The sequence below is a fragment of the Bufo gargarizans genome, chromosome 4 (assembly GCF_014858855.1).
Source record: "Bufo gargarizans isolate SCDJY-AF-19 chromosome 4, ASM1485885v1, whole genome shotgun sequence".
NCBI lineage: Eukaryota > Metazoa > Chordata > Amphibia > Anura > Bufonidae > Bufo > Bufo gargarizans.
In genome coordinates this window covers 506,299,857-506,371,945 of record NC_058083.1, presented here as the reverse complement: position 1 = coordinate 506,371,945, position 72,089 = coordinate 506,299,857, and positions in this window count along the sequence as shown.

Sequence of the window (72,089 nt, the reverse complement as noted above, 5' to 3'; positions counted from 1 at the left end):
AAATGTGCCACTGTGTTCCTCTCAAGAAGTTACCCTCTGCACAAGAGTTGGCCACGATTTTCGCCAGGGAGGTCTTCCGGTTGCACGGTTTGCCCAAGGAGATTGTGTCGGATCGGGGGAGTCAGTTTGTGTCCAGGTTCTGGCGCGCCTTTTGCTCCCAGTTGGGGATTCATCTCTCTTTCTCCTCGGCCTACCACCCTCAGTCCAATGGGGCCGCAGAACGATCCAATCAGGCCTTGGAGCAATTCCTTCGTTGCTATGTCTCCGATCACCAAGACAATTGGGTTGACCTCCTGCCTTGGGCTGAGTTTGCCAGGAACACGGCGGTGAACTCTTCCTCTGGGACGTCTCCCTTCATGGCCAATTATGGGTTCCAACCTGCCGTGTTACCGGAGGTATTCTCTCCCCAGGATACTCCGGCTGTGGAGGATCACCTTTCCGTCCTACGTGCTTCTTGGGTACAGATCCAGAGGTCCCTTGAGGTCTCTGCGCAGCGCCAGAGACTCCAGGCTGATCGCAGACGAGCGCCCGCTCCTTCCTACCAGGTCGGAGACCGTGTATGGTTGTCCACCCGCAACCTCAACCTTCGAGTGCCCACTCCCAAGCTGGCGCCTCGCTTTGTTGGTCCCTTCCGAGTGCTTCGCAGGGTAAACCCGGTAGCCTATGCCCTTGCGCTTCCTCCTGGCATGCGGATCTCCAACGTGTTTCATGTCTCCCTGTTGAAGCCATTGGTGTGTAATCGTTTCACTTCCTCGGTTCCTCGGCCCCGTCCGGTCCAAGTGGGCAATCGTGAGGAATATGAGGTGAGCAATATCCTGGACTCACGCCTGGTCCGCGGTCGGTTGCAGTTTTTGGTCCATTGGCGTGGTTATGGTCCAGAGGAGCGTTCCTGGGTTCCCTCCGCAGATGTCCATGCTCCTGCTTTGCTCCGAGCCTTCCACGCACGCTTCCCTCAGAAACCGTTCCTTACTCCGCGGAGGAGGGGCCCTTGAGGGGGAGGTACTGTCATGGTCTTACCTTCTTACTGTTCTCCTTCGTTTGACATGTGCTGGCGGCCATCTTGGTTTCTGGGTTTCTTGTAGCCTCCCACCCTGCGGCTTCTCCTTCCCACTGGGAGGAGCTGGATGCCTAGCTCATATATATAGAAGGTCTGTGGCTTCAGTTCCTTGCTTGGTCCTCCTGTGTTCACATGCTTCTAAGACTGCTGCTGCTTCTGGTTCCTGATCCTGGCCTCGTCTGACTACCCCGTTGGTTCCTGATCCTGGCTTCGTCTGACTACCCTGCTGGTTCCTGATCCAGGCTTCGTCTGACTACCCTCCTGGTTCCTGACCTCTGTCTACGCAAGACCCTGCTTCGGTTTAGCCATCCGTTTGGACTTTTGCTACAGCTTGATTTTCAATAAAGCCTTCTATTTCCACTTATCTCTTGTTGTACGTCTGGTTCATGGTTCCATGACATTGCCATGTCCATAACGATCTACTCTATAAAAATGTCACATGACCTAACCCCTCAGGTAAAAATAAATAAATACTGTTCCAAAGCAACCAATTTTTTGGTCACCTTGCCCCACAAAGTGTAATAATGAATGATCAAAAAATGAAATGGTACCAATAAAAACATCAACTCTTTCTGCAAAAAACTAGCCCCTGCACAGGACGATCAGCAGAAAAATAAAAAAATAAGGCGTTCAGAAAATGGAGACACAAAAACATAATTTGTTTGCTACAATGCTTTATTATGTAAAACTGAAACAAAGAAAGTAGACATATTTGATATAATTGCATCCGTAACAACCTGCTCTATAAAAATAGCACATGATCTACCCAGTCAGATGAATCTTGTAAAAAAAAATGTAGCCAAAAGAGCAATTGTTTGGGTTACCTTGCCTCACAAAACACGTAATATAGAGCAATTAAAAATTATATGTACCCCAAAATAGTACCAATGAGCTGTGCGCTGCGATTGGCCAGTGCTGCAGCAAGGGACACGCCTCCTACAAAAAATCAGTGCAGTACAACAGACGGAGCTGAGACACCGGAGCCTATACCGGGCGAACGGAGCGGCGCCCAGGCATACTAGTAAGTGCAGGGGGACCCCTGGGCGCCGCTCTGCCCACAGATAGAGTTAGGTTTTACTTTGTATACTAGTGAAAGGTCCTCTTTAAGTAATAAATATTTCACGAGGTATTACTTTCTCTTTTAAAAGCAGAGCATTTTTTTTTTGAAAATTGCAAATTTTTAAAAATTATGGGTAAATTTAGGATTTTTTCATTAATAAAAGGTGAAATATAGTCACTCAAATTTATGACTATCATGAAGTACAATGTGTCATGAGAAAACAGTCTCAGAATGGTTTGGATAAGTAAAAGCATTCCAAAGTTATTACCACATAAAGTGACACATGTCAGATTTGCAAAATGGTCATGAAAGGGTTAAATATAAGTACCATAAAGTGAATATATGTTTCTTCCATACAGGGCATCTTACAACGCTGGGGTCCTGGGTTCAAGGGTAACATCTGCATTTAGTTTGTATATAAGCATGGCCGCTGCTGGATTGCAGGGTGGTTTTAGCCATGGTAACGAGCAGTGTATAATGTGATGGAAAAAGGAGGCAAAATGGACAGTCACAATACAGTAGATTAGTAAGTGCCGTGTATTTATTTCTTCTACATGATAAATGCTATTTGCTGAAGGGAGACAACCCCTGTAACCAAGTGGTTGACCAGTATGGCAATCTAGCTTCAAACTACAGGTACCCAGTTTTGGATCTTAAAGGGTTTGTGCAAACCCCACCCCCCCTTTTACCAGACCTGTAAAGGGAACATTACTTCCTGGCGCTGGCTCCCCGCACCTTCTCCTCCCATCCTGTGATGCCCCACTGGGCTCCCTGAAAGTAAACATCCGCTTTGGCATTGTGGCAGCCAATGCCTGGCATTGTTGACTGGCTCACCTTATGTCATGACAAATGGTCACATGACACAAGGGGTCGTAGAGTCTCCATTGTGGCCATTGATTCACTGTGGTGATGTCAAAACAGATGGTTACATTGAGGGAGCCCAGCAGAGCATTACAAGCCTGGAGGAGCGGGAATCAAGTAGGTAAAGTTCCCTTTACAGGTCCAGTAACGTGGGTAGGTTTTCCTATACCTCCCATTCTTGCACAACCCCAATAGAACTTCTATACTCCAATGAAAATTTTATTAAAAGGCCCCCAGTTATGATATTGTCACGGTGGGGAGTGGGGGGAAACTCCCCACCGTACAATGTCACCATGTACTAAGCCATAGGCAGGGAAAAGAGAGCTGGTCACCTCCTAAAGCTTCCCTAAAATAGCCCTAGTCTCCTGGCTGCATGAGCCGCCTTCAATGGTAAGGGGGCTCATACCCACGAACATAGAAGTCTAGGAATCCATGCATCGCCCTCAACATCGTGACAGGGCAGAGACCTCCTGTTCATCCATCACCACGGATGAAAGGCGTCTCCAGCGGCCCAGTAGCTGACAGAGAGAAAGACAATGCAGCAACTGCACGGCAGGTAAGAACACAATGTAACAACGGAACATCAAACACTTACCTGCCACAGAAAAAGTGGAATAACCAAACCAAAACAACCTGGACCCCCATGCGGACACCGAAGCAAGGTAGCTCCAGGCAAGGCTGCTAATGTCTTTAGGTTCACCCCTCCGGGAAACCAATGGGACCCCCTTTCAGAGGTAAAACACACAAGGGAGACGTCTTGCACACATGCAGAGACAAACACCAACAACATCCCAGACATGCAACCACAAACAAGACGTACACCAAATCTCCAACTTAAACCCACACCGCAAATGACACACCAGGAGGGGAAGGAAGACAAGGAGGAAACACTCAGGATGAGATCGCTAATAAACTTGATGTCAAACTTGGATGGCCCTCAGATCTTATCCAAGTACAGATCAAGAATCTCACATGCAAGGCAGACAAACCAAACTGATCTCAGTCTCCAAGCCAGAGTATATAAGGAGACCTGAGACCACACCCAGCTCACCACTTTGCTTAAGCCAGAGTATTTACCCCACACACACCACACAGCAGGGAGACACTACTTAAAGGGGTATTGCACACACAGGTTTCCACAGACAACAGCATGCGTGGCCAGCAATTCACGGCACACACAGCAAAACCTGTGACACTGCCACAACATGCCAAAACAGCAACATGTTGCCACCGGCAACAGCAAGCGTGGCATCAGTGTCACGGCGTACACCATAGACCGTGACAGATATTCCATTTATCGTATTGATGTCCTCTACTAGACCACAGGGAACCTTACTGCTTGGAGAGCCCTCATGCCGTACCACCCATCACCTGAGATCATTAGCACATTTTGATGAGTACATTTTTTTTGACTCCACATCTACAAATAGTAGAATTAATGTTTTCACCTGCAAGAACTTAAAAATAAACTATTTAATCTGACGCTTTTCTCTGTATAACACATTGTAAATGTTTAGTTCACAACATCCTTCTGTTGTATCGAGGCATCCAGTTCTATAGCTGGCGGGGTATCTGTTGGCATAGCTAAAGAAGACAGAATATACCCACATGGAAGTCAAACAAGAAGAGAGATATTAGTATTTTCCTCAATAATATTCTTGCCAAATTGTAACAAAATCTACATTGTATGACTACTCGGCTAAATACGGAAGACTCATATCTGTTCCCCGCACACAGACTTCAAGAGGTTGAACGAAATGTGTCATCTGTTACATAGCAATAGCAGCAGTTACTGTCAAAACTAAGAAAAAAAACATTCACAGAAGAGATAAAAAAACTGTGCTAATGTAATGACGCTTCAATCATCATTACAACGGAAGCCAAACCTTCTACATGTTGACGCAGATCGTATGATAATTAATGTTCCACAGAAGTCGTCTTCATAAGGCAACTTAAAGAGGATCCGTCAGCTTTGCCAACATGATTGTTTCCGTAAATAAGTTTTGTTTCCATGAAAAGACAAGGGTGGAAAATATTTTCTCTGCGATGTCTTGTTTCTCTGTTATTCCTTCTGGAAATGTATAATAAATTGATTGAAGTTTTTGGACGAAATCCCATCCGTGGTGATGTACGATTGCACCATGCCGGCTAGTCTGATGACGTCATCTCAGGCAGCGCTAGATCTTCAAGCGAGATGGCGGCGGCTGGCCCGTCACGAGCAAATGGAGGTTAGTATAATTTAATTTGTTTTTATGTTAATTTTACACTGTGTTATTACTTTCAGATGCCATGATTAGCAATGAACGCGGCATCTGAGGGGTACAATGATGGGGAGCTGCACAATCGCAGCTCCCTGTCATTGCACCCACTACTTACTAAGAAATGCGTTTCATGACTAAACAATTTTTTTTGTAAGATTCGGCAAAGCAGCCGAATCAAATTTTCCAAAACTTCGCTCATCTCTACTGGACACAACCATTCTTCTTGTCAGAACAGCATGTCCCTTAATTCAAGGGTTCAGGAACCACCGGCAATCCTGTTAAAGTGAAACTATAACTCCACAGCATCAGTAGACCTGCGATTGGGCTGAAAACAACACCATAGACAGGCTCGGACTGGCCCACAGGGGTATAGGAGGGCCCATTGTCTGCCACAAGTGGCACATAACACAGTATATTCAATGTACAGCACCTCCACCAGCCTATGTTCATATAAAAACTTGATATATTATTAAATAAACTCCCCAGTTTATTATTATAGACACGATCAGCGCTGAGATGACTTCTAGGTATAGAGGACAGCTACCAGTGTCCTCTTCTCCCCAGGACCTACCTCCTCAAAGTTGCTGCAGGGTTCCCCATATTCAATCATCTGGTAGCATCTTGCTGCTGTGTGAGAAGGTAATATTTGAATGTATCCGTACGGTGGGCCCCCAAAATAAATTTTACTGGTGGGCCCTAGGCACCCCAGTCTGACACTGACCATAGATCTCTATGATGTAGTGAGTTCAGGTCAGCTGAGCCACGGTGGGTCCAGGAAATGCAGTCGGCACATAGCCTATTTTTCCAAGACCACACACGACCATGTAAAAGCTATAGGAATCTTCTGAAATTATTCAGGACATCATGTTGGACAGATATTATGAGTATAGCAATTGCTCTAGAAGAAAACCTGATAACTTCTAAACATAAAGAATTACCCCACCTAGATGCATTCTTAGGATTTAAATGGGCTTTCCTGAAATAGGTGGGAATGTATTGCCCATGTGGCCATTGGTGTAGGACTTATATGAAACCCACACAGAATAGGAAGGGTTGGTGCTGTTGTAGAGGTGAATGCGGATATGCATAATAAGCCCTTAATCTTCTAAATGTTACAATGTTGATGCATAATTCTTTTTGGTTTTCTGGTTCATTGCATTTGTCCACTAAAATTTACCTTGAAGTGAATCTCAGCTGAGAATCTCTCACCTCAAAGACAAATGTTTGGTCTACAGGGAGCGCTCTCTCAGCCATTATAATGAAATTTTCCATCCAAGTGTATCCTCTACATTCCATCATGGGGATGCGTCCTTGTGCAGATCTCCTGAATAAATCTGCACAGCTGTTCTTTCCAAGTTTCAGGCAGACAGCAAATACAGTATTAGTATTCCCCCGTGTGCTATGATTTATGCTTGAATTCAGATACAGCATCTTGATTTACGTGTCATCTTTTTGTCTGCTGTTTATACATTTTGTAGGGATGAGAACTTTGTGTCGGGACTTAGAGGTGTGCTGTGTCAGATGCTACAATATTTAATGGGGTTTCCATTCTTTTTGGCAATGATCACCAATAAGAGTAGAATCCCTGGCAACCATCTGCACTGCCTACTCCTTGTCCATGCCCTCAAGTCACCCAGTAAAAACCAAAAGATGATACAATATTTTACTGGCTCAAAATGTAGGTGTTTCCCACCCTTGGTTTGAAAAGCGTAGACCATGTTTGTCCAGGAAGCGTTTGGGACCTACCATCTGCCATTGTTTGCCTGACCCACCCAATTACAGAGAAATACCCATGTCCAGTTTTGAACTTCCCTCACTCATGCTGCCCTGTATATCATAACTGTCCTGGCATTTTTCCAGTTTTCTCTCTTTACCAACAGTGGACCTTCAGACAATTTTGTGGTAATCCAGCACCTGGATTATTTTCTATGGGGCTGAAACACCAAGAATTGTGAACCAATAGTTTCTAGATGAATGCATTTTATTTGGTATACTGTAGCCCTGTTCTCACTGCCTGCGATCCAATCTGTCTACATTTTGTCATTTTTGATGGCAAAACTGGTGTCACACTATTCTTGCTATCAAAAACATCAGAACATGATGAAAACCTGATGGACACAATTATAAAATCAGCATGATCCATTACAATTAGTTAGTAATCTGGTTATGGCTCTGTTAAACGGGTTGTCTTACTTCACTTTCTCAGCTTCTCAGGCCCCAAGATTCTAGCTTCCTCTTAAAGGGAACTAAAGGCAGAATAAAAAAAAATAGCAACCAACAAAATGTAACATAATATTCTTATGTGTCTTTGTTACTCTCTGTTGTTTCATTAGATATTACAATTGCAGACCATGAAAAATACAACAGAAAAGCAGTGCATTGTTCTCTCTGGTTGCAGCCATGTAATCTCCCCCTCTCTCTCCAACCTCTCATGCTAGTGCATTTGAGCCAGAAAGTAAAGGAGAAGGGGGCTCGGTTTAGTTTGAATAACTTTTGTATTCAGTGCGCGAGTGTCCATCTTGCTGGAAGGAATCTTTTAGTTAGTAATAGTACAAAAAAGATTTGGTTACAACCATGTGGAACTGAAATAGATTATAGGATACAAAATCTACCAAGATAAATCCCAATCCCCATTCCTATATAGTGCCATAGCAAGGCAGTTTTACCCTTTAAGTTCCTGAGAAAGCTGGGTTACCACCATGTGGAACTGTATAGGGCTGAAACGATTACTCGATTAAATCGAGTAGTTCGACACCAAACAATCCTCGATATAATTTTTTTGCATCGAGAATTCGTTTGTGTCATGTGACCATGGAGCGGGAGAGAAGAGCTTGCTATTACTTACTGCTCCGTGGTCACCCGCCGGCCCGTACCACGCTGCACTGAATCCTGACACCTCATCAGGTCATAGTGAATGTAAGCGCACACTATGACCCGACGCTGTGTGACGTCAGGATCCATTGTATCACACGGAGAAGAAGAGAAAGGAGCTGTGGAGCGGCGCCACTACAGGAAAGGTATTTTATTTAACTGGCGCTGTGGACATGGCACTGAAGGGGGACAGCTGGCAATGGAGGGGAAGATGGGAGTGGGGGACATGGAGGGGCTGACTGATGGCACTGGGGGAGTAGGGGACATGGAGGGGCTGATCTGATGGCACTAGGGAAGTGGGGACATGGTGGGGCTGATCTGATGGCACTGGGGGAGTGGGGGACATGGAGGGGCTGATCTGTTGGCACTGGGGGAGTGGGGGACATGGAGGGGCTGATCTGGTGGCACGGCGAGTGGGGGACATGGAGGGGCTGATCTGGTGGCACTGAGGGAGTGGGGGACATGGAGGGGCTGATCTAGGGGACATGGAGGGACTGATCTGGTGGCACTAGGGAAGTGGGGGACATGGAGGGGCTGATCTGATGGCACTGGGGGACATGGAGGGGCTGATCTGATGCATTGGGGGACATGGCAATGGATGGCATGGAGGAGCTGATGGCACTGGGGGAGTGGAGCTGAAGGAACTGGAGTGGAGGGAGATAAAGGCACTTGGGGAACGGAACTGATGACACTGGGGGGAGCTGGCACTGCGGGATAGTGGAGCTGATGGCACTAGGGGAACTGATGCACTTGGGCTGATCGCACAGGGGGGAACGAAGGGTGTTGGGGGCTGATGCCAGGGGGTCTGATGAGTTTTTATAAATGAAAACAGTCTATTAATTCATTATTTTTATTAGATTACTCAATCGTAAAAAATAATTGATAGAATAATCAATTACTGAAATAATCGTTTACTGCAGCCCTACTACAGAATACTAAATATACCAAGATACATTCTTCACCCCATTCCTAAATAGTGCCATAGCAAGGCAGATTTGCCTTTTTCTTTCCTGGGAAATCTGGGTTACCACCATGTGGAACTGTAATAGATTTAAGAATACTAAATCTGCAAAGAAAAATCCTCCTCCTCACTCCTAAATAGTGCCATAGCAAGGCAGATTTGCCTTTCATTTTCTTGGATAAGCTGGGTTGCCATTATGTGGAAATGTGATAGACTTCAGAATACAAAACCTACCTAGATAAATCCCCCTTCCCCACTCCTAAATAATGCCATGGCTAGAAAGATTTGCCTTTCTGGTTACTGGAAAAGCTGAGTTACTACCAAAAGGATCTGTAATGGAGTCTGGAGAATATTAAATCTACCCAAAAAAGAAAAGTCCCCCTCACTTGTAAATAGTGCCATAGCTAGGCTGATTTGCTTTTTGGATTCCTGGGAAAGCTGGGTTGTGAAATGTAGAATACTAAATATAACATAATAAATCTGCCTCCCGACTCAAATATATACAAATATAACCCAGACAACGGTTTGTAGCAAGTCAGTCAGAGAAAATGCCTGTTCTGATGGAAATCTTCCCCATCTGTCCAATCTATTAAATCTGCCTCTCTAGTGATTATTACAGAAGTATGTAACACTGTTCTTATGGGGTATCAGTCACCATTACATAGAGAGGGGTGTAAGTGGAGAGGACTACAACTCCCAGCATGTCTACACTGTTATTATGCTTAGTAATGATCACAAAATAGGATCACAGTAGGAGCAAACTGTGGTTGCAGGAGATACAGTAGGTCCCAAACCATATAAATACAAAATAAGGACTTCTGTAATCCACCAGGTCGTAGGCAATATTTCACTCTTTATTTTGTGGGCTCCCAGTACATAATTTAATTGAACATTTTTGGCGAAAGGCCTTAATCAGAGTACCGGATTGCTCACAAAGGAACTGGAGTAATGAAGAATAAGAAGACGGCAGCACAGCTAAGGCTTTTCACATCTGCGTTTTTGCTGGATCCATCATGGGTTTAAACGCATCTGGTATATAATACAATCGTCTGCATCCATTATAACGGATGCAGTTGTATTATATCCTAAATGAACAAGACGGATCTGTCACTAAATCCATTGCAAGTCAATGGGCGCCGGATCCATTCTTTTTCGGGTCCGATAAAACTGATCCGTCACCATTGACTTACATTGTGCTTTATGTATGTCTTGATCAGTATCCCACGACGCACTCAAAAACACTGTTTGCAGCGCTTTTGTGTGCGACATAGGAAGCAATGAAACGGAACGGAATGCATTGTGGAGCACTCTGCTCCTTTCAGTTTTGTCCCCATTGACAATGAATGAGGAGAAAACTCAAGCGTTTACGTCCACTTTTGAGATCCTGTGAAAAGGAAAGCACAGGTGTGAAAGTAGCCTTAGAGGCTCTGTTCTCTCTACAACTGTCACACCCTCTGCACTTTGATTGACAGGGTCAGGCACTGAAAACATCACCATGCCTGGCCCTGTCAATCAAAGTAGAGAGGTCGCAGCAGTTGCAGAGATAGCAGAGTCTCTAGGTGTAACGGCAACGCCCTCATTGCTCCTAGAGGCTCATTTGCATATATCATTTTTCTCAGCAATGTGTGCACAGATGAACATAGGACCAACACAGATGCCTTCAGCTGCCAAGTGCACATGTAACAGGTCAGCCAGTGTCATAGGTACAAATCTGCTGACAGATGCCCTGTTCACATGCAGCAGATTTGTTATGCACAAATTTCTGCCCGTGTCTCTGTCATCTGAATAAGGTTTTGTAGAATTACTTATGCTTGCTGCTAAAACAAACCCAGTCAGAAAGTTCTGCAAGAAATCTGCAGCATGTGAATATACCCTAAATATGTTATAATTGAGCTCGTAAGTACAGTATATATTTATGTATATAGAAGCAGAACGCATAATTCTTTTTAGGTCAGTACTGCCCACGTCTTCACAGTGTGAACACTGCAGTTGAGGATGATCGTAGCTAGTGTTAGCTATAAGTCCACGAATTTCAGGATAAATTCTATTCAGCCCGAGAAGCCGAATTTCCTCGTGCTTCTTGGTAACAAAATGATTTAAATTAAAATAGTGCGCACATTAAATAACCTACCTTCCCATACCCTCTCCGGCGCTGCGCCACCAGCTGTGACAGCGCGAGGCCCGGCGCTGAGGTCACAGATCACGCGGGATGACGGAATGACGCAGCGCCACAGAGGGTATGACGGGATTGTACTGACAGACGGCCGGAGCGAAGCAGAGTAGGTACGTTTTTTTTTATGTATTGTGGGGGATTAGCTCTTCCCCGGGGGTCATTCACACAAGTATCTTTGCCAGACACCAAGTTTAAGGTCCAAACATCGCTTTTATTTGGCACCTCAGCAAAACAAACATAATGCAAAACAAACACCTGCCCGGCTGGGCTCTAACTAAACATATGGTAGAATCCCTGACTCACCTATAGAGTGCTGTTCAGACACAGTGTCAGGTCCAGCTTTCTCAGCCAAGCGTATACTAGCCCCCCAGGCTGGAACACGGTCAGTCCAGGCTATGTCCCAGCCTCGTGGTTTCTCAGCCTAGCCTGGCTGGAACCACAAACCCAGAGCCTCATCCCGCCTCTGTTTGCAACCACAGCCCCGACTGACAGTCTGGGTTGAGCTTTTACTCCCCAGTAATGATCCCAGGTGATTACACCTGAGGATCGCTCATGCTAGGGAAAACCTGTCCTGGAAAGGGAGGGGTGGATTGGAAGCTCCCTCTACCAACCTAGCACCCAATCCAAGTAAAATCCAGCCCTCAAATACTAAACAAAATAGCTCCAGCAACTTTGCCTTGCTGAAGCCAGCACCACTCTGGAACTTTACTTATCTCATCCAGTTGAGGAACCTGGGGGAGATATACCCCTCTTCCGGGATCCTTCTTCACTTTAGCGTTCACAACATCACAGTATTCACACACACTGGATTCATATGTGTGGAGGGGGGGCACCTGGCAGTGGCGGCTGTGTGGCACAGTGGCACGCCGCACTTGAATTCAGAAAGGGGGGCCCACGCCGGCCATATGAGGGCAGGCCCACTGGCAGCAAATCCTTCACTATCATGAAATATATACAGAGAGGGGCAAAAAATAAAATATATACAGAGAGGGGCAAAATCATAAAATATATACAGAGAAGGCCACAAAAATTGAAATATATACAGAGGGGGCAAAATCGTGAAATATATACAGAGGGGCAAAAAATGAAATATATACAGAGAGGGGCAAAATCATGAAATATATACAGAGAGGGGCAAAATCATGAAATATATACAGAGATGGACAAAAAACACCTACCTCTTCTTTTTAATATTGTACTACAATGCATTCAAACCTATAGTGGGGGGGGGGGGGGACGAATTCAAAGTTTGCCCTGGGGCCCATATAACTCTAGTTATGACACTGTACCTGATCCATTTGTTTGCGACGGGCCAGCCGCCATCTTGCTTGAAGATCTTGGCCTAAATCCCATGCACGGTGACATATGATGTCACCAAACCGGGCGTTGAGATTTTTTTATTTTTTTACTTACTTATATAATGCTGCTATATTCCGCTTTACAGACATTAGCATCACACTGTCCCCAATGGGGCTCACAATCTAAGTTCCCTTTGGAGTGTGGGAGAAAACCGGAGTACCCGGAGGAATCCCACGCAAATACGGGGAGAATATGTTGTCCGTCGTCGGATTCGAACTTTGGACCCCAGCGCTGCAAGGCACCAGATCTTCAAGCAAGATGGCGGTGTCCTGCCCGTCGTCATCAAATGGATTAGATAAGTATGATTTTTTTTAAATTTTACATTCTTTTATTTAAATCAGATGCCGCGCTCATGTATGACAGCAGTATCTGAGGGGTACAATGATGGGGAGTTGTGCAATCGCCACTCCCTGTCATTGCGCCCCCTACTTACAAAGAAACGTAATTTGTCACGAAGCACATTTTTGGGTAACATTCAGCGAAGCAGCAGAATCAAACTTTACATAAATTTGCTTGCCTCTAATTGTAGCACTATTCCAGAATTCATAGATTGAATTTTGTGCATTGCAAGAGCCAATATTTTCTACAACACTATATCTGAGATTTAGAACCAAACTACAAGTAAATGGAAATGAAAGCTACATGAGTGCTACAGAAATAAAAGTCTAATAGATTATGGAAGGAGTTAACTCCCCATGTGTATACATTGTCATTTTTAGAAATTTTAGTTTCTTTAAATTTTAATTTACCTTTTAGTCTAATTTACAAAAAAAAATCCTGCAATAAACAGGGACGAGCGGCTTGTTTATGTTAACCATTCATGATTGCGGCCATTTTATAGCTGACCTGAACTGATTGTTCTCTATAGGCAAGTCACTATAGGCTGCTGCCAGACCTGCTGGATGTCCGCTTTCACGAGTCCCTCTATGGCCTTTGGCCCACCTCGTCAGCCTATTTTATAGGTACCTTGAAATCATTTTTGTGGGTAAACTTTTCTCCAGATTGTGGGACAGAGACCTTTAATACAAAATCCCTGCAATGCATTTAACTCCGACACAGGTTATATGACGTGTACATAAAACTGAGATGAAGCCCGGTTATTACGATATTTAGGACTCCTTTTAATCTTTATTTAATTTGTCATTACAAATTATTCCGCCATACACATTTACAGACAGAACAATATACGACACTGTCTAATGGACTGTACCGTTAAAAAATAAGAAACAGCAAAATTGCCGTGCATTTGCTAGATTGATCATAATTAGACAACATTTTGGGACTGTCTCTAAAAATAAAAAGAACAAATAATAAATTTAAGATAAAAAAAATTTAAAATATATTTTCCGTAAAACAAAATTTTATAGGAACAATGTTCTTTCTTCTCCAATAAAAACAAAATTGAATTTTTGATAGTTACAATTTTGAGTTGAGTAGGAAAAAAAACTATTTAGATAGAACGTTTCTATTTAATGTGCGAGAATAATATATATTTTTTAAAAGAACATTTAAATTTAACACGCTCGAATATTTTTTTGTTCACATTTATTCTGAACCGTGTAACCCAATGGCGAGATGAAATGGTGCATTTTGGGAGGAAAAAGGTTAAAGTTTGCAACAGATATTCATCAGGAGATGGATATTTAATCTTTAATCTCTTGTGCTAGGCCACTACTTCGGATCTACTCATTATCCCGAATAAACAATGTGTCATTCCCATTATTTATGTTTCACTGCAGCCAAAGTATCTGGACCTCGTTTTAGTAAGCACCATTCATTTCAGCCCATTCAGTATTAATCTCCCTGCTAACAACATCTTTCCTGTTCGATGTGCTGTCCCCTGTTTGCTTTTATGTTTTCCGCAGAGTGTTTATAAAGGGATAATCTTTTACAAAGCAGACAAAATTTTTTGTGTATAAACTGCTCAGTTTGAATGCCTCATTGATATACCATCTAAACTGAAGTGTTCAGCAAGATTACTGCCTGCTCTGCCCTAGTCCACTGGGGAGAATGTGAGAGCAGCTTCCTTCTTTATGGAGGAACAAGGGAGACTAATGATCACTTTTGTCTAATCACATTTCTCTGTGAATGCCCTAACACGAACATCTAAATACAGAAATAATTATCAAATTATATATATATATTATTATTATTTTTTTTTTTTTTTTTTGTCGACAGAAGGATACTAGTGAGGCTTGAGATTTCTGCAGTTGTGTTGGCATCTGACACTTTTCGAGGCTCCATAGGTGATACCTAAAAATATCTGTTTTCTCCGATGGTTGATACATGGTGGAGTTTTATCATTTGTTTTTTATTATATACAGTCATGTGAAAAAATTAGGACACCCTTTGAAAGCATGTGGTTTTTTGTAACATTTTTAATAAAAGGTTATTTCATCTCCGTTTCAACAATACAGAGAGATTAAAGTAATCCAACTAAACAAAGAAAACTGAAGAAAAATCTTTTCAAGATCTTCTGTAAATGTCATTCTACAAAAATGCCTATTCTAACTGAGGAAAAAGATAGGACACCCTCACATGTATTCCCTCTTAAATTGGCTCAGATCTCACACAGGTATATCACACCAGGTGCACATAATTAGTAGATCGTTACTCTGCATGTTGAATGAGGCTTGCCCTATTTAAACCTCAGACATTTAGTTTGGTGTGCTCCTGACTGTTGAAGTGAGAGTGAGCACCATGGTGAGAGCAAAAGAGCTGTCAGAGGACTTCAGAAAAAAGATTGTAGCAGCCTATGAGTCTGGGAAGGGATTTAAAAAGATCTCAAAAGATTTTGAAATCAGCCATTCCACTGTCCGGAAGATAGTCTACAAGTGGAGGGCTTTCAAAACAACTGCCAACATGCCCAGGACTGGTCGCCCCAGCAAGTTCACCCCAAGAGCAGACCGCAAGATGCTAAAAGAGGTCTCCAAAAACCCTAAAGTGTCATCTCGAGAACTACAGCAGGCTCTGGCTACTGTTGATGTAGAAGTACATGCCTCTACAATCAGAAAGAGACTGTACAAGTTTAACTTGCATGGGAGGTGTGCAAGGAGGAAACCTTTGCTTTCCAAGAGAAACATCGAGGCCAGACTGACATTTGCCAAAGATAAAGTTGACAAAGACCAGGACTTCTGGAATAATGTTCTTTGGACAGATGAGTCCAAAATTGAATTATTTGGACACAACAGCAGAGGACATGTTTGGCGTAAACCAAACACAGCATTCCAAGAAAAGAACCTCATACCAACTGTGAAGCATGGAGGTGGAAGTGTCATGGTTTGGGGCTGCTTTGCTGCAGCAGGACCTGGTCAGCTCACCATCATAGAATCCACGATGAATTCTACTGTGTATCAGAAGGTGCTTGAAGAACATGTGAGACCATCAGTTAGAAAATTAAAGCTGAAGCGGAACTGGACCATGCAACATGACAATGACCCAAAACATACTAGTAAATCAACCAAAGATTGGCTGAAAAAGAAGAAATGGAGAGTCCTGGAATGGCCAAGTCAAAGTCCAGATTTGAATCCCATTGAGATGCTGTGGGGTGACTTGAAAAGGGCTGTACGTGCAAGAAACCCCTCAAACATCTCACAGCTGAAAAAGTTCTGCATTGAGGAGTGGGGTAAAATTTCCTCAGACCGATGTCGAAGACTGGTAGATGGCTACAAGAACCGTCTCACTGCAGTTATTTCAGCCAAAGGAGGTAACACTCGCTATTAGGGGCAAGGGTGTCCTATCTTTTTCCTCAGTTAGAATAGGCATTTTTGTAGAATGACATTTACAGAAGATCTTGAAAAGACTTTTCTTCAGTTTTCTTTGTTTAGTCGGATTACTTTAATCTCTCTGTATTGTTGAAACGGAGATGAAATAACCTTTTATTAAAAATGTTACAAAAAACCACATGCTTTCAAAGGGTGTCCTAATTTTTTCACATGACTGTAGCTTTGAAAATTTTTTCAAGATTTTTGGAAGCCATATTTCACCTGCAGGCTTCAATTTGTGCAGGATTTTTCATAGGTAAGGCTAGTTTCACACTAGCGGCAGGGGACTCTGGCAGGCTGTTCCGGCGGGTGAACAGCCTGTCGGTTCCATCCTGCCGCTAGTTCAATAATGGGGCGGGTGGAACTCCGCCCCCATTATAGTCAATGGGAATGGAGAGGCAGTCCAGGGGCACACGTGAACTAGCGGCAGGACAGAACCGACAGGCTGTTCACCCGCCGGAACTGCCTGCCAGAGTCCCCTGCCCAGGGCCGGCCTTTGGGGTGTGCAAGCTGTGCGGCCGCACAGGGCGCCATGGCAACAGGGGCGCCTGGCAGCCGACACAGCTCGCAGTCGGTCTCTTACAGCAGGCCAGCCCGAGATTGTGTGAGGCGAGCCTGGCGAGCTGAGCCGCTGCAGCTGCCAGGTCAGGTTCTGGAGCGTGGAGGAGGAGCTTAGGGGCACAGGCGCAGCGTCCAAGTGCTGCGCCTTCACAGAGAGCCGCGGAAGGATCCGCTCAATGTGTGAGGGCGGCGGCCGGTGTTCTGCAGACAGGGAGGGAGCAGAAGACTTCAAATAGTGAGTACCTGTTCTTATTGTTTTTTTTTTTTTTTTACCAAATATCTTTCATTAAATGGGGGCAGGGTCTAATTAAGGGAGGCAGGGGACTGGATAAGGGTGACAAGACACTGGGTATGATTAAGGGGGGCAGGGGACTGGATAAGGGTGACACTGGGTATGATTAAGGGGGGCAGGGGACTGGGTAAAGGTGACAGGGTATGATTAAGGGGGGCAGGGGACTGGCTATGGGTCACACTGGGTATGATTAAGAAGGGCAGGGGACTGGGTAAAGGTGACAGGGTATAAGTAAGGGGGGCAGGGGACTGGCTCTGGGTCACACTGGGTATGATTGTACTAGTTTGCACTTGCACTTGCAACTATCTGTAATAAAAAAAATGGTTTGTTACAAAGATTGTTTTCCTCTTTGTGTATGTTTAGGTGAACTAAGGGGGGGGGGGGGGGAGCGCCACAAGATTAGCTCGCACAGGGCGCCTGAACACCTAAGGCCAGCCCTGCCCCTGCCGCTTGTGGGAAAGTACCCTTATAGGTGCGTGCATGGACGAACCTAAATTAAAGGCATTATCCCATGTCCACAGTTTTAGATCATCCCCATTCCCCAAAATAAAAAGAAACAAAAAAATGAATTATGGGCATCGCTGCATGCCAAAGCGCCCATACTATTAATATATAAAACAAAGTTAGCCCATATGGTGAATGGCGTAACAGAATCATATTTTTTTTAAAAGGCCCTTTTGAGGTTTTTTTCATAACTTTATCTCCCAAGAAAATTGAATAAAAAGTGATCAAGTCATACACAACCCAAATGGTATTGTCAAAAACGATAGATCGTCCTGCAAAAAATGAGCCCCCACACAACTATAAAAAAGTTCTGACCGTCAGAATATCGCGATGAAAAGCAAAACATTTTTTTTACGAAGTCCTGATGAGGCTTAGCTTGCTGCAGTGAGCAGGCCTCTAGAGGTCCGGAGTGGGGGGTCTGCTAGAGCTGCCACCTTTCCCAACAAAAAATTCTGGTTACACAAGTTAAAAAGGTTGGTGTGGGTTAATACGGGTGATATTTGATCATTTTTCACGTATTGCACAATTTTTTTTCTCAACTTTTCACTGTTGGGGACACCTTGTGTATTTAAGTTTCATTTAGCCTCTATTTTTTAAATGTTTCTGTGGGGATTCAAACTCACAACCTTCTACATTAAGGGCAAAAAAACTTGAACACTGGGCTGTAGAGCTCAACGCTATGTCTTTGCAGAAAAACCTCATAGAAGTGTCTCTTGTCTTATACAAGAAAAACTTATTTGAGGTTTTTCAGCAGCACCTTAGCATTGAGCTCTATAGCCTAGTGGTTAAGGGTTTTACCTGTAATGTAGAAGGTTGTGAGTTCAAATTCCCACAGAAACATCTTAAAAATACTGGTTACACAAGTTAAAATGGTTGGTGTAGGTTAATACAGATGTTATTTGATCATATTTTAAGTTTTGCTCCATTTTTTTCTCAATGAAATCAAATTTTTCACTGCTAGGAACACCCTGTGTATTTAAAGGGAACCTGTCACCGGGACTTTGTGTATACAGCTGAGGACATGGGTTGCTAGATGGCCGCTAGCACATCCGCAATACCCAGTCCCTATAGCTCTGTGTGCTTTTATTGTGTCAAACAAATGATTTGATACATATGCAAATTAACCTGAGATAAGTCCTGTCCCTGACTCATCTCAGGGACAGGACTCATCTCAGGTTAATTTGCATATGTATCAAATCGTTTTTTTACACAATAAAAGCACACAAAGTTATGGGAACTGGGTATTGCAGATGTGCTAGCGGCCATCTAGCAACCCATGTCTTCAGCTCCATACACATAATCCCAGTGGCAGGTTCCCTTTAAGTTTTATTTAGCTTGTATTTTTAAATAGTTTCTGTAAGGATTAGAACTCACAACCTTCTACATTAAGGGCCAGAACCTTAACCACTGGGCTATAGAGCTCAATGCTAAGGCAGTGGTAAAAGACCATAGACGTGTCTCTTGTGTTAAAAACAGCATAGAAGTGTCTCTTGTATTATACAAGAGAAACTTCTATAAAGTTTTTCAGTAGTAACTAAGTATTGAGCTCTATAGCCCAGTCGTTAAGATTTTTACCTGTAATGTAGAAGGTTGTGAGTTTGAATCCTCACAAAAACATTTTATAAATACTGGTTACACAAGTTCAAAAGGTTGGTGTAGTCTAATATGGGTGTTATTTGATCATATTTTACGTGTTGCTCCATTTTTTTCTCAATAAAAACTTTTTAATAGAAACTTCTATGAGGTTTTAAAGCACTGCCTTAGCATTGAGCTCTATAGCGGGACTGAAGCAGGGGGCCCCTTAGAAGATCAGGGCCCTGGGCGATTGCCCCCCCTTATGCCGGCCCTGCCTAGCACTTTAAATCATGTCTGTCTTCACTTTTAGTGCCAGAGTTGCACCTTAAAGAGCACCTGTCCAGTGGCGTGCCGCATGGGGGGGGGATGCGGTCCGCCCTGGGTGTCGACTCTCACGGGGGTGCCAGCAGGCCCAGAAGCAATGAGCGCTTTCATCAATACAGATGGAAGCGCTCATTGCTGAAGCGCTGACACCCACATACTGCGGCGGGGCAGGGAGCGGAGCGCATAGTTCCCTGCCCCGCCGCCGATCACCGCCATAGGCTTCAGGACTCTTCAGTAGGCCTGAAGCTTATGCGGTAGTGAAATCCTGGTAGTGCCGGGACTCTGCAAGAAAGTGCAGGTAAGTATTTAGCTTTTTTTTTTTTTTTTTTTTTTTTTTCTTTTATGTGCCAACTTTGTGGGACATGAGGGGGCCGGGGTGCACACAGGAAGACATGTGGGGGGAAAATATGGTGGGATACTGTATGGGGGCAATTTATTTTATTTTATGTGCCAACTTTGGGGAACATGAGGGGGGTGCACACAGGAGGACGTGGGGGGGGGATATAGTGGGATACTGTGTGGGCGCAAATTTTTATGGGAGGGATTACTATGTGGAGGGAAATTACTATATGGGCAATGTGGGGGACACTACTGTGTGTGGGACACTACTGTGTGGGGGCAGTGTGGGGGACACTACTGTGTGGGGGCAGTGTGGGGGACACTACTGTGTGGGGGGCAGTGTGGGGGACACTACTGTGTGGGGGGCAGTGTGGGGGACACTAAAGTGTGGGGGGCAGTGTGAGGGACACTACTGTGTGGGGGGCAGTGTGGGGGACAATAAAGTGTGGGGGGCAGTGTGAGGGACACTACTGTGTGGGGGGCAGTGTGAGGGACACTACTGTGTGGGGGGCAGTGTGGGGGACACTACTGTGTGAGGGGCAGTGTGGGGGACACTACTGTGTGGGGGACACTACTGTGTGAGGGGCAGTGTCGCGGACACTACTGTGTGGGGGGCAGTGTGGGGGACACTATTGTATGGGGGGCAGTGTGGGGGACACTGCTGTGTGGGGGGCACTACTGTGTGAGGGACACTACTGTGTGGGGGCAGTGTGGGGGACCCTACTGTGTGGAGGCGGTGTGGGGGAAATTACTGTGTGTGGGCAGCATGGGGGGCGTTGTTATTGGGGAGGCACTGTAGGGGAAATTCTATTATTTCTGGAGACACTATACAGGGATTATTACCTGGAGCACAATATAGGGTGTTATTATTACTGGGGGCACTCTAGGGGACATTATAGCTGCTGTAGACACTATAGGGACATTTGGGGTAATTTATCAAACTGGTGTAAAGTAGAACTGGCTTAGTTGCCCATAGCAGCCAATCAGATTCCACCTTTCATATTTGACAGCTCTTTTGGAAATCCAGTTCTACTTTACACCAGTTTGATGAATGACCCCAATTATGTCTATTAGGGTCACTATTTTTTCAGCAGTATAGTACCTGGGGCATTGGGGGGCATAACGGGCACAGTATTGGGGGTGGTAGCAGGATGACACTGTGGGGACACCAGGATGGGGAGGTTGATGGAAAAATTTAGAAATCTAACGTGTCTGTGTTACAAACTCTGTAGAGACAAGATGCGGCTGAAAGAATTTGTCATGGCGGTCTGGGTCAAATATAGGAGAAGAGGAATGAAGGTCTACATGACAGGAGATGTCCCTGGATGTAAGAGGTATGTGGTCAAGTATTGGGGGGGGGGGGTGCCAGAGAAATGACCCACCCCGGGTGCCAAACACCCTGGGCACACCACTGCACCTGTCCTCTCTCCTGATATGTCTGTTTTAGGATTGCATTCCCCATGTAATAACAATTCTGGAGCATCTATTATCTTTGACTCTATATTGTGCCATAACGTCATTATTCGTACTAGAATGAATTGTCCATCTGGGTGTTACCAGTTGGGGTGTGTCCTTGTACAGCCTGAGACTATCCAATCAGTGCAACCAGTGCCAGACTGTGCAGAGACACACCACTTACTGGTTATTGCAGATTGTTGGCAATTCATTGATAGTGGTCTATTAGGAATAATAGAGGGATATCACAGCATAGAGTCATAAGAATAGATGCTCCAGAATTGTTATTACATATGAAATGCAAGTAGTTGCTAAAACAGACATGTAAGGGAGGTTCTTTAAAGGGGTATTCCTATCTTAGACATATATGGCAAACAGGGCACGCACTAAATGTCTGATAGATGTGGATTCCACTTCTGAGATCCTCACCTATCACTAGAATGAGGGCCTTCCAACGCCATCCCACCTGGTCAGCTGGCCACAGGCTACAAACCCTGCCTGTGAATGAATGGAGAGTGAATGGGTGTGGGTCTGCTTGGCTATTTCTGTGACCTCCATAGAAGTGAATGGAGAGAGAAACACACATGCACACCTACATCTCCATTTATTCTCAGCCCAGAAACAGCAACCAGTGTCCATCGCATCAGGCTTGACTGGGGTTGGGAGCGCCCCATTCTAAGCATAGGTGGGGGTTCCAGAGATGAACCCAGTATATTATGTCCAGGAGTAGAACTGAGATTATTTTTGTGCCATAAACCTACTGTTTCCCCAGTGGCGTAACTACAGTGTTATGGGCCCCAGTGCAAACTTTGGATGGGGCCCCCCCCCCATTTTTACAAAGAGGCGGCAGATTTTCTTTACACTAAGGGCTTTTTCACACTTTCACACGAGCGGATGCCATGCGGATAATCCGCTGCATGGAAGAGAGCCAAGCCCTGCTCCGGACAGCAGAGACACAGAGCATTAACATTATTGATCATGCTTTGTACCTCTCTGTGACCTTTTTTTATTACAAAATCACAGTGAGATACTGTGATTTTGTAATAAAAAGATCACAGAGAGGCACGGAGCATCATCAATCATGTTAATGCTCCGTGTCTCTGCTGTTCGGAACGGGGCTTGGCTCTCTTTCACGCAGCAGATTACCCACACAGGATCTGCTCATGTTAAAGAGCCCTAAGCCCAATGCATGGCTACACTCACCCAGTCCTAATAAAGTCTGGTCCAACCTTATCCAGGGTGTCGCTGGCGTCGACGTGATGTCCGCTGGATCCAGAACAAGGTCCCTGTGGTGAAAAAAAAGAATAATCACATACGGAAGGGATGGTGACTGCCCCTGTGAATTCACCAGCAGGGGGCGCTGTGCTGGCCTGTAAGACTGAGCCATGCCAATGTATTCTAGGACATTTCCCCTAAATGCTACTACACAGTACTAATGCCCACATTGTGGCCCCTCACAGTAATTAAGCTCACCTTGTGGTCCCTTCAAAATAGTTATGTCCTCCTTGTGGCCCCTCACAGCAGTTATGCCCACCTTTGTTCCTGTCACAGTAGTTATGCCTACTTTTGTGTCCCCTCACTGTTGTTATGCCCAGATATGTGCCCCCTCACAGTCGTTATACCCAGATATGTGTCTCTCACAGTAGCTATGCCCAGATATGTCCCGCCTCACAGTAGTAATTCCCACATATGTGCCCCCTTACAGTCGTTATGCCCAGATATGTGCCTCCCTCACAGTAGTTGTAGCCAGATATGTGCCCCTCACATTAGTTATGCCAGATTATGTGCCCCTCACAGTAGTTATGCCAGATATGTGTCCCTCACAGTAGTTATGCCAGATATGTGCCCCCTCACAGTGATTATGCCAGATATGTGCACCCTCACAGTGGTTATGCCAGATATGTGCCCCTTCACAGTGGTTATACCAGATATGTGCCCCTCACAGTGGTTATGCCAGATATGTGCCCCCTCACAGCAGTTATGCCCAGATATGTGCCCCTCACAGTGGTTATGCCCAGATATGTGCCCCCTCACAGTCGTTATGCCCAGATATGTGCCCCCTCACAGTAGTTATGCCAGATTATGTGCCCCTTACAGTAGTTATGCCAAATATGTGCCCCTCACAGTAGTTATGCCACATATGTGCCCCTCACAGTGGTTATGCCAGATATGTGCCCCCTAACAGTGGCTATGCCAGATACGTACCCCCTCACAGTGCCTATGCTAGTTATGTGCCCCTCACAGTAGTTATGCCAGATATTTGCCCCTCACAGTGGTTATACCAGATATGTGCCCCCTCACACTGGTTATGCCAGATATGTGCCCCCTCACAGTAGTTATACCCAAATATGTGCCCCTCACAGTGGTTATGCTCTTTTGTGCCCCCTCATTCTAGCTGTTGTCCCCTTTTTGCAGCTTTATGAAAAATAAAAATAAAACACATACTTTCCTTCTTCCCTGATTGCGCGCTTGCACATTCACATTGCGCTGCTGGCTGTGCTGGAGGCCGATTCCCGGGCCTTCAGCTCTCCTCCCACAGCCATCAGCGCAATGTGCAGCCTGCAGGGGGAGCGCCTGAGCTCTGAAGAACAGTGAAGCAGGGAGCTGAGAGGTCTCCCTGCTTCACTCTAAAAACAAACAAGAACTGCCGGGCCAGGTGAGTGCACCCCCCCCCCCTTGCCTCTGCGCCCCCTCATGTTTGAAGAGCGCTCTGACGGGGCCCGGCATTCTTAATGACTTCATGCCGGGACCCGTCAGAGTGCTCCCTTTACACGTGAGTGCAGCGGACCCCCTCCCCCTGCCGGGCCCGGTCGCCGTTGCACCCTCTGTGACCGCGGTCGCTACGCCCCTGCATTTCCCCATAAAATATACCCTCAGTCTTCTAATCTAGACTGGCCTGGTGGCATCCTTTAGGTATCCATCCCATGTGCCGCCCTCCTACTGTATTGTGTGTAGTGCAGGGTGACAGGCCCGTATGCTCCAAGCTCTATAGAAATGGGCACTAGGTCAAACAATATTAAGAAAGTGGCCTTCTATTTTCACAAGTTGGTCCATTATAAAGCTGTGTTTAAGGGGAACACCACTACTACATACTTCGTTTGGGTTTTTGGTATTCTTTAACCTTACATACTGTAATAGCTTGTCCCTATGAAAGTTGCCCAAGGCAAGGACATTGCCATAGTTGTCCCCGGTTTTCATCATTATAACGTTTTATGGATGCTTCACAACAATTATACCTGTATTCCAACAATATAGCCCCCTCAAAGAGTACATGTTTCTACAACCCAAGTCATTTTCGACCCATGACCATATTAACCATTTTAAAATCCTGAATATTTCTGGTTGAGCACATACAATTCCATGCATTCATGGAGTAAATTTCATATACAACAAAAATAATAGTCATGCAATACTCTTTCCTCTGGTTAGGGCTCACATCCATACCACCAACTTCTGGAAATATAGTCCATCCTAACATTTAGATAGTGGATTTTTTAGAAGATTTTAATGGCGGGGAAGTGTGAAATTTTAATTCAAAGTCTACCCTATAAATAATCCTAGCTAACGTATTGCCTTTTTTTCTTTGGACATTGGAATTGTCTAACTCACAGTCCGTCCTGAGTCAGCTGTAAATGCGTAATAGATATAGAGAAGCCAGGAATGTTGTTTGTAACCTGCAAATTTTGGATAGTTTTCACCTCAGTGCATCATTTTTGCAAATGTATGTTTTCTATTACTGTGATGAGTAGGTGTGCCGTTCCTAATATGGGGTTGGAACAGATACCACCCAATGAGATGTTTCCATCTGTTGCTCCTACTTTCCTGTCACAGCACAGGCTGGGACAGGAAGTGCAACTGCATCTTAAAGGGGCTATTCCGGCAGTTTTGACCATGCTAAATTGCTGATAGCACTAGGTAGGGGTTGAAGAGAGCAGTAAATACATAAGTTTTGTAAATCTTTTTTAATCAGGAGTAGTGTGGATATTAAGTTTTATTCTGCCATATACTGGTTCTGCAAGTGCACTGGAGGCATTCTTCATTGTGAAGTTCCCTGTGCACTGAGCTACTTAACAGTCCCTTCCCTCTACTGTGAGTGACAAGCTGTATTGGTCGCCTGTTGAATGCTACATCTTTCAGAGGGAAGGGGCTATGAAGCAGCACAATGCAGAGTGCACGTCACAGTAAGCTTCACCTCAGGTGCACTTGCAGGAGCAGAATCTGCCAGAATAATAGCTCCACAAATGATTCATTTGTACTGCTCTTTCCAGGCTCTAGTACTGTCAGCAGTTGAACATGGTCAAAACTGCTGATAGACTCCTTTTTAAGCTTTTAGTGACAAAAGAGGTTTTGGGGCATTAAAGGGGTTATCTAGGAATTTGATATTGATGGCCTATCCTCAGAATAGGTACTTGTAAATTGTGAAGTAGCCTCTTCAAACAGCTGATCGGCAGGGGTGCCGGAAATCGGACCAACGCCAATCTTATATTGATGGCTTATCTTGAGGATAGGCCATCAATCTCAAATTCCTTGATAACTTCTTTAACTGAGAGTTTACATGTCAATAAAAGTGGAAGTACAGACTGCTGAAAGGTGAAGAAGATCAGATAATCATGTAGGCCATTTACAAAACTGGTACAAAAGAAAAATGGAGCATTGCCCATATCAATCAGTCATTGGTTTTATAAACAACTACTCCATTTTTTCTTTTCCTCAGTTATGATATCTGCATATGGACAATATTAGTGGTACTGATAACCAATAATAAAATGAAATACTCCAAATATAAAAAAGGGGAACAAATCTCTAAACTCTTAATAAAGATTTTCATTTTGACCTCATTGGTTTGCTACATGTCCTACCTTACTCATACTTCTCCGATTTTCAGTCCTGTGTCATCCAGTGATCCATACTAGAGGTTGGGAAATCAGCAGATTAGGTGCATTTGGCCCCAAATACCAACATTCATGACCTGTCAGTGCACCGAGTTAATGTTTTAGAAAAAAGAGGAACGTAGAAAATTTTCTGTGAAAACACAGATGTACAAAATAAACTACCTAGGGGCAAGAAGAGCATTTGAAGTACCCTTTCAGCTTCTGCTTCATTCACTCAAGCTCACAGCATGAACTTCATTGACCGTGGGAGTAATTGCCTGAGAACTCTTCGAAATATTTTTACTCTTTCACTGCCAGCCAAGGCTTTTGTGCTGTGCTGCCAGCAGACAGGTTACCCTGGCACTCGATTGGCAAATATATATTTAGAAGTTCAAAGTTATTTTTGCCATCCTAATGAAGACTAGGATTCAGCTCAGACCTTTGTGACAACTATAGGTTTCAGAATTTCTCAAGACATTTTTTCTTTTTTTGTTGTAAGATGGTAGACACAACTCTTAAAGGGATTTTTTGAGAGTAGAATATACACTCCTCAGCATTAAAATTGCAAAACCAAGAAGGACAAGGCATAGGATTATGCAAATTGAGGAAGTAGCAGGTGTCTCTAAGATCTGAAAATAATCAACTTTTTAAGCACCTACCTCCAATCTGTGGCATGTGAGAGGGGTAAACAAGGCTAGATTAAAAGCAAAGTTTTTAGCCACAGGAACCCTTAGAATTTGGATTATTTGATTATTGGTATGTCTGCTGTTTGTCAACGTGCCAGCTATCACCACCTGTCCCAAACTGAGAGGGACAGAATCCTTGAACTGAGAGACCTTGGTTTATCACTCCAGCAGATCACTACACGCCTAGGCCGTGATGTCAACACTGTTCAACATTGTATGTTCCGGTGGTTTAGGAGAATAACAACAAACTGGAATGACAGCAAGAGGTGCACAGAGGCTGCACGGACAGATTGCATAGTGATCTATTCTGTACTGCAAATGAAACTGGATCCTACTATCCCAAGTCTAGGGCAGCAAAATTGTCTACATAAACCATCAGAGGGAACCTGCACGACACTGGGCTACAGGCCAGACGTCCGGCTACAGGTGTTCCATTGACTCTACTCCACCGCTCTCAAAGGCTATCATGGTTTACAGTAAGATAGCAATGGAGGCTAGAATGTAGGTCTGACATATTCAGCAAAGAGTCCTGCTTTTGTCTAGGACATGATAGCTGAGATTGGTCTGGAGACCACTCAGCCGTCTGGCTGTGTCCAGGTGCTTTGAGGCTTCTCCCGGTCACTGGTGCTGTGGAGTCCATAAGCTAGTGCTGCTTCTATCTCCACTATACTATCTCTATATCCACAGTTTACTCTGGTCTGTGCTAGGTAGCTGTAAGGATGTTCTCCCTACTCCCTCAGCTTGGCCAGGGCCAAGGGACTAAAATAGCAGCTACATATTGGACTTTGCTTCTCCTGCTCCTCACACATCACTACCTCTCTCCTTACTCCTCAGCTAACTTACTTCCTTCTACACAGAACTGACACACCCTAAGATATGTATATATATATATATATATAGATTTGGCTGAATATTCATCATATATTCGCGAATTCGAGATTATTTTCTTGATTGTGAAAAATCAGCAATGTAATATTCGCATAATGTGCGCAAAATACAGGCGTGGGTCACTTTTGCTACATTTTCCAAGATGTTAGAAGTTTCCTGAGTCTGGAGAAAATAGTTGGCACAGCAGAACATTAAAAATGGCTTTATATGCAGATAGAGTGCTCCAATATGTTCACAATTACGCTAATCGGCACTAATGCGAATATTTTGGCGCAATACATGAAACTTCACATTTTAGCAGGTCTGACTACATATTACCGATTGGTGCACTATGTATTGTTGTGACATGACAGCACTACGTCTGTAGCATGTATGTATGTACAGCAGAACCTATCACACTACCTAACACCCTGCACTGCAACAGCTACACTATATCAGGATATACCCTACACTGACTATCTCCCACTAACTGTCTGTATTATATATATATATATATATATTTATATATATATAAGCTATCTAACTATCTATCTAATGTAGTGTGGAAATCACAGAGCACAGCAATAACACTGCTGTCTCTCTCAGAACTTTAACAAACTGTAGAAAATTGCTGCTGGGGAGGTTCTTATATAGTAAGGGGTAGGCAACTGTCCTATTGGTTGGGATGTTGCTAAGCTCAAAGACATTGCAGCCTTTTCATTGGCCCACAAACAAGAAGGGAGGTTACTGATGGAAAAAAAAAATCTAGAATATTCGAAATTACGAATATACAGTTGCAAGAAAAAGTATGTGAACCCTTTGGAATGATATGGATTTCTGCACAAATTGGTCATAAAATGTGATCTGATCTTCATCTAAGTCACAACAATAGACAATCACAGTCTGCTTAAACTAATAACACACAAAGAATTTAATGTTACCATGTTTTTATTGAGCACACCATGTAAACATTCACAGTGTAGGTGGAAAAAGTATGTGAACCCCTAGACTATTGACATCTCCAAGAGCTAATTGGAGTGAGGTGTCAGCCAACTGGAGTCCAATCAATGAGATGAGATTGGAGGTGTTGGTTACAGCTGCCCTGCCCTATAAAAAACACACACCAGTTCTGGGTTTGCTTTTCACAAGAACAATTGCCTAATGTGAATGATGCCTCGCACAAAAGAGCTCTCAGAAGACCTATGTTTAAGAATTGTTGACTTGCATAAAGCTGGAAAGGGTTATAAAAGTATCTCCAAAAGCCTTGCTGTTCATCAGTCCATGGTAAGACAAATTGTCTATAAATGGAGAAAGTTCAGCACTGCTGCTACTCTCCCTAGGAGTGTCCGTCCTGTAAAGATGACTGCAAAAGCACAGCGCAGACTGCTGAATGAGGTGAAGAAGAATCCTAGAGTGTCAGCTAAAGACTTACAAAAGTCTCTGGCATATGCTAACATTCCTGTTAGCGAATCTATGATACGTAAAACACTAAACAAGAATGGATTTCAAGGGAGGATACCACAGAGGAAGCCACTGCTGTCCAAATAAAACATTGCTGCATGTTTACAGTTTGCACAAGAGCACCTGGATGTTCCACAGCAGTACTGTCAAAATATTCTGTGGACAAATGAAGCCAAAGTTGAGTTGTTTGGAAGAAACACACAACACTATGTGTGGAGAAAAAGAGGCACAGCACACCAACAACAAAACCTCATCCCAACTGTGAAGTATGGTGGTGCGGGCATCATGGTTTGGGGCTGCTTTGCTCCGTCAGGGCCTGGACGGATTGCTATCATCGAATGAAAAATGAATTCACAAGTTTATCAAGACATTTTGCAGGAGAACTTAAGGCCATCTGTCCACCAGCTAAAGCTCAACAGAAGACGGATGTTGCAACAGGACAACGACCCAAAGCATAGAAGTAAATCAACAACAGAATGGCTTAAACATAAGAAAATACGCCTTCTGGAGTGGCTCAGTCAGAGTCTTGACCTCAACCCGATTGAAATGCTGTGGCATGACCTCAAGAAAGCGATTCACACCCGACATCCCAAGAAAATTGCTGAACTGAAACAGTTCTGTAAAGAGGAATGGTCAAGAATTACTCCTGATCGTTGTGCACGTCTGATCTGCAACTACAGGAAACGTTTGGTTGAAGTTATTGCTGCCAAAGGAGGTTCAACCAGTTATTAAATCCAAGGGTTCACATACTTTTTCCACCTGCACTGTGAATGTTTACATGGTGTGTTCAATAAAAACATGGTAACATTTAATTTTTAGTGTGTTATTAGTTTAAGCAGACTGTGATTGTCTATTGTTGTGACTTAGATGAAGATCAGATCACATTTTATGACCAATTTGTGCAGAAATCCATATCATTCCAAAGGGTTCACATACTTTTTCTTGCAACTGTATATCACTATATTCTAAATGTTCGCAAATTCTTGAAGTGCGGATTTTCACGATTAATATTCGCGTTTCGAATATTCGCGCCCAACACTATTGACATATACATTTGCCCAAGGGTGTGTATGAGAGGCACTAGCACAGTAAAAGTTCCCTTTGGGTCTCTCTCTCTCTTTTCAGTCAGTCTGTACAATCTCACTTTTTTGGACTAAGGGGTACACTTTCTCTAACCTAACTTAAAATCTATATGTCAACAGTGCCCTCCGCAGGATACAGTCTCTTCAAACAGATGGCGAGTGTAACGGTCACGTACACACACACAGGGGGGAGGATAGTGACCACTGCGCTCCACCCTCACCCCTGGCCCTGCCTACTTCCCTCACGAGTCCTTATGACAGGGGACAACTGGACGGCAGTCCCTAACTTAGGATACGTGCGGGAAGGACAGACAAGACAAATAACGAATAGTGAACGGACCGGGTCAAAACCAAGAGGACAACGCAGTACAGAGGGATAAGCAAAGAATGGTCAGGAGAAGCCGGGGTCATAAATACCAGGAGAGTCGAGAAGTACCAAAGGAGTCCGCAAAGAATAGTCAGGTGGAAGCCGAGGTCAAAATACCAGGAGGGATGCGCAGTACAGGAGGAGCAGGCAAAGGATCGTCAGAGAACAGGATCAGGTATGTACACAGGTATCCAACAAACGCCAGGAACCTAAATTAACAGGCAACCTGTGGCCAGCCCTGGGAACGAGGTCAAACACAGATCCTCGCTCCCGAAGCTAAGCAGCAGGTCTGTGGCTGATGGGAGACTGAGTGTGCCTTTGGCACCCCATTACAGCGAGTTTGTTTTTAATATGTTAGGGGACCAGAGATATATCGTCCCAACCACAGTGCAGAGAAGTCTGTAGCCATGAATGCAGGCGTTAATTTCCCTGACAGATGCTCTACACTTTCCACTATTTGGCAGCAGAATGTTCTGCTGAATCCAGTAGCTATTTTATTCAAGGGCTGGCACATATAATGTCATTTTGCTGCTTTTAATTCATAGATCAAGGGGTTTCCCTGTCTAGCTCTTCTCCTTTCTGCTCTCAGATTTACAGCTTTTCCCAGACTGAACTACTTATTCCCAGAAGAAGGGCTGGTGCCAGCCCATCCTAATGACTGTTGCTGGAGTACTTCCTCACCAAGGCAGTGTATAGGAGGCAGTGGCCACAGTAAAAGTTTCCACTGGATCTCACTCTTTTCAGTCACTCTTTACAATCTCTCTTTTTTTGGCCTAAGTGGTGCACTTTCTCTATCTTAAGGTCTATATATCCATAGTACCCTCTGCAGGATACAGTCTTTCCAAACAGATGGCCAGTCTGTACTTTTAATATAGCAGGGGCACTGAGGTATATGATCCAAACCACAATGCAGAGAAGTCTGGGGCCGTGAATGCAGGCGTTACCTTCTCTGATGCTGAACATTCTACAGAATCCAGTAAATATGTTCATCAAGGGCTGGCACATACAGCATGATGTCACTTTGCTGCTTTCAATCCACAGAGCAATGGGTTTCCCTGTATAGTTGCCAGCACAGTAGACAGGAACACACAGACAGTGAGCCCTCACTGGAACCCCGACTGCTTTCCCTGTCTACTTGCAGTGCAAGCCCTATGGAGCAAGTCTGCAACTGGTCAACATTCCCTTCTCTGCTGGGTGCAGGACTGACACATAGAAAAAACTACACAAAGACTAAGTCATACAGGAATGGGTCAGAACTGGGCTGACAAGGCAGTAACAAAGGATAGTCAGAATAGCCAAGTTGAAGTCAAAACCAGATGAGAAACACAGCACCAAATGACGAGACAGAGAGTGGTCAAAGGCAAGCCGAGGTCAATCCAAATGCACACAGAACATAACTGGGAGCACAGGTAGGGAGTGAAAACCACTGACAATGGTAGGAGTTTCAATAGAGCATGGAGTCCCAGGATCAGAACCTGATAGGTCATGACTTGGCGCTCCATTAGTAGAACACAGGAATAGAACAGCTGAGCAATCAACCCACTGCTAGTTTCCTCCAGCACACGCCCGCTGTGAGAAGAAACAGAGAATCGCATCCTGTTGTTAAAGGGAACCTGTCACCAGTGTTATGGTGTCCTAACTAAGGGCAACATAAATAAGTGACTGATTCGCTTAGCAAAATGCTGGGTCACTTTCTTTAATTGACCCGGTCAATCTGCCAACATCTTGTATTGAAAAGCTCCAGCTCATAATGATGAGTCATGAATATTCATGACCTTCTGACTCTCCCCACCCAATTGCTGCTGAATGACAGTTTGTTTCCATATGAATCAGCAGCAGGTGGGCAGGGGAGTGGCTATAGCTCTGAATTAAATATACGCTGGACTTAATGACATCACGCTGGACTCCAATCAGCTCATTAGCATGCGGCATGCGGCATCTTTGTGTGTATATTATGAGGTAACCATCTGTCACACCAGTAAGTGAATACATCTAAGGCACTTTTTAGTGGTTATTGATTGTATATAATTAGTTAGATTATAATCAAATATCCACATGACAGGTTCCCTTTAAGTATGCTGTCGCATCACCAGGGGACGGGGCTTCGTAGCTTGTCTTTCCCGGTGTGGTCTCGGCAAAGCTGGAGACCTCACCACTGTGGCCTGGACAGTTAAGTTTGTGACACTAGTTCTGACCCTTTCTGCTCTCACATTCACAGTTTCTCCTAGACTGAACTACTTCCACCCAGAAGAGGTGGTGGGGCCAGCCCATCCTAATGACTGTTGCTAGGGAATTCCCTCCCCACCTAGACACAGCCTATGGGATTTACAGTGTACAAAGTACAGCACATTAATCCTTGCAGTGGTGCACTGCAGTAATAGGCTAAAAAAATGGGTTTCTACAACCAGACAATCTCTAGTCTAGGTACTATGAAGTGAATATGTTCTCAAAGATGTGTCTGGTGGATACTGCCCTAATTCCATATGGACCAATACATAACACAATTGTACATAATTGATTATAAAGCTTGGTATTCATGGTACATTTTGAAACTAAGAATCTGTAATGACATAATAACCATAAGAGAACTGTGCAGGTTTGTTAGGTACATCATAGCGATCTCCAGTACATGGAATAATCTGTATGAAACCTCAGTAGAATTTATTAGATGAACAAGATGCCCAGTAATCAACTACTATACCAAAGAGCAAGCACATGTAAGATATAACTTACCTCCTGACCAGCAGTAAGATACAGTCAGGTCCATAAATATTGGGACATCGACACAATTCTAACATCTTTGGCTCTATACACCACCAAAATGGATTTGAACTGAAACGAACAAGATGTGCTTTAACTGCAGACTGTCAGCTTTAATTTGAGGGCATTTACATCCAAATCAGGTGAATGGTGTAGGAATTACATCAGTTTGCATATGTGCCTCCCATTTGTTAGGGGTCCAAAAGTAATGGGACAAATGGCTTCTCAGCTGTTCCATGGCCAGGTGTGTGTTATTCCCTCATTATCCCAATTACAATGAGCAGATAAAAGGTCCAGAGTTAATTTCAAGTGTGCTATTTGCATTTGGAATCTGTTGCTGTCAACTTTTAAAATGAGATCCAAAGAGCTGTCACTGTCAGTGAAGCAAGCCATCATTGGGCTGAAAGAACACAACAAACCCATCAGAAAGATAGCAAAAACATTAGGCGCGGCCAAAACAACTGTTTAGAACATTCTTAAAAAGAAGGAACGCACCGGTGAGCTCAGCAACACCAAAAGACCCGGAAGACCACGGAAAACAACTATGGTGGATCACCCAAGAATTCTTTCCCTGGTGAAGAAAAATACCCTTCACAACAGTTGGCCAGATCAAGAACACTCTCCAGGAGGTAGGTGTATATGTGTTAAAGTCAACAATCAAGAGAAGACTTCACCAGAGTAAATACAGAGGGTTCACCACAAGATGTAAACCATTGGTGAGCCTCAAAAACAGAAAGGCCAGATTAGAGTTTGCCAAACGACATCTAAAAAAGCCTTCACAGTTCTGGAACAACATCCTATTGACAGATGAGACCAAGATCAACTTGTACCAGAATGATGGGAAGAGAAGAGTATGGAGAAGGAAAGGAACTGCTCATGATCCTAAGCATACCACCTCATCAGTGAAGCATAGTGGTGGTAGTGTCATGGCATGGGCATGTATGGCTGCCAATAGAACTGATTCTCTTGTATTTATGGATGATGTGACTGCTGACGAAAGCAGCAGGATGAATTCTGAAGTGTTTCGGGCAATATTATCTTCTCATATTCAGCCAGATGCTTCAGAACTCATTGGACGGCACTTCACAGTGCAGATGGACAATGACCCAATGCATACTGCAAAAGCAACCACAGAGTTTTTTAAGGGAAAGAAGTGGAATGTTATGCAATGGCCAAGTCAATCACCTGACCTGAATCCGATTGAACATGCATTTCACTTGCTGAAGACAAAACTGAAGGGAAAATACCCCGAGGACAAGCAGGAACTGAAGTCAATTGCAGTAGAGGCCTGGCAGAGCATCACCAGGGATGAAACCCAGCGTCTGGTGATGTCTATGCGTTCCAGACTTCAGGCTGTATTTCACTGCAAAGGATTTGCAACCAAGTATTAAAAAGTGAAAGTTTAATTTATGATTATTATTCTGTCCCATTACTTTTGGTCCCTTAACAAGTGGGAGGCACATATGCAAACTGTTGTCATTCCCACACCGTTCACCTCATTTGGATGTAAATACCCTCAAATTAAAGGTGACAGTCTGCAGTTAAAGCACATCTTGTTCGTTTCTTTTTAAATTCATTGTGGTGGTGTATAGAGCCAAAAATGTTAGAATTGTGTCAATGTCCCTGTGGGCCAGTCTGAGCCTTTTTACCCCCCATATTCAGTCCCTTGCACTCTCCTGCCATCTCCCCTTCAAAAACATCTCTAAAATCCACCATTTTCTCACTATGGGGACAGGACACCCGAAACTCTAATTGTTGCTGTGATTCATTCTTGTCTGGACTATTGCAACTCTCTGCTGATTGGTAAACTGTCCCCTCTCCAATCCATCCTGAATGCAGCAGCCAAGCTCATCTTTCTATCAAACCTCTACTTCAATGCCTCTGTCCTGTGCCACACACTGCACTGATTGCCCATTCAATACAGAATACAATTTAGACCCCTCACTCTCACCCGCTAAGCTCTCCATAGTGCTGCACTGCCCTATATCTCCCCCTAAACTCTGTCTACAACCTATTTGCGATCTCACAAAGGGTACACTACCCAAAAGTGGCCCCTGATAGCCTTTTCATAGGGTAGCAGGGGAAGCACTTTTACTCCCTCTTGTGACAAGACCCAGGGTCTAATCAGACTAGCATCTCATTTTCAAATGATCAATCTAAAGAGAATATTATCACATTTATTTCAAGTTATTACGTCTTATGTGCATAATGTTTTTTTTGGTTTGTTTTTTTAGACATTAATAAGAGTTTAAAGTTTGATTTAAAGTTAAGTTAAACGGGTTGTCCCTTGAAATAATAATCTACATTTTTCAAACTACAACCTGGATCGGAATACTTTTGTAACTGCATGTAGCGTATTTTTCGGACTAAAAGACACACCTAGGATTTGGAGGAGGAAAATAAGAAAAAATAAAAATGTTTCATCTGACCTCAGATCAGACCTCCAATCCTCATCAGACCCCAAAATAAGACCCCCATTCTTCATCAGATCTTAGATTAGACGCCTAAATAAGACCCCCAAGCTCCATCAGCATCAGATCAGACCCACAAGCGCCATCAGCCTTAGGTCAGACCTTGCAACCTTCATCAGCCTCAGATTATACCCCCATCAGACCCGTTAGCCTCCATCAGCCTCAGATCAGAACCCCCATCAGCCTCAAATCAGATCCCTCCATCAGACTCAGATCAGACCACCATCAGAAACAGATCAGACTCAGATCAGATCCCTATCAGATCCAGATAAGACCCTATCAGCCTCAGATCAGACCTCATTAGCCTCAGATGATACCCCATCAGACCTTAGATCAGTTGTAAAAAATATATATAAACTTACCTCACTTGCCCTGGACGGTTTTGCCACTCACTGCTCCCTGGTCTTCTTCTGGCCCATGCTGCACTGTGACCTAACATTGCACAGTATAAGGACATAGTGTGCACCTACATACACTACGTCCTGATGCTGTACACAGCCAGGTTACAGTGAAGACCGGAGCCCTGGAAGAAGACTAGGGAGGGTGAGTAGAGCCAGCGCAGCACTTCCCTCACCGTTCCCTGTGCCTCCTGCATGCTGATGACCACTTCTATAACAGAACCAGTCATTAGCATTCCCTCATTTTTTGGGGGAAAAACTACATCTTATAGTTAAAAAAAAAATTGTATAGCCACTGAGTTATTCAATAAAATCTATCTGTATAGAATCACCTGCTGTTTGTTATTTTCTTTAGTTCTCTGTCTACCTCACTGAGTTGGTCACACTTGCTAAGTTTTATCCTTCTATTGCCACTAGCTGTATCTACTGTTTGTAATGATAGTTACAGGGGGAGAGCTTCAGCAGAAAGGACACGCCCCTGAGCTGTGACAGATTAAGAGTTACAGCAGAAAGGACATACTCTCTGAGAAAGGATGCACACCCTGAGCTGCCAGCTTAAAATAGATCTATCAGAGCAATGAATGGGGAGATCTCTGGATCCATGTGAGGTACAGGGCTGGTTCTAGCTTTGTTAGAAATGGATTGTCATGCCCTATATGATGTCTGATTTTCATGTTTACATTAATCATGGGACAAGCTCTTTAAGGTTTTTTTCATTCAACAATTGAATTGCTAATATGGTAGATTTATATTGGAGTTTTGGATTAATATCAGTACCATGGACAGAGAAAATCATCTGCACATAAACAGAAGCTATTAGACCTTTTTGTTTCATAAAATCAATTATTTTTTAAATATGAAGTGCTACATGGAGTTTGAATTTTATATATTTTGAACTCTATTCTCTATTGACTTCTATGGTAGAGTTTTCTAGGCATGCTCTGTGACCTGTGCAGAGGTCATTGTACACGGAAAGAATAGATAAGATTTGACAGTCATCTATTGCGAATGGTGGATCCTGTCTTATCTATCATTCTAATCCTGCCTGTAATTATGTCAACTCTGTGTATAGATAAGCAGATAACTGCAGTAAAGGGATCTGTATAGACCAAGAATTGGCACCTATAATTAGGCTTAGTGGCCAGTGCGAAAAATACAGGATTTTATAGTTTTTGTTTAAATATAGATACTGCCATGGAAAATTAAAATAGTATCATCAAAAATTATTTAAAAATATGTTAAAACGTGATTTAAACAATAGGTCAGTTTCTGATCGGTCATTCCCTTTAATAATTGGAAAAACATATACACCCTCTGCACCTAAACCTCTACTAGTGTTTGGGGCTTCTTCTTTTAACTCCTGAATATTTGAACAATTTTGGTCTTAAAGACTCAAATACGTTTTTTGTTGTTTGTTTTGTGTCTTTGAATTTCAAGGGCTATAACTGTTTTGAAGAAACTACAGATTGTTGTGTATTTTCTATTTAAAAGGGTTTCCCGAGTGTTTAATATTGATGCCCTAGCCTCAGAATAATCATTATCTGATCAGTGGGAGTCTGGCACCAATTAGCAGTTTAAGGCTACTTTCACACTTGCGGATCCGGCAAAACGTATGCCAACTGATGGCATTAGTAAGACTGATCAGGATCATGATCAGTCTTAAAAATGCCTGATCAGTCCAAAAAATGCATTAAAATGCCGGATCCGGCATTTACTTTTTTCACCTTTTTTTTGGTCTGCCTAATTTGCATAAATATACAAGTCCACATATCTCCTCAGTGGTGCAAGCCAGGGGTGTATAGTGGAATCAGGGGAACTGGCTGCTTTAGGCCCCAAACTCAGAAGGAGCCCACCCAGGAGGAGGACTAAAATATTTTATTGTCAGGGTGCCCTCAACAGTATTATAAAATGACATTCTATATAATGAAACTGTAGGAAACGGACGGAGGGGCTGCCGGGCCTCGTCTGAGTGAGCGATCTTGACTAGCAACAGGAGTTACTGGGGGGGTGGGGCCCATTCAAAAATTTGCTGTGCGGCCCAGTCATTTATAGTTACCCCACTGGTGCAAGCTAAAAAGAAAAGAGAAGGTATCGTTTGAATCAGCATGATTAACCCTATCAGGCAATATGCCAAATTAATTAGGGTTGATCATTCAGAGGCTCTTTAAGTAATGTTTCACATTTATTGTACACTAGTAGAAGGACCCAGCTTCGCACGGGTATATTTAATCTATTAGAGAATGGCATAAAGCCACGGCACTCCAATGATTCTTTATCTTCTGAAGTTTATTTGCACCAAAAATAGCTATTTTCGGTGCAAATAAACTTCAGAAGATAAAGAATGATTGGAGTGCCGTGGCTTTATACAATTCTCTGATGTTTGTGGGGACCAAAAGGCCGGGACTCCACCCTGCAGGCACTGCCACAAATTGGATCAGCTGGAAGTGTCCAGTGAGTATTGCTGTCTTATTGCTATTTTGTATATTTCATCTATTTCATTTAATGTTTGTGTGTGTCATTAAAAGATATCGACAGTATCCACTATAAGAGTGACATCTACTGTACCCCGTCCCCTTAACAATGACCTCTACAGCCCCCCACATCTTAACACTGACCCCCCTACCCTTCACAGTGCCCATCTCCTTAAAGTGGGACCTCCACAGCAGCCCACCCCCTTAACTGACCTTCACAGGAGCCTGCCCCTTTAACAATGAGTTCCACAGCACCCGCATCTTAACACTGACCACAGGTTACAGTCCCCTTAAAGGGGTTATCCCACTAAGCGTTTTCATACTTACCTGCTGCCACCGCGCGTTCACTTCCTGGATTCTGGCTGGGGGCGGGCTTCATCTTGATAGAAGTCTTCTCCCGGCCGTGCCGCGCGCTGGACTGAATGCGCACGCCGCCGCGCATGCGCAATGGTGACTTATTCCTACAGAGCCGGCGTGCGCGTTCGCAGCTCTGTACTATTCTGGTTGGGAAGAAGTCACTGTCGCGCATGCGCGGCAGCGTGCGCGTTCAGAACAGCGAGCGGACCGGCCGGGAGAAAAGGAGTCGTCTTCTGGGCAAGCGCGACCTTCCGGCTTTTGGAGAAGAGCAGTGGTCGTAACCAGGGGAGACAGAGTCACAACAATCAGGTAAGTGGGTATGAATTTTATCCTAATCGGTGGGGATTTGTTAATAAAGTATATTTACAAAAATGATCACTGTCAAATCATTAACAGATTTAACAGTGATCATTATGATGGGATAACCCCTTTAACTGACCTCCACCATTCCCGACCCCCTTAACAGAGACCTCTACAACGACTTCCCCTTTAACAGTGACTGCCACAGTACCCCGTTCCCTTAACAGTGACCTCCGCAGTACCCTCTGCCTTAACAGTGACCTCACAGTACCCTGCTGCCCCTTTAATAGTGGCCTCCACAGTCTTCTCCTCCCTTAACAGTGACCTCCACAGTGTCCACCTCTTTAACAGTGACCTCCACAGCGGCCTGCCCTCTTAACAGTAACATCCACAGCGCCCTCCCCTTTAACAGTGACCTCCACAGCGGCCACCCCTTTATTAATGACCTCCATAGTACCCTGTCTCGTTAACAGTGATTTGCACAATAATCTGCCCCCTTAAGGGTCCATTCACACGTCCGTTGTTTCTTTCCTGATCTGTTCCGTTTTTTGCGGAACAGATCTGGACCAGATCTGGACCCATTCATTTTCAATGGGTCCTGAAAAAAATCGGACAGCACAATGTCTGACTTTTTTTCAGGACCCATTGAAAATGAATGGGTCCAGATCTGTTCCGCAAAAAACGGAACAGATCAGGAAAGAAACAACGGACGTGTGAATGGACCCTAACAGTGACCTCCACAGATCTCCGTTCCCTTAAAATGTGACCTCCACAACAACCTGCCCCCTTAACAGTGACCTCTATAGCACCCATCTCCTTAACACTGACCTTCATAGCGGACCGTCCCCTTAACAGCGACCTCCACAGCGCCCGCCCTTTCAACAGTGATATCCACAGCATGCCGCCCCCTTAACAGTGACCTCCACAGCAACCTTCCAGTTTAACAGTGACTTCCACAGTACCCTATCTCCTTAAAAGTTATTTCCACAACACCCTGCCCCCTTAACAGTGGCCTCTACAGCAATCTGCCCCTTAACACTGACCTCCATAGCGGACCATCCCCTTAACTGTGACCTCCACAGCAGCCTGCCCCTAGGGTGGCCAGAGGTCCGGTTTTAGGCCGGAAAGTCCGGCTTTCAGACCCCCTGTTCTCTGTCCGGCGCAGGGCCTGGACGGACACAAGGATGTCCTTTTGAACAGCTCACTCTCAGACAGCAGCACTGTGCTGTCTCAGCGTGAGCTGCAGGGAGAAAGTCGATGTATGTATGCCAAATTTAAGGGATTGTAAATGCGACGGTGCGGATTCCTTTAGCGGACATACACACATACACTCAGCTTTATATATTAGATATGTATACGATTATATGGTGTCTTGTAACCAATATGCAGCAAATGAGTTTTGTGCTTTGCTTTTTCTTTTTTTACTTTTTTTCAATCATTATTTTGTAATTAACATATTGTTTTAATTGTTTATCACTATTTTTACCGAGTAATACTCAGTGGTTTGTTTGATCTGTACCATTAGAGAGATATGTATTAGAGCTGTTGTCCTGCTCAATGTTGTGCAAGTACAGTTGTGATATGATTCATGTGATTTCAGAGTAGTATGAAATTTGTGCACTATGCCAGTACATCAGAGATCATCTACGAAGCACAAACTATTACTGTGCAGCTCCTGCGCTGGAGTAATACATTTTACAAAACGTGGCTGTGAACAACTTATTCTAATGTGCTGATGTAATGATGTTACCCCAGAGTTTTTAGTTTTTTTTTTAATTTTATTTTATCAGCAATTAAGTTCTCATGGATAAAAAAAAATGTAAATTCAAAAATTGCAGCATTTTAAAGGTTACATTTAAAAAAATTTAATGATTTTACTAATCAATCCTATAAAATAACCTGGATGATGCTACATAATATTTTATTCATCGCACCCAGGTGGCAAATACACTTGTCATTCACATTCTAATCAGCCATAATTTCTTCATTTTTCTAGCAGCGCAGGCTACTCTCCTTATCTTTTTTTTCTTAAGTAACTGAACAAAACAGCTGGAGGAACACATGGAGTTTCTTCAGCAGCTGCAAGACACAGATGCTAAGCATTACACAGTAGTTTTCCTGCAGAGGCTGTGTGCGCGGCTGACTTCTTACATGTCTCTGGGCCATCGTTGACAGGTGGATTTCACAAGACGTCTCTGAACACCAGCGGAACCATTATGCCATTTGTCTGATTTCTCTGCTGATTTACTGCACGTCTGGAAAAAACAGATCCACAATGTTAATTGAAGAAAACGATAAGTTAATATTTAGCAATCTGAGGAAATGTAGCTCTAGTAGCACTCAGATATTACAGCTTATTTTCATACATGATTCTTAAAGGGGCGCTGCACTTATAAAATAAAGTTTCTATGACGAAAGAATGAGCTTAGCTGCTGATTTTTTTTCCTTATTATTTGCATATAATTTAAGGTTATGATTAGAGGATAAGAGAACAGAATTTTTTAAAAAGTGGTAATTTCTGGTAGAATCTTTGGAGACCTGAATCAGTCGACCAATTTGGCTGAATGGAACTCAAATCAAATTTTGGGAAATTCACGCATCTCTAGTCGCATGCTATGTCATGTGTATTTTAGGGTAGAAAAGCATGGAAAGGAAGAGAAGTAGCTGGAGTGAGCAGACTCTCTAATACCCAGTCATGCATATATTTATAGAATCATATATTTTTCAAAGTATGTGTCTTTTAATTTTGGAGAGCTGCTTAGTAGCCAAGTCCATCTGCACAGACTTAAAGGTGTTATCCCATGACTAATGTAAAAAATGAACGTCAGAACTAATGTAGTACATGACAATCTCTAACAAAGCTAGATCCAGCCCTGTATCGCACATGGATCCAGAGATCTCCACATATATTACTCTGCTAGATTTATATCAAGCTGGCAGCTCAAGGGGAGTGCCCTTTCTGCTGCAGCTCAGGGAGTGTCACGGTGGGGAGTGGGGGAACCCCCTACCGTGAGGTGGCAAAGGGTACAAGGGGATCAGCATGGCCAAAAGGAGAAATAAGGGAGCAGGTCACCTCCTACAGCGTCCCTAATCCTCTCCCTGACTCCTCACCGTATGAGCGTACCCCGATGGTAGGACGACTCATACTCTGGATTCCTACAGACCCTGAGTCGCCCTGGTAATCCCTCACCAAGGAGCAGGGAAGAGACGACCTGTTCCTCCCAGTCATGGAGGAACAGGAGTCTCTATCTGAGGCCAGGCTGCAAGGAGAGGGGAACACATACAGCATAAGGAGATGGCAGGCAAGCGAAACCAATAACACACTTACCTGCCACAGACAAACTGACTGGAACCCGTGCACTAGTGCTGCTGTCCACACCAACATTAAAGGACACAGCACACACCACAAACCACACAGGAACCCAGGAAATCCATAGCTGCAATAAACATGAGACAGGGGAATGTCTAGTAAACATGCACCCAACACCACCAGACATGTAACACCAAACTAGACATACAAACCCCCTGAACATAACCCACTCCATACAAATGGGGACAGGAAGGGAAGGAGACACTGGGATAACAATGATGACCACAAGGCTGGCCCTCACTGGACAGATTTTAAAAGCCAGGAACAGAGAACCACCAGCATCTACCAAGGCTGGAGGAACACCGAGCTTCAGGCATCCAGCAGAGACTAAATAGCCCAAGCAGCCACACCCACACACACAGAAACCCAGTGTTCACAAAACACTAGGAAGGGAGTTAACCCTTCCAACACCAGACAAGGGAAGGAAGCCACTAAAAGTGTAAGTGCACACACAAGCATACCAAACCAAACGTTACCACCGGCAACAGCATGCTTGGCAACCATGTCACGGCAATCACCCAGAAGGCCGAGACACTGCCACCGCATGCTCTCACAGCAACAGGTTGCTGAGGGCAACCGTAAGTGGCAACAGTGTCACAGCGTACACCATAGGCCATGACAGGGAGCTTGTCCTTTCTGTTGCAGCTCAGGGAGCTTTCCTTTCTGCTGCAGCTGTCTCCCTATCACAGCTCAAGAAGCAGTTGAAGGATTAAACTGAGCATGTGCGGCCACCGCATTGAGCCAGACAAAGAAATAAGAAAAAACAAAAAACAGCAGGTGGTGCTTTGTAGATACATTTTATTGAATAACTCAGTGGATATGCAAAATTTTTAATTACATGCACTTAGAAAAGTATTCAGATCCAGGTGCTGGTTTGAAAAATATAGAATATTTTTTGTGCGGCAATCCCTTTAAGCAGATTCAGAATTTTATCATCTGAATGTTACACTAAGTAACCTGTCCCCGATTAAGGGTTACAGGCAGTTCTCTTACTGCTAATGCTTATTGGTGTCGTGAAGGCTCTACTATTAGAAAACAATGAAGCTTGTTCTATAACACGTCAAAGATTCTGGCACTTGAGTTGGGCTCTGGTTGCACACAGAGTCACGGGAAGCCTTGGTGTTTTTGTCTGAATAGTTGGTGCCTGAAGATAATAGGTCCTTGATTGATGTCAATGCATGATAAACAATGACATTTTCCAGTAAGTATAGAAATAGTTATTCTTTGAATGCAAATGTTGAGAGGCTAGGACAGTGCTATCTGATGAAAAACCTACCTTGAATACATTGCAACTCTAAAAGCAAGAACACAAGGACAACACTTAAAGAAACAATTCTGACACACATTAAAGGTCGATACCACACCTCAGCGTTTCATTAACTATCTGATTTTGGGAAAATCAAATGGAATGGGCTTTGTATCAACTATTAGATTGGTTGGCACAATGTTGGACAACAAGGTCACTTTTTTTTCCTGATACTTGAGACCTAATCTTTCATGGCCAAAGTCACTGAGATTGTCCTAGAATAGATTAATACCAAATTACCTCATGCAAAGAACAAAGATGATAGAACATCAACAAAATCCCCCCCCCCAAAAAAATTGATAATAATAATAATGCAATGCAAAATAAAGCTTACTAATGCTTTTGTTGACAGTCTACACCTGAAGCCCAATGATGAATAAGCTCAACTCTGGTGTCTCATAATCACCTTCCTCTTAGAAGAAGACTTTTTCCAACGTAAAGGTTAGTGATAGTCCACACAAATGAGTTTGTTAAGATTAGGTTATTTTTTTGATGGTAGTACAGTCCTTATCAAAAGTTTAAGACCACTTGAAAAATGGCAAAAAATCATATTTAGCATGGCTGGATCTTAACAAGGTTCCAAGTAGAGCTTCAACATGCAACAAGAAGAAATGGGAGTGAGACAAAAAAAAATTTGAGCATTTAATTTAATGAAAGCAACGAATAAACTGAAACAGGCTGTTTTTCAGCTGATCAAAAGTTTAGGACCACATGCCTTTAAAAGGCCAAATCTGTGCAAAGATGTGGATTCATTGTCATTTTCTATCAGGTAGTCACACGTTGTGATGGCAAAGGCAAAAAAACTCTCCCTTTTTGAACGTGGTCGGGTTGTTGAACTGCAGAAGCAGGGTCTCTCACAGCGTGCCATCGCTGCTGAGGTGGGATGCAGTAAGACAGTCATTTGGAATTGCTTAAATGATCCTAAGGGGTTATGGAACAAAAATGTCAAGTGGAAGACACAAAAAAATTTAATCAGCACTGAGCTGGAGGATCCAATTGGCTGTCCGTCAAGACACTGGACGATCCTCGACCCAAATTAAGGCCCTTACTGGTGCTGACTGCAGCCCATAACCATCAGACGGCATCTGAGACTGAAGGGCTTAAAAAAAAAAAAACATCTTCAAAGACCTTGTCTCCTTGAACGCCACAGAACTGCTCGTTTGGACTTTGCAAGAGAGCACCAAACATGGGACATTTAAAGGTGGAAGAAAGTTTTATTCTCTGATGAGAATTTTTTTTACCTTGATGGTCCTGATGGTTTCCAATGTTACTGGCATGAGAAGCAGATCCCACCTGAGATGTTTTCTACGCGCCACAGTGGAGGGGGCACCATAATGGTCTGGGATGCTTTTTCCTTCAGTGGAACAATGGAGCTTCAGGAAGTGCAGGGGCGTCAAACAGCCGCTGGCTATGTCCAGATGTTGCAGAGAGCATTCCTCATGACTGAGGGCCCTCGTCTGTGTGGTAACGACTGGGTTTTTCAACAGGACAACGCTAAAGTACACTATGCCCGCAGGACAAGGGACTTCTTCCAGGAGAATAATATCACTCTTTTGGCCCATCCTGCGTGCTCCCCTGATCTAAATCCAATTGAGAACCTTTGGGGATGGATGGCAAGGGAAGTTTACAAAAATGGACAACAGTTCCAGACATTAGATGGCCTTCGTGCTCATTACTGAGTTCATGTTTGGAAGTTGGATTTCTGTTTTGGGGGGGTTTAGTTTTTTTTGGGAGGTGTGGTCCTAAACTTTTGTTCAGCTGAAAAACAGCCTGTTTCAGTTTATTCGTTGTTTTCATTAAATTAAAAGCTCAAATTTTTTTTTGTCTCACCCATTTCTTCTTGTTGCATGTTGAAGCTCTACTTGGAACCTTGTTAAGATCCAGCCATGCTAAATAGGATTGTTTGCCATCTTTTTAAGTGGTCTTAAACTTTTGATCAGGACTGTATAATGATCTTTTTTCTGCAGTACCCAGAGAAAGAATCAATCTGATGGCACGATTTACTGATGGCACCTCACTAGTTCAACTTGTCTGGTCCCACGACTTAGGTGCCCTTAGTTGGTCTGATGTTTAATTTCCATGGTAACGTCTTGTTAAGGTGGAACTAGATTAAATGAAAATGGGTTATTGGTGTGTCTGCTATGGGAAACAACAACAGAAAAGTAAATGTTAAGTTGTAATGGAAAGGACAGAATGGTGAGCTAGAGTTTTTATGTTGATGTTTAAGGGCGGTTTCGATGTTGTTAAAATTTCCTGCTAATATAAACCATAAGGTTTCCCGCTAGTTACTGCACCAATGTGATTCTGGTTTCCCATAGGTCATCTCTTTGCGCCCATGCATGTTGAAAATTATGAAGGATGTGCCAGCATCTTTTTTAAGAGTTCCTAGGCTGTTTTGAGTTAACAGTGGGCTACCTTCCACATTTAGGACCCCCTCTCAGCCTTAGTGGTTATGTGCTACTAAAATGACTGCACATCTTAGCATTATGCGGTCAGCTCATTTATTTCATTGTGCCACTTGTAATGTTGAGAAGTAACAACCCCCTGGACATCATCCTCTGTAATAAGAGCTTATAGATGGACATCCTAATAGGGGAACCCACCATGATTAGCTAAGCAGCCTCCATGTAACCAACACTTAATGAAACACAGAGATGGGTATGGGGTGGTGCTAGGGTAGGGAACTTGGAAAACTTTTCTTTATTGTTATCCCAGCAATGTAAAGATAAGAAAAAAGATAGCAAAAGCATATCAACCTGAATAATTTGAAAGCCACCAACTGAATGTCATCCTTTGACCCCGACAGGCATGTGGTCCACTTGGATATGTCCAGGAAGGATAAATCTTCATCACTTATGAAAACCAAAAATGCGTCTTGTAGACAAATCGAAATTCAACAATTAAGTACACCCCTTGCTGTGGCTTATATCACTGCTAGGGGGTACCTGTTTTCTCATAGCTCCAATTTTCTGATACAAATCCCTGTACAGATGTAGAGTTCTCTTATAAAATTATTTATACCTTCTGCCACCACTAGGGAGAGCTCTGGACCTCTCTGCATACTGGATTGTTATTAAGTTCAATGCATAAACAATATGCAGTTAACTCCAAAGCTCCCTCTAGTGGTGGCTGCAGGAACAGAATTATATCCTTTATGTTTATGCAACTATTAGGAGCACTGTACCTAAATCAGTATTGCTTTCTCCATAAGTCCTAGAGTTCAACAGTTCTAAGTGATGAGCAATGATGCTAATTCAGTTCCTGGCATCTATTGTATTATCAGTTCTAGGTTAATGTAGAAAACTGACAAGTTCTGAGCATCTCAAGTGTGTTGATCTCATCTTGTTCTCAAGAGGGTGAGAGGAAGGAAACAATCTTACATGAATTCCTGATTGTATTGGATGGAGAGCAGTGTTTTCTCCCAGTTCAAACACATTGAAGGCAAAGCCTAAGATGTGACAAGTAAGAAGAAGGCTTATCACCTTTCAGTTTTTCTGTTAAGCATCGGAGGTGTCACAAACAGCGATGACAAAGCAGAAAGACAAAGCCTCTACAAGGCGACAGTGCAAATTAGAAGTCTTATCACATACAGAAACACACTGGGGCAGATTTACCAAGACTTGCATTTTATATGACAGGCTTTGTACTAAGCGGTGTACTCCCCTTAATAAATTTGTTGCATCTTCTGGTGTCCGTTCAACGCAAGCCCAGAGGCAGCATAGATTTCATCTGTAATTTATGCAAATTTATGGGCGTAAATTGTGATAAATATGTCAAGTTGAGGAAGTCCTGCCCCCATTTACAAAGCCTTCACACTATTTGGAAAAATGGTGTGAGTGGAATAAAATCCCAACAAGTTACACAAAGTCCAAAAATGTTTTGCTTTTGTATGCCAGAAACCCGGAAACCTACAGCTTTCATAAATTTCCCCCCAAAATATCTGAGACTTCCACTTTTTTATACTTTGCTATGAAATTTTCCTTTAATATAATCCAGCCTAAGCCAAATCCATCCACCATGTATGAAATACTTGACTCCAAAATGTTATATGTTGTATATTGCATGGTTAATATGCTTAAAGAGGCTCTGTCACTAGGTGCGAGAAATTAGCGCTAGATGTGAAGTCTAGCGCTTTCAATCTAAGGGAAGGGGTGTGCATTTTTTAATGATGAAGGTGTCTGTATTAAGAACCAAGGGTGCCGCTGGAGAGGTGCTCAAACCACATAAGCCCGTCTCCTGGTGCTCCAATAGCTAATTTGCATAAAAATAAAGCTGCTAATTTCTCTTAAACCCCGACACCTGCACTCAAAAGAAAAGTATCAATTTACTTAGCTTTATCAACCCTACCAGACTATATGCCTGGTTTTATAGGGTTGATCCTGGTGACAGAGCCTCTTTAAAGGGGTTTTCTTGGAGTTCATTATTGATGACCCCTCCTCAGGATAGGTCATCAATATCTGATCGGTAGGGGTCCAACTGCTGACAACCCTGCTGATCAGCTATTTGAAGAGGCCGCGACGCTCCAGTGTGTCCTTTTCAGAGCATATCAAGCACAGCGCCATCCATCGTACAGTATAGTGGCTGTGCTTGTTATTGCAGCCCATTCACTTGAATGGGACAGAGCTGCAACTAGTTCATACGACCAATGAATGTGACATCACTGGTCTAGGAGGAGGCTATAGTGCTCACGGTGGACAGATGTAATTGATAATATTTAACTCTGTAATCTAATCTTTGGTTGTCCATTGGACCACAAGTGGCCGGTACCTTGATGGTCTACTGGAGGCCAGGAGATTATTTGTGACCTTAGCCCAGTATTCTGTCCTAGTGTTTAGGTTTTTCATCATTGAGGTCCTCACCAGAATCTTTGCCTATGGCAACCACTGAATTGGAATGTTCATATATGACATACCTGTTATGTATACTATTCTTGTATATACTTAGTTTCTGTTTATTTTGTATAGTGCAGAAAACAAATGTCCTATTGTACTTAGAAACCATCAGCAAGCAGGGTAGTTGTTACACTGGAGGCACTTGTCCACTGCTGTTCCGCTCTCCTGGGGCATGTACTTGGTGTTGCTCCTGTGCCTGTAGTAGTTCCAGCACTCTGGCAGTAGGCCAGAGCATCAGTGTCCTGTTTGTATTAGGACTTGCATTCTTGAACCTCCAACAGTACGTAGGTTAATCTTCTGCTCTGTCAGCTGCTGCATAGCTGTGTCCAATTGCTAATCAGCTGATCCTATATATGCCTGGCTGTTATCGTCAGTAGTTGCCTGAGCAATAGGTCTCTACAGATCCTGCCAGGTCCTTTGGTCTGTTTGTCATCTGACCTGAGCCTGTTACCCTGGTCTGTTTGTTTGCCTGTGTTCCTCTTCTGCCTGTTGCCTGGATCCTGACCGTGTGCCGCCTGCCCTGGTCCTGGGACTATTTCTCAGATTTGTATGTATGCTGTCTGTCTGACCTCGGCATGGTTCTGACTTGCATTTCCTGATCCTTGGTTCTTTGCACTGGTTTTACCGGGCCCGTTGTTCAACTGCCAGCTACACCAGGACCGTTCCAAAAGGTAGCAGCCTGGTGGCTCCCCTGTAACAAAGACCAGATCCCTGTATTGGGGTTAAAGGGTTAATACCAGGTGACCAGCATAACAGCCTCAAGAATAGCTGAAAGTCTAACCGTTAAGTTGGCACAGTGGCTCCACAAGCATTGTCCGTAACACTAGCTACATGTTCTTCTATGTGTTTATATTTAGGTCTTTGAGTAACTGCTGTGGGTTTATTTCACTAAATGCTTTATTCTTTCTGGAAGACGTTTTATATATCTGCTGGGTAGACAAAAAGTTGTGCTTACATAATTCTTTGTGCATCTGTAAAAATGCTGGCTGACATCCCTACTAGTAGACCTGCAGGTTAAGAGCTCAGTGGGTGTTCCCCATGAAGTAGATCCCCTATCTTCTCTTCCTTTCTCTAAATCCTGCAGCCTCTGTGCCTTCAAGATCAAGGTGCACAGCTAAATTGGTATTTCCCATGAAGCATATCCCCTGACTTTTCTTACTTTCTATAAATCTTGTAGTCTCTGTGCCTTCATGATCAGGGTTTCTTTGTTATCCGGCAGCAACTTAATCATGGTGCGCATAGCTCTTCTTAGAAGCTGTAAACACAAAACAGTAGTCAATTATAATCAAGATTATACACTACTTTTAAAAAGTTAGGGATATTTGGCTCTTGGGTGAAATTTATGGAAAACACAAAGGGAGGAGTATTTGAAATCAGTTTTGTTTGAGGCTGTGTTGGAGTACTTTGTGCCACATTTATCAAATGTCACAAGTTGTTTGATAAATTTGGCTTGTCCTTGAACCTAACACATCTGTCTAGAGAAGCTGCTCCAGTTTTCCTACTCCACCCTCCTCCTGGAGTGAAATTGCGACTCATTTGCGACTTTTTTAAAAAGTCGCAATGATAAATCTGAAGTGAAACTCATTAACTTAGCTAACCACACCTACTTTTCCAACCATGTTACAGTGGTTGGAAAAGTTGCAAAATTTTGCGTAAGTGATTGTAAAAAGTTGCAAATTTTTGCGCAATCGCCTACATTTTGCGCAAGTGAGTGCCAAAAAGTTGCAAAAGCCCTATTTTGCTATTTTTTGATGCCATAATTCTAGAGTGAAGGTATAATAAATCAGGGCCAAAAAGTTCACTCTCCAGTGATATTATATAATTAAAGTAGGACATTTAAGTAGAAGCAGCAATGGTGATTTCCTCATCTCAAACTATTTATTGAAACAAAAGCCGACACCAGTGCTGGGTATACCCCCACAAAAATGTCAGTGTCTCAATAACCTGTCATGTGGCCTTCAGCATCAATTACAGATTGACAACGACATCTTATGCTGTTTACAAGTCGACTTATTGTCTGCTGAGGCATGGCATCCTACTCTTCTTGAATGGCGGCCCTCAGGTCATTGAGGTTCTTGGGTACAGCGTTACGAGCCTCTACTCGGCGACTCAGCTGATCCCATAGGTTTTCAATGGGATTCAGTTCTGGAGAAAGTGCAGGCCACTCCATTTGAGGTCCCCCAGCTCCAGCAGCCATTCCCTAATGATGCGACCTTGATGAGCTGGCACATTGTCGTCCATGAAGATGAAATTAGGCCTGTATTGTTCATGTAGAGGCACAATGACTGGATTAATGATGTTATTGAAGTAGTATGAGCTTGTCACTGTACCATTCACAAAGTGTAGGGAGGTTCCATATTGACAAGACACACCTGCCCACACTGTAACACCTCCACCACTAGTTATGAGCGGCAGGGGCTATATTCGAATTCGCAATATTTCACAAATATTTTGTAGAATATTCGTCATATATTCGTGAATTTCAAGAATTCGAGATTATTTTATTGAATGCGAAAAATCAGCAATGTAAAAACGCGAAATACAGACGTGGGTCACTTTGGCTAAATTTTTTAAGCTGGTATAAGTTTCCTGAGACTGGAGAAAATGGTTGGCACAGCAGAACATTAGAATGGCTTTATATGCAGATATTTGCGATTGCGCTAATCGACAGTGATTAGAATATTTTTTTGCACTACGTGCAACTTCACATTTTAGCAGGTCTGACTACAGATTACTGATTGGTGCACTAATTATTGTTGTGAACTTGACATTGCTTCCTTCTCATTGGCCCACAAGCAAGAAGCAGAGAGGAATCATGTGTTCAGATGGAAAAAAATGCAGAATTTTCGATATAACGAATATATAGCAATATATTCTAAATATTCACGAATTCTCAAAGTGGCGATATTCGCAATAAAAATTTGCTATTCGAATATTCGTGCTCAACACTATCCACCACCAAAGGCTCGTCTGGTGACAACAGTGGCTGATGCATAGTGCTCTCCTTGACGTCTTCAACATCGTTGGCGGCCATCATTTCTGCTCAGCGTGAATCAACTTTCATCAGCGAACAGCACTGAGGCCCACTGGTCCCTCGTCTAGCGTAGATGCTCCCTGGTCCATGCAAGACGATGACACCTGTGGTCAGGTACCCTTGCAGCTTGTCTAGTACGCAGACCATGCTGATGTAAATGGTTTTGAATGCTATGTCGTGACACTTGGGTGCCTCTCACCTCCCTTAGATGTGCCTGGAGTTGTATAGCATTCATCATCTGGTTCCGAAGGGCATTGTTCACAAGGACACAGTCATCAGTGTGGGATGGGGCCAAATGACGTCCACTTCTATGCCTTTCCGTGACTTTTTCACAAGAGGTACTGTTGATCAATTGTTGGGTGTTGTTTTGGTCTCATGATGTCAAAATGTGAACAGCATTATGAGGAGGACTGTTTAAATACCAATTCTAATTGAACCTGAAAATTTATTGGGCCATTCACCTGTTGTGAATGTTGCCATTAAGCTCCTTATTAAAGAACAGCAAGTTGTGCAAAAAGTACTGAAACATTGAACAGTTGGACATGTGCATTCAGGAGGTTAGAGAAGGTCACATTAAGTTCACCTTTAAAGGTTAGAGACGAGTCCATTTTAGGTTCATCCTATAATTTCACCCACAAGCCAAATATCCCTAACTGAGTAGTGTATGTAAAGAGGCATTATTTTGTTAATTTAAATGCATGGAGATAAAATGGTTGCAATGGTGGGCAATAGTCTTCAACCATCATCTCCCCAACTCTTGCAGCTTCCTAAGTCTATGCTCCATTGGTTATGTGACAGCTTCCAGATTATAAATTATTTTCAAGCAATGCAAAAAAAAAAAAAAGGATTAATGTTCATCATCATAATAAATCTAGCTAAGCAGTAATCTGTGCGTTTAGAAACTGTCAATGCTTCGTACCTAGCGGCGTCAAGTTCATTTACAAGGTCGCGGTGTCATTTGTTGTTTGTACTCGTGGATGTCTCTCAGATTGTACATGCAGCACTAGTGTTTTATGTAGAAAAGGCTGACTTTTCTGCTGCGCCTTTTAACCCTTTTCCGCCCTGATGCAGCGCATCACAAATAGGATGTGCAGGCAATATGTCTTGCAGGTGCAGCTCCCCCTACTCGTTGCACGTTCCCAGTCACTCGTCCTACCACCTCCGCTATACTGTATGTACTTTTAATAATCTCCATAAAAGCTTCATTCTCAATCCCTAGGCTCAAGCTGACAGTGTAAATAAAATCACCCAAATCCACAGGGTACGAGAAATGAAAATGACAAGGATTAAAATTTTGTCAAACCTCTTTCTTTTTTAAAATTCAGCTTCCCTTCCAATTGGATGGCGACCTTGTGTGTGCACAGCTTAGGACCAGACGGTACGCTTTCACTTTTTTTCTATTGCTCCACAGCTGGCTTACAGTATTTAGTGAAAGTCTGTGAAGAATGTGCACTGTGCGGAGAATTAATGCTGTAATCCCCTATCATTGGGGGTCAAATGCTGAATAGGGCAGAAGAGGTAGAAAATATGTTACATTGAATGGCATTGAGATGCATCAGCACGCTGTTCTGTTAACTGGGCATTTGTCAAGCAGAAAGTGGAGAGCGAGCGGATGAGCTAATAGGAAAAGTAGATGATCATTTCTGGATAAGCCGGTATGGAAGCACCCCCAACAGAAATTACACTTGTTGTGTCTAATATACAAGTTGATACATTTGGATACTTTGGTTCTGTTTGATTTGTTTCAGTTTTTTTTATTGAGTGATACAATTATGATGTTCCAGATATTTGCCCTGTCCTCTGAGTTTTTCTTAGACGGGATGTGTTTTTTCTTACTTTCTCTCCTGGCAGTAGATGGACGGCACAAAATGCGCCCCACAGAGTAATGCAAAAGTTTTTTTATTTTTTTATATTTTATAAATGTGTACCTCTCTGGCCACATATGTCAGGATAGCTAAAGCAAAGGCGAAAGGTAAGGAAAGAGACATCTACTATAGATGTCACTTCTAGATATAGGCACTTCCTAAATATAGTAAAAACAACGACTATAATTAACTAAATAGCTAATTCTTAAGGGCCCTTTACACGGACAGAAAATCACTAACAAGCGTTCATAGCGATTATCTGGAGGTGTAAAGGTGCCGCTGATTACCCGATGAGCGAGCGAAACGCTTGTTCATCAGGTAATAGGTTCGTTCATGTGGTCACAAAAATCATTGTTTGCCGGCAGCAGATCTGCCTGCAACCGAGTCTCTATGGGGCCGAGCGATGGCATTTGCGATCACTCCTCCCCATACTGAATGCAGGGGTCTCCTTCACTGATGATCAGATGATTGTTGGTAAGGAACGCCTCCTTCCCGACAGTCGCCTGCAAAATTGGCCAGTGGAAAGGGACCTTTAGAATACTGATTTTAAATAGGCTGCCCATGGGCTGTTCATAAAGACTGGTCATAAAAGTAAGTTAGGTCAGGGTCTGTTCCCTAGGGGCCCAGAAGATCCTAAGGTGGCTGCTGATGTTGCAATAGACGCCTGTTCAAGCTGTTTTAAGCTCTGAAAAAAGTTCTAAGGTGTAGGGTGTTCCCCTACATTTAGCAGCACTGGGAACGGCACAGGCAGCGCACCGATGAAATAACCAATAGCAAAGCTCCATAGAGTAAGGAGCTTTGCTAATGGTTAGTTTGAACGGGCGATACAGCGCCCTGCAGAAGTGGAAGCCGGCGGGAGCTGAAAGGAGGGGCCGGCTCCCGAGTCCCGATGTATGAGAAGAGCAGGGGTGGCGCTGTGTCGGCAAACATGGCGTGGAGCTGAAGAGGAATGGAGTGCTGGACAACTGCAGGGGAGCCCGGACATCAAGTCTAGTGATGAGCGGCAGGGGCAATATTCAAATTCGTGATATTTTGCGAATATTTGGGCGAATATTCGCCATATATTCGAGAATTTGCGAATTCATGATCTCCAGGCATTATTTTCTTGATTGCGAAAATTCGCAAAAAAATTTCACATAAAAATTCGCATGAACTTGTATTTTCCCAAAAATCTAATATTCGCAATTACGAATATATTTTGCGGTATTCGAAATATTCGCGAGTTCTCGAAGTGACGATATTTGCGATTTAAATTCGCAATTCGAATATTCGTGATCAACACTAATCAAGTCTGACCTGCACCACAACGTGAAAGTGCAGCAATGTATCCATATGTGTAATGTATGTAGTGCAGTGTGTGATCTACATACTGCACCACATACATCACACACTGCACCACACACATCTCACACTGATGTATGTAGTGTAGGGTGTGTGATGTATGTAGTGAATGCAGACAGGCTATTATTGCCAAGTGATAAAGTACAGGGTCCATATTGGACTGGACTTTATCACTTCGCCATAATAGCTTCATGTTATTTAGACCAGTAAGGGTTCCCTGCATACCCACCTCTTAGGCCCCGTTCACACCACCACTATTTATTTCTGTTGTTCTGCTCCGTTAGACGAGCAAAACGATGAAAATAATGGAAGTGTTGGATTTTTGCCGTATGTTTAACGTATACAAAAAACCTGTATGTTAATGGCCGCCTCAGACAGATGCCATACTGTGGTATCCATCACCATAGAGTTCCATTGTAAAAACATAAAAAATATATGCTAATGTATACTTTTTTTTTTGCAGGATGGGAAATCGTAGTGTACCACGTCTTCCCATCCTGCAAAGTACTTTAAAAAAAAATAAAAAAATTTGTACAATGGAACTTTATGGTGACAGATGCCACAGTAGGGCCTCTGTCTAAGGCGTCCGTTATAGTAAACGTTTTTTCATGTACGTTAAACGTATGACCGAAACATGATGTCAACCCATCCTGATAGGAAAAGACCTGAACAGACTCCGATGACTATGATGGGATCAGTTCAGTTTCTCTTTTTACCAGACAAAAAAGTCCTGCATGTAAGGATTTTTTTGTCCAGACTTTTTAACAAAACCTTTGATGTAGGCTCCAAACGCAGATGTGAACATGTGCAGGCTACGTATTATGTATTTAAAATTACTTCAACTTTCGTACTCCTCCTCGGCTAAAAATACTCCCCAAAAATGGTTAGAGGAGTATTTTTACTCTTCTGGAAAAAAAATTGCGCGACCTCTGGGTGGCATTAATCTCGATGAAGCATCAGAATTAGGGATGAGTGAATCGATTTCTTTCATCAGCAAAGGTTCTTCACTTGTTAGGGGTTGTCTCCGCAGGTGAAGAAGCGCCCACCTGCCTCTTGATTGACATCTTACCCGGCCCTGACAATCTTGCACTCTGAGTGGCAAGTAGAGAGGTTCTTCTTCTGCTACTGAAGCAGTGATTGTGCATGTGCCTCTACACTTCCTGGTAGCAGTGCATGAACCGTTGCTGCTCCAGTAGCAGAAGCAAAGCCTCTGCGGTTGCGCAGCTACTTGAAGCAGCAGTTTGACACTAGATTTTTAGGGCAGGGCAAAGTGTCCAACCCTGTCAATCAAAAGGCAGGTGGGCGCTTCTTCACCTGGGGGGACATCCCGTCACAGGTGAGGAACTTTTGCTGATGAGGTGAACCATCAATTTGCTCTTCCCTAATCAGAATAGTAAAAAATTTAATAGTCCTTTAAGCTTTGATAGTCTCCAAATATGAAAGGATATGCGCAGGATTACAGAAATATGGCTTATTTTTTTTTATAAAATAGCACCACACCTGTCCACAGGTTGTGTGTGGTATTGCAGCTCACTTTGAAAGAGCCAAGTTGCATTATCAAACACAACCCGTGGGCAGGGGTGGCACAGTTTCTGGAATGTGTCCAGCCTAAAAAATCCTCTGGAAGCTAAACAGCCCAAAATCCGAGCTGATAGTTCTCGCCTGCGCTGATACAGTGTAGCAAACTATCAGGACTGGAGAGAGACTTTGTGCTGACTATGTGCTTAGCTCACAAAGGATTGTCTACACTGGATATAATGGTGGAAAACTTTAAGCTGTATTAGATCTGCAGAGGTTTTCAGTTTCCATTCACTGAAGGCAAGCTGAGATTTTGGAATTGGTACGTAAAGTATTTTTGAAGGTTTTTCTTACAGAATGATTAAACCTGGTCACGTGTGTTAGAAAGCTATCAGCACCTGCTCCTCTTTGCCCCCAGACTGGAGAAGGGGTAAGCTCCTTCCAGACACCTATGGCGGTGGTTTATCTTTCTACAAAAATTCAACATGTCTGACCCATCTTTGACATTTTCATTACACAGATGTAGCAGAGCTGAACTTGTTATTAATCAGTGTTCTTTCTGCGCTGTGTGCCGTGATATTTAGCCAGTGATAGTCGCCTCCAGATGTCACAGTGTAATATTTGGGAGCGTCATGGGGGTCAGCATCGTGTTTTCTTTTCTTTGGGTTGCTCTGAAGTAACATTAGGGAATTGTAAACCTTTGCAGGATGTTTGCTGTTGCGCGGTGTCCGGTGGCTTCCTGGCACGGAGTGCTGACCTGTGTCTCTTGTTTCTTTGTCTGATGTACCAGCAGGATATGCTGCTCTGTACCTTCATCTCCCGGAGGAACAAGGTGGGTGAAGATAGAAAGACGGTTCTTATTTTTCCTGTGGACTCAGGTGCCGTATTGTCTCTGGTTCATGTGCATTAGTCCAAATCCAAAGAAAGATTCTGCAGGTTGTGTATGCGGTGCAGCCAGCAAAGATCACTTACCCAAAAAGTTTCCCCTGCACAAAAAACTGAGGCAAAAAAGCTGAAATGGTGCACCCCCCAATGCCAATTTCTTAACCTAATCCCTTCGCCACAATGAAAGCGCTCATTGCCCATGACCCTTCCGCTGCCCCCCTTTTGCCCCTACCTGATGCTGCCTAAGGTGACCGCCTCCCCTGGCCTCATTGGTGGCACACCCCTGCCGCTGCAATAGCAGAACAGTTCTGCATTCACACATGACTATGGCAGCATGATATTTTATTGACGTCTTCCTTTACATTGCTCCTTTTTGTATTGTGGCAGAACTGTCATCACTTGATATATACTGTGTGCTGTAAAATGTTATTAACATGTTAAAGGAGTATTCCACCTATCCACTGTATAGGTGATAAAGTTTACACTGGAAGGTGATAGGATTACTGATTGCTAGAATTGGGACCTAAGTACCATCCCAGTCCAGACCTTTCCTCTGCTGTGTCTGTGACTTCCATAGACTTGCATTAAGCAGTACCGGGCATGGTCAGCAGGTGCTTCATATAGACCCCACTGATTTAGCAGTTTGCACAGAATGTGCCTTGAAAACTCTCCCATAGAAGTCAATGCTCCTGTCCAGTGTGTCTGTGTCCCCTAGTGGCTGCTGTAAAGCATCTCTCTAAATTCTGATAAGAACAGCTCAGGCAAGATGGCCGCCCCCATAATCATGTTCAAGACATACAGTTGCAATAAAAAGTATGTGAACCCTTTGGAATGATATGTATTTCTGCACAAATTGGTCATAAATGTGATCTGATTTTCCTAATAACACACAAAGAATTAAATGTTACCATGTTTTTATTGAACACACCATGTAAACATTCACAGTGCAGGTGGAAAAAGTATATGAACCCCTAGACTAATGACATCTCCAAGAGCTAATTGGAGTGAGGTGTCAGCCAACTGGAGTCCAATGAATGAGATGAGATTGGAGGTGTTGGTTACAGCTGCCCTGCCCTATAAAAACCACACACCAGTTCTGGGTTTGCTTTTCACAAGAAGCATTGCCTGATGTGAATGATGCCTCGCACAAAAGAGCTCTCAGAAGACCTACGATTAAGAATTGTTGACTTGCATAAAGCTGGAAAGGGTTATAAAAGTATCTCCAAAAGCCTTGCTGTTCATCAGTCCACGGTAAGACAAATTGTCTATAAATGGAGAAAGTTCAGCACTGCTGCTACTCTCCCTAGGAGTGGCCGTCCTGTAAAGATGACTGAAAGAGCACAGCGCAGACTGCTCAATGAGGTGAAGAAGAATCCTAGAGTGTCAGCTAAAGACTTACAAAAGTCTCTGGCATATGCTAACATCCCTGTTAGCGAATCTACGATACGTAAAACACTAAACAAGAAGGGATTTCATGAGAGGATACCACAGAGGAAGCCACTGCTGTCCAAAAAATACATTGCTGGACGTTTACAGTTTGCACAAGAGCCACCTGGATGTTCCACAGCAGTACTGGCAAAATATTCTGTGGACAGATGAAACCAAAGTGGAGTTGTTTGGAAGAAACACACAACACTGTGTGGAGAAAAAGAGGCACAGCACACCAACATCAAACCTCATCCCAACTGTGAAGTATGGTGATGGGGGCATCATGGTTTGGGGCTGCTTTGCTGCGTCAGGGCCTTAGCGGATTACTATCATCGAAGGTAAAATGAATGCCGAAGTTAATCAAGACATTTTGCAGGAGAACTTAAGGCCATCTGTCCACCAGCTGAAGCTCAACAGAAGATTGGTGTTGCAACAGGACAACGACCCAAAGCATAGAAGTAAATCAACAAGCAGAAAGGCTTAAACAGAAGAAAATACGCCTTCTGGAGTGGCCCAGTGAGAGTCCTGACTTCAACCCGACAGATGCTGTGGCATGACCTCAAGAAAGCGATTCACACCAGACATCCCAAGAATATTGCTGAACTGAAACAGTTCTGTAAAGAGGAATGGTCAAGAATTACTCCTGACCGTTGTGCACGTCTGATCTGCAACTACAGGAAACGTTTGGTTGAAGTTATTGCTGCCAAATGAGGTTCAACCAGTTATTAAATCCGAAGGGTTCACATACTTTTTCCACCTGCACTGTGAATGTTTACATGGTGTGTTCAATAAAAACATGGTAACATTTAACTCTTTGTGTGTTATTAGATTAAGCAGACTGTGATTGTCTATTGTTGTGACTTAGATGAAGATCAGATCACATTTATGACCAATTTGTGCAGAAATCCATATCATTCCAAAGGGTTCACATACTTTTTCTTGCAACTGCAGAATAAACAAAAATCGCAGTCAGACAAAAAAAAGGTATCAATCTGGATTTAACTGGCAGAAAAACATTATATGGGACACTTTCCCTTTAAACTGTGGATGGTGTCAGACTTTTCAGGGACACTCCCCCAACTGGTAACACACATCTGGACCTTCACTGCAAAGTGCTAGTAATTTATTCATAACTTATAGCAGGAATAATAAAGGAATAGCACCACATAGACTCATAAGAATAGATGGTCCAGAATTGTCATTACATGGAGGAGGGAAGTAGTTACTACAACAGAAATGTAAAGAGAAGTGACATTCTATAAGGACTCTAATATGTTCTGGTGAGGAAAGCGGCTATGAACATTTCTAGCTCTGGAGGACCCACCCTGTCTTAATGTCACATGAACAGCAAAAATTACTTTAAAACTAGTGCTGAGTGAATTAAAGTCCATCCAAATTTCAGAGAAGATTCCATTCGCCACAAAGCCGAATTTCTGCGTGGTTTGTGCTAATGAATTGATTTCCCTGAAATGGCGGTAAAAAATAAAACATACATACTTATCTCACCTGTTTGAGCATCCACTCGAAATCCCTTGCTTGGTGATGATCATGGGCCATTTCGCACTGGATCTTCAATCAAAATGGCGTCGGCCGGCTTTTTCGCGATCAAATGGATGAGGTAAGTATGATTTTATTTATTTAGTAATTTTACACTTTAATATTAATGTCAGATGCCGCGATCAGCGATGAACGCGGCATCTGAGGGGTAAAATGATGGGAGATGGAGCAATCGCCGTTCCCTGTCATGTGCTTTGCGATGAAGTAATTTGTCACAAAGCTAATTTCTTTGTAAGATTCGCCAAAGCATTGAATTTTCCAATACTTTGCTCATCTCTATTTAAATCGGCTTAAACCTTTTTCAAGCCAGTACCTGCATCAGAATATTTAGGATTTTCACGCAATAAAAAAATGTAGTATAGCCACTGAGTTATTCAATAACATTTTTCTGTACAGCGCCACCTGCTGTTTGTTCTTTTCCTTATTTCTCCACCCACCTGCATAATGTTGCTGAGATGGTCACACATGCTCATTTCCTTCCTTCAACTGCCACTAGCCGTATCTACTTTACAGAAGCTGTGACAGTTACAGGGAGAGAGAGAGATAGTGAGCTGTAGCAGAACGGACACACTCCTATCCAGCAACGGTGGCCGTGCCTGCGCACTATAAAAAAAAAAGCAAGGGCCTCTCTGGTGGCCGGGACCATAGCAGTGCATATAGGCCAGCGTTTTTTCCTATAGTGTGCAAGCACGGCCACCGATGCTGGATTGCAGGGTGGTCAGAACCATGGAAATGTGAAGTGTATAATGTGATGGAAAAATGAGTCTAGCCAGCAAAGGAGGCAATTTGGATAATAACGGTACATTAATAAGTGCTTTGTATTAACTTTATCTACATGATAAATGCCATTTACTGATGTGAGACATCCCCTTTAATCCTGGGAGAGTCATATTAAAGGGCATCTGTCAGCAGATTTGTATCTATGACACTGGCTGACCTGTTACATGTGCGCTTGGCTGCTGAAGACATCTGTGTTGGTCCCATGTTCATATGTGCCCACATTGCTGAGAAAAATTATGTTTTAATATATGCAAATGAGCCTCTAGGAGCAATGGGGGTGTTGCCATTACACTTAGAGGCTCTGCATTCTCTGAAACTGCCGCGCCCTCTGCACTTTGATTAACAGGGCTAGAGGTGATGACGTTTTCACTACCGGCCCTGTCAACCAAAATGCACAGGACTCAGCAGTTGCAGAGAATGCAGCTATAAATCTGCTGACAGATCCCCTTTTAATGTTCGTGCTATGGCCATAATCTTGGGACTTATCCCTAGGATCCTATGGTGATATAAGTTTAAGTAGATCCACAGCAGATCCCGTGTATGCGGCCATAATATTGTTTCTAAAATGTTCTGTATTAGAACCATCTAAACGAACTGCTAGGAAGCAGTGGCCTAAAGGAGCAAAAAAAAGCCTAAAAAGTGAACACCCAATCAGCCTGCAGTATCGCACCTCATCCCGTCATTGCCCCCACATATACAGTATGTCGGAATACAAGGGAAGAATTTAAATTCAAGAAGTGATGAATAGAAGAATATAACTTTATTCCGAGTCATCACTGAGCATAACATATTAAGCGCGTATATACACAATGCAGGCCGTGCAATGAAGCCTTTTACTTAAACCTCATCTTATATGGCGCTCAGAGAAAGCGGAACATTCCTTCTTCTGAAGAGATGGTGGAAGCGGCCCTGATGACCTTGGCGGATAGCAAACTATTTTAAAATGTTAGGTGTAATGTGTGGCTCGCAGTGGGTCCTCCTTCCATAGTATTTACAGAAAGCCAACACAATGAATGCTGTTATCTTTTTCGTCTTCCTTTTAACCTGTTCTTTGTGAAGAGTATTTTGTGAACTCTTTGACATGTAAGGAGAGTCGCAGTATTTACCGATGAATTGGCATGGAGATGGCAGTAAAATATTTAAGGTTGAGTATCAAATACGAAGAACAAAAATGTAATGATTCAGAGTGCAAAAAACTGTAGAGAAGAAAGCAGAGGTCCCTTACCATCACCAAATGTATTGTCTACATTGTGCTTTCTATAAGACCATTAAAAAGCTGAACTGCAAGTGGGCGGGCGACAAAAAGATTTAAACGAGGTATGGTTAACGCTTTACAATATCTATCTATCTACTGTATCTTTCTATCTATCAATCAATATCTACATTATCTATCAATTTGATATTGATAGTATTCCGTCCGGGTCTTTGCACCCCCAAGATTTGATGTCATAAACAGGATTGTGCCTCTATGTCCTATCAAGTTCCCTAAAATACTTTATTGTGCTAAAAGTGGGTGATGGTGAATTCCTTGTGGATCAATGCCACACTGTGCTTCAGAATGTTATCTAGTGACAGATCATTGGTTCTCCATGGCCCATGGGTTCAGCTTTCTATGGGATGACATGTCCGTGGAGGAACTACTGATGAGTGGTCTGTCAAGATTGTGTACCTCCCCCACCATCTACACAGCCTCTACCCAGGGGATCAGGTTGAGTACACCCTAGTCGAAGGTCCTAGAAAACATTTCCTGTTCGCTGTGACCCACCTACTCATTTACTCATTCTGCTGACACCCACCAGATCAACAGAGGAATTACTGTAAGACCAAGTGGGTTTATTAAAGCCAGGAGGCCTGGCAGAGGGAACCCTTTTCTATAGACTCCTCACCTGTCTGGAGTCTGCCCGTTGACCTAGAGCTGTATATCCCAGGTCTGTTGAAGTCATCTACAATCACCATCGGGTTTAGTAACAATGTCTACATTAACCCAATCACTACTGTAACTGCTGGACAGGGGTATCTCATATCATCCCATGGAATCTTCCATAACCACAAAGGAGCAAAGCCTGGGAGTTGTAGTACGGATCCATTAGTCCTGAACCAGAACTCTATCAACACTCCATCTTCTGGAGCTACAGCTGCAGTAAGCAAGACCAGCACAGTGGATCCACTACCTTCAGATCCTGCTGCCACAAAAGAAGACAGAGATGCCCTCAAGGACTAAGCATTCTACAAAGCTGCAAATGAAACCCAAAGCATCGGGGTATAGACTGTGCCATGTTTGTGTGTTAGCCCTTCTAAGCCAGTCTACCCACCTTACACCTCCCTACCCTTTTCAGGTTAAGGGTGCATTCACACGACCAAAAGTATTTTGCGGTCCGCAAATTGCGGACCTGCAAAACTCTGATACCAGCTGTGTGCATTCCGCATTTTGTGGATCGCACATGACCGGTGCTATATAGAAAATGCCTATTCTTGTCAGCAATCGCGATTGCTGACAAGAATAGGACATGCTTTATATTTTTTGCGGGGCCGCAGAATGGAACAACTTTTACGGCCCCATCGAAATGAATAGGTCTGCACTCGTTCCGCAGAATTGCGGAACGGATGTGGACCCAGAATTACAGTCGTGTGAATGTACCCTAAAGCCAATAGCCTGGAATTAACGCAACATTTAATCTATGTACCAAGAGAAAAGAGTCTAATGTAATGTGAGCTCTCTGAGACTTGTTCTATAACTTTTAAGTAATATGCCCAGAGAAAAGACTCTAATGCACCAGAGCTCCCTTTCATCCTACCTGTTGTTGCAATGTTTAAGCAAAATTCCCAGAGAAAGAGACTTTAATGTACTTAAGCCAAAATTGCTTGTGTGTTATGCCAACGGCAAGGACTTTAACATAACTAAGCCCCTCAGTATTATCACAAATTTCTGCATTAGTCATGGACTTTTTTTATATGTTTTGTAGCCATAAACTAATTTATTTTTGCACTAAAAAGTAGACATTGCCCTTTAAGAGAGAACGACACCCTATTTCACCCATTGTGACGATTCCGTTGACCCAAATCCAATCTGCTGTGACTAAGAGCTACTGTAGGTTTTATGTAATTTTACTGTTCAGCATGCATATATCTTATGCCTCATGCACATGATTGTATGTGTTTTGCGCTTAACAAACTGTGGATCCGCAAAACATGGGCACAGGCCGTGTACACGCCACCATTTTCTTTCTTCCTTCTATAGGAATGTCTTATTTTTGTAAGACAATGGACATATGCATGTGGACAGCACACTCTGTGCTGTATGCATTTTTTGTGGCCCCATTCAAATGACTGGATTCACATCCGATCTGCAAAAATGTGGCGTGGATACGGAACAGAAATACGATTGTGTGCATGAGTTTTTAACCATACTTTTGCAGGAAAAAGTAAAGAAAAAGAAGCCAGCTAATACTGTGTGTTTTATATATGCATGCTGTTCTGCAGAGGATCTACATGGCAAGAACGCAAGACAAGGCTTATCTCACAATAAGGAGACAGAGTTAATGCAATGTTTCTTGAGTTAAACGTGATTTAACAAGAATCTTATTTCAAGCCTGTGGTTCTGCTGAGAGACAACAACGTGTCTTTAGAAAGAGGGAATACTATAACCACCATCATTGCTGCTGTTTATATGCTGCTATTGAGAGAATATTAATTTGTGATATCCATCAACCTAGTAAAGGGAGACTTTTGTTATTGCAACCAACAGGCCTGATTATTGTCTCTGGTATCCACCGGTCTCGCCTTGCATCCAGCCAAACATACTCCATCAAGGGCATAACTACCCAAACTACCACCAGGCAGGAGCTTAAATACCAAGGAATGCCCCAAGGGAAGCCGAGGTGCGTCCCCCTTTCAATGCACAGCCCCAGAAAGCGCCAGAGTGGAAATTGCCACTGTGAATTGTGAGCACTACCACCACCATCATAGCCACTACTACTACTACTCCCATCCTCCTTGTCTCCTCTCTGGGTTGCTGCATATCTATCTTTTTTGATGGACTGGTGACAGGGTTGTTGAAAACATATGAAGGACCTCCCCAATACATTACCAAGATACAGTGCCTTGCAAAAGTATTCACCCCCTTGACTTTTTTACATGTTTTGGTGCCTCCCAACCTGGAATTAACATGGATTGTTTGAGGATTTGCATCATTTACAGAACATGCCCAAAACTTTGAAGATGTTTGTTTTTTATTTTATTGTGAAGCAAACAACAAATAGGACAAAATAACAGGAAAAGTCAATGTGCATAACTATTCACACCCCTAAAGTCAATACTTTGTAGAGCCACCTTTTGCTGCAATCACAGCTCCAAGTTGCTTTGGATAAGTCTCTATGAGCTTGCCACATCTTACCACTAGGATTTGTGCCCATTCCTCCTTGCAAAACTGCTCCAGCATCTTCAAGTTAGATGGTTTGCGCTTGTGAACAGCAATCTTTAAGTCTGACCACAGATTTTCTATTGGATTGAGATCTGGGCTTTGACTAGGCCATTCCAATACATTTACATGTTTCCCCCTAAACCACTCAAGTGTTGGTTTAGCAGTGTGTTTGGGGTCATTGTCCTGCTGGAAGGTGAACCTCCGTCCTAGTCTCAAATAACGTATAGAGTGGTACAGGTTTTGCTCAAGAATATCCCTGTATTTAGCACCATCCATCTTTCCCTCAACTCTGACCAGTTTCCCAGTCCCAGATGCTGAAAAACATCCCCAACGCATGATGCTGTCACCACCACGTTTCACTGTGGGGATGGTGTTCTTTGGGTGATGTGATGTGTTGGGTTTGCACCAGACATAGCGTTTTCTTTGCCGAAAAGTTAAATTTTAGTCTCATCAGACCAGGGCACCTTCCTCCATACTTTTTGGGAGTCTCCCACATGCCTTTTCGCAAACTCACGATGTGCCTTTTTTTTTTTGCTGAAAGTAATCGATTTCTTCTGGCCACTCTGCCATAAAGCCCAACTCTATGGAGCGTACGGCTTATTGTCTTCCTATGTACAGATACTCCAGTTCTGCTGTGGAACTCTGCAGCTCCTCCAGAGTTACCTTAGGTCTCTGTGCTGCCTCTCTGATTAATGCCCTCCTTGCCCGGTCCGTGAGTTTTGGTGGGTGACCGTCTCTTGGCAGGCTTGCTGTTGTGCCATGTTCTTTGCATTTGGTTATGATAGAATTGATGGTGCTCCTGGGGATCATCAAAGATTTGGATATTTTTTTATAACCTAACCTTGACTTGTACGTCTCAACAACATTGTCCCTTACTTGTTTGGAGAGTTCCTTGGTCTTAATGGCAGTGTTTGGTTAGTGACGCCTCTTGCTTAGGTGTTGCAGCCTCTGGGGCCTTTCAAAAAAGGTGTGTATATGTAATGACAGATCATGTGACACTTAGATTGCACACAGGTGGACATCATTTCACAAATTATGTGACTTCTGAAGGTAATTGGTTTCACCAGAGCTTTTTATGGGCTTCCTAACAAAGGGGGTGAATACATATGCACATGCCAATTTTCTGTTTTCTATTTCTAAACAATACTTTTACTTATATATTTTTCTCATTTCACTTAATCAACTTAGACTATTGTGTTCTGATTCATCACATAAAATTCAGATTAACAAAACATTGAAATTAAGGGTGTAATGTAACAAAACACAAAAAAAGTCAAGGGGGTGAATACTTTTGCAAGGCACTGTATGTGGTATAGGAGTCCATATTTCATCATATTCAACATAGCCTGCCACATGCTGTATAGTATTTTGCATTTTTTTTCTGTGGTAGTTCCTGTTCACTCTGAATATTTCATCACTCATCCATTAATCCATTTATCTACCCACCACCTGCCTATATTTATTCAGGACAGTCAGGAGTATAATCCCTTTATTCTCATGTCCCAAGATATCTTAAAAGAAAGCTCCCCACCAAGGCCTTCCTGTATGTACTATTCATGTGGCTGCTGTCTTTACTATGTATCTGGACATTCAAGCTTGACATATATATATATATATATATATATATATATACACACACACGCAGTGGATATAAAAAAGTCTACACATCCCTGTTAAAATGTTAGGTTTCTGTGATGTATAAAAATGAGACAAAGATAAATAATTTCAGAACTTTTTCCACCTTTAATGTGACCTATAAACTGTACCACTCAATTGAAAAACAAACTGAAATCTTTTAGGTGGAGGGAAGAAAGCAAAAAAAACTAAAATAATGTGGTTGCATAACTGGGGATGTAGCTGTGTTCAGAAATAAGCAATTACATTCAAAATCATGTTAAATAGGAGTCAGCATACACCTGCCATCATTTAAAGTGCCTCTGATTAACCCCAAATAATGTTCAGCTGCTCTAGTTGGTCTTTCCTGAAATTTTCTTAGTCGCATCCCACAGCAAAAGCCATGGTCCACAGAGAGCTTCCAAAGCATCAGAGGGATTTCATTGTTAAAAGGTATCAGTCAGGAGAAGGGTACAAAAGAATTTCCAAGGCATTAGATATACCATGGAACACAGTGAAGACAGTCATCATCAAGTGGAGAAAATATGGCACAACAGTGACATTACCAAGAACTGGACGTCCCTCCAAAATTTATGAAAAGATGAGAAGAAAACTGGTCTGGGAGGCTACAAAGAGGCCTACAGCAACATTAAAGGAGCTGCAGGAATATCTGGCTGTGTGGTACATGTGACAACAATCTCCCGTCTTCATCAAATGTCTGGGCTATGGGGTAGAGTGGCAAGACAAAAGCCTTTTCTTACAAAGAAAAACATCCAAGCCAGGCTGCATTTTGCAAAAACACATCTGAAGTCCCCCAAAAGCATGTGGGAAAAGGGGTTATGGTCTTTTTGGCCATAATTCCAAAAGATATGTTTGGTGCAAAAGCAACACTGCACATCACCAAAGAAACACCAAACCCACAGCGAAGCATGGTGGTGGCAACATCATACTTTGGGGCTGTTTTTCTTCAGCTGGAACTGAGGCATTAGTTAAGCTAGAGGGAATTATCAACAGTTCCAAATACCAGTCAATATTGGCACAAAACCTTCAGGCTTCTGCTCAGTGGCGTTGCGAGGGGGGTGCGGGGGGTGCGGGCCGCACCGGGTGACACCAGTCTGATGGGGTGTCACCCACCGGCCGCCGGAGTTCTCCTTACTTACTTGCAAGCACGTCGGCCCGGCCGTCACGTGGTAAAGGGGGTGTGACTGCCTGGTGAGTGCAGGAGCAGCCAGAAGGCCCAGGACTCGAGTCTGGAGCTAATGGATCGGGTGGTGAGTCACGTGATAGCAGTGACTCACTCACTCACGCAGCCAGCCAGACCTGCCACTGCCGCGCCTGAGGGAGGAGGAGGTGTGGTAAGTAGCGCAGAGAGCGCATATTGACTTCATTTAATACCCCATTATAGTATTTATTATATTTAGGGGGGGGGGGGCGGGGGGCTGGGGCCTACACCTCTCCAGGTCCAGCCAGGTTAAAGATTGAACAGAAGGTGGAAATGCACTTTAATGCTCCATGACTCATGGAGCATTAAAGTGCATTTCCTGGAAATGCCGCAAACTACATAATGGAGGGCAGTGTGGGGGCAAATTACTTAGTGGGGGGCAAATTACATAATGGAGGGCAGTGTGGGGGGCAAATTACTTAGTGGGGGGCAAATTACATAATGGAGGGCAGTGTGGGGGCAAATTACTTAATGTGAGGCAGTGGGGGGGCATATTACTTAAAGGGGTTCTGCACTTTGTTTTAACTGATGATCTATCCTCTGGATAGATCATCAGGATCTGATCGGCGGGGGTCCGACACCCGGGACCCCTGCCGTTCAGCTGTTTGAGAAGGCAGCGGCGCTATAGCAGCGCCGCGGCCTTCTCACTGTTTACCGCTGGCCCAGTGACATCACGACTAGTATCAACTGGCCTGGGCGGGGCTAAGCTCCATTCAAGTGAACAGAGCTTAGCCCCGCCCATGCTAGTTGATACTAGTCGTGACATCACTGGGCCAGCGGTAAACAGTGAGAAGGCCGCGGCGCTGCTATAGCGCCGCTGCCTTCTCAAACAGCTGAACAGCTGATCAGATGCTGATGATCTATCCAGAAGATAGATCATCAGTTAAAACTAAGTGCAGAAACCCTTTAATGTGGGGCAGTGTAGGGGGGCATATTACTTAATGTGGGGCAGTGTGGGGGGGCAGATTACTTAATGTGGGGCAGTGTAGGGGGGCAGATTACTTAATGTGGGGAGGTGTGGGGGGGCATATTACTTAATGTGGGGCAGAGTAGGGGGCAGTATTACTAATTATGGCATTCTAGAAGGGAATTACTATTGGTGGGACTATGAGGAGCACTATTACTGTGGGGCACTATTATTTCTTCAGGATAGTATTTGGGGATATTGGGGAGCATAGCAAGCCACAGGATAACACTGTGGGGACTCCAGGTTGGGGGATGATGATAGAAAAGTGAGGATACTAAGATGTCCGTGTGTCACACTCTGCAGAGACGAGACGCGGCTGAAAGAAGTGGCTGGACCAAATGGAGAAGATGATGACATAGAAGATCTACATCGGAGGAGACGTCACCTAGGAGGCCTTGAATGTGAGAGGTATGTGCTGCTGTATAGTATAGTGTATTTATGTATGTGTACCATGTATAAGGTGTATTTATGTCTATTGGATATATATGGTGTGACGGGATTAGCTCACGGGACCGCCGTCTCCTGGGATAGACGGGCGCTATAGGCACATAAAACACAGTCCAGTCCAAGCAAGTATGGTGCAACTGGCCTCAGCCAGTTTTATTGACTTTTGCAGAAAAATAAATATTGAACAAAACAGTTCAAAACAAATGAAATACCTGGCCGTCTGGCCACTACGTCTAAACAGGCAGTAGTCCCTAACTACATGAAACTGAGCCTTGTGCCCAGCTCCATCAACAAAACACACTGTTGTTTTTCACTCACCCAGCAGGGTTCTTCCCAGGAGCAGAGAGAGCAGCTAGTGAGCTGTTTGCCCTTTTATAGCACATCCAGGTTCCAAGGTGATTAGCCACAGTTACCCTGAATACCTGGAGTGGCTAATTGGAGCAGGGACCCACCCATCTCTCCCTGCTCCAAGCAGCCAGGCCCTTCTAACCAGGGTTTTAACAAAACCCTTGCAAAGAGAAAACCTAGTTTTCCTTGCTGTCAATTCCCTGGCTGCTTTTTTGGAACGTATAAGACAGGAACCTAGGTGAAATGTAGACTCCTTCTACCACTTTCCCCCTGGTCCTGTCACATATCCTCCCCCCCTGTTTCGACCTTGGGGTAGGAACACTCTGTGCCCTTAAACAGTACATCCTGGACAGGGCATCGGCATTTCCCAGCTGACGCCCGGGCCTATGCTTAACTGTAAAACTATAATCTTGAAGAGACATGAACCATCGGGTCACTCGCCTGTTTTTCTCACGGTTTTGGCACATCCATTTAAGGGGGGCATGGTCAGTTACCAGTTTGAATGTTCTCCCTACCAAATAATACCTGAGAGCTTCTACGGCCCACTTAATTGCCAAATACTCCTTTTCTACAATGGAGTATTTCTTTTCATGTTCATTTAACTTTTTACTCAGGTACACTACTGGATGCTCTTCCCCAGCCCTTACTTGCGACAACACAGCCCCTATACCAACATCCGAGGCATCTGTTTGCACAATGAACTCCTTTTTAAAATCTGGTGTGACTAACACTGGGTGGGCACATAGAGCCTGCTTCAGATTCTGAAAGGCTTGTTCCGCCTCCGTGGTCCATTTGACCATGGTTGAATCCTTCCCTTTTGTAAGGTCTGTTAAAGGGCTCGCAATGCTGGCAAAATTTTCAATAAAACGCCTATAATAACCCGTTAAACCTAGGAACGCTCTGACTTGTTTTTTGTTCAAAGGCCTTGGCCAGCTCTGGATGGCTTCCACTTTGTTTATTTGAAGTTTTATAACTCCTCGCCCAATTGTGTACCCCAAGTACTTTGCCTCTTCTTGCCCAATGGCACATATTTGGGGATTCGCTGTCAAACCCGCTTCCCTAATAGAATTCAGGACAGCTTCTACCCTGGGTAGATGACTTTCCCAATCTGTGCTATGGATTATCACATCGTCTAAATAGGCAGCTGCGTATCTACGATGTGGTCTTAAAATTTTGTCCATCATCCTCTGGAATGTGGCCGGGGCCCCATGCAAACCAAAGGGAAGGACTACATACTGAAAATGGCCATCAGGGACACTAAAAGCCGTTTTTTCTTTGGCCCCTTCAGTTAACGGTACTTGCCAGTAACCTTTTGTAAGATCTAAAGTGGTAAAGAACCTAGCATTACCAAGCCTATCAATCAGCTCATCCACTCGAGGCATTGGGTAAGCATCAAACTTTGAGACAGTGTTCAGTTTCCTGAAGTCATTACAGAAACGTATGGTGCCATCAGGTTTGGGGACCAAGACTATAGGACTAGACCAGTCACTATGGGACTCCTCTATAACCCCTAACTGAAGCATTGTTTGGACTTCTTGGGAGACAGCCTTACGTCTAGCCTCAGGTATTCTATAAGGCTTTTGGTTG